This window comes from Pantherophis guttatus, chromosome 2, assembly GCF_059756535.1.
Source record: "Pantherophis guttatus breed Tessera chromosome 2, ASM5975653v1, whole genome shotgun sequence".
Classification (NCBI taxonomy): domain Eukaryota; kingdom Metazoa; phylum Chordata; class Lepidosauria; order Squamata; family Colubridae; genus Pantherophis; species Pantherophis guttatus.
Genome location: NC_142064.1, coordinates 270,913,176 through 270,984,896, shown reverse-complemented (window position 1 = coordinate 270,984,896; position 71,721 = coordinate 270,913,176). Strand labels below are relative to the sequence as shown.

The 71,721-nt window shown below is 39.7% G+C and overlaps 5 protein-coding genes across 5 annotated transcripts; all 5 read left to right on the top strand.

Annotated features, from left to right (window-relative positions):
- Positions 1-16,554: 16,554 nt before the first annotated feature.
- LOC148115888 (vomeronasal type-2 receptor 26-like) lies at positions 16,555-28,709 on the top strand. The gene is made up of 5 exons (XM_087885266.1): positions 16,555-16,833; positions 17,704-18,513; positions 24,981-25,208; positions 26,445-26,571; positions 27,799-28,709. Exons 1-5 carry the CDS (start codon positions 16,555-16,557, stop codon positions 28,707-28,709), a joined length of 2,355 nt encoding a protein of 784 aa, XP_087741392.1.
- Positions 28,710-28,870: 161 nt separating this feature from the next.
- Positions 28,871-35,118, top strand: LOC148115887 (uncharacterized). The gene has a single exon (XM_087888178.1). It carries the CDS (start codon positions 29,907-29,909, stop codon positions 31,116-31,118), a length of 1,212 nt encoding a protein of 403 aa, XP_087744304.1. The 5' UTR covers positions 28,871-29,906; the 3' UTR covers positions 31,119-35,118.
- Positions 35,119-36,415: 1,297 nt separating this feature from the next.
- Positions 36,416-40,480, top strand: LOC148115886 (vomeronasal type-2 receptor 116-like). Its single transcript, XM_087885265.1, has 4 exons — positions 36,416-36,438; positions 37,471-37,570; positions 37,690-38,502; positions 40,169-40,480. Exons 1-4 carry the CDS (start codon positions 36,416-36,418, stop codon positions 40,478-40,480), a joined length of 1,248 nt encoding a protein of 415 aa, XP_087741391.1.
- Positions 40,481-41,849: 1,369 nt separating this feature from the next.
- LOC148115885 (vomeronasal type-2 receptor 26-like) lies at positions 41,850-45,320 on the top strand. Its single transcript, XM_087885264.1, has 2 exons — positions 41,850-41,856; positions 44,425-45,320. The coding sequence occupies exons 1-2, from the start codon at positions 41,850-41,852 to the stop codon at positions 45,318-45,320; spliced, it is 903 nt and encodes a 300-aa protein (XP_087741390.1).
- Positions 45,321-49,997: 4,677 nt separating this feature from the next.
- Positions 49,998-63,521, top strand: LOC117674777 (uncharacterized). Its single transcript, XM_034432977.3, has 6 exons — positions 49,998-50,120; positions 51,685-52,263; positions 53,825-53,939; positions 54,067-54,134; positions 57,237-57,366; positions 60,964-63,521. The coding sequence occupies exons 2-6, from the start codon at positions 51,949-51,951 to the stop codon at positions 62,238-62,240; spliced, it is 1,905 nt and encodes a 634-aa protein (XP_034288868.1). The 5' UTR covers positions 49,998-50,120; positions 51,685-51,948; the 3' UTR covers positions 62,241-63,521.
- Positions 63,522-71,721: the final 8,200 nt, after the last annotated feature.

Here is a 71,721-nt window from a genome sequence, read left to right as displayed (position 1 = left end):
GTGCCTCCTACTCCCCCTCCAACGACTCCGGCCTCCGAAAACCTGGCTATACCCGAATCGTTCTCGGCAGCACCCTTACCTGGCCAATCAAGCTCTCCCAAGTCCATGATGGTTCCGGCCGCTGCCACGGCGCAAACTCCAGAAATCCTGAAGCAAGATACTCCATCTCGGCCTCCAACCGCGACCACCCCCGAACTGAGATCTGGGCGGAGCCGACGTAGGCCAACGTATCTGGAGGACTACGCATGCGCCATTCGGGTGGGAAGGGGTGTTAAGTCCTCACTAATACGACCTCGGCCGAAACCTCCCTTGTTGCTGCCCTGCTCTGATTGGGTTAGACGTGAGCAGGCAGCTAGCGGGAAAACGCTACACTCTTATTGGATCCTGCCGATCTGACAGTCTTTATTTAAGCAGCTGTCAGATGGCAACAAGTTGACACACTTGACGCGCGCGTACTGTTGTGGTTATTCCTCAGTTACTGTTGTTACAATAAAGTTTTGTGTTCATCAGCCAAACCTCCTCGTTATTGCCAAGTTCTCCAAATAGAACACTCCCCACTCCAGGGGAAGGTAACTGCAAAATCCCCATTCCCTCCCGATCAGCTGGGACTCAGGAGGCAGAGAATAGATGGGGACGGGGCCAGTCAGAGGTGGTATTTACTGGTTCTCCAAACTACTCAAAATTTCCCCTACTGGTTCTCCAGAACCAGTCAGAACCTGCTGAAACCCACCTCTGGGCTGAACAGCTTACTTTTACAAAAGGAAAAAGTGTTTTTAATCTCTCAGATTCAGAGAAATAAGGCCAAACAATTGGGAAAATAAAGCTGCAACATAAATGGTCATCACCTTTTTTTTTTTATCCACTATGACATTAATTCACTGATAAAATATTAATAATTATTAAGATCTACCAAACAGGTAGAAGAAAGTATTTTGTTTCTCAATAATCTATCCTGTCTAACAATCAAAACTATAGATCAGAAGTTCATTTCTTTTTATTTGTGGGGTCCTTGGTGCTCCCTATGCGGGCTTGTTTTTTTGCAGAAGTTTCATGTCCCAAACTAGGTAACATAGAGTAGAATTCTTTATTGGCCAAGTGCGATTGGACACTCAAGGAATTCGTCTTGGGTGCATAGGCTCTCAGTGTACATAAGGAGAATAAAATACATTCATCAAGAATAAAAAGATACAACACTTATTCAAGGTTACTAATAAGCTATCAAATTGTACTAGGAAACAAATAAAAACAATATAAATTGAAAAATACAAGCAACATGGTTATAGAAATAAGTGGGAAGAGAAAAATACTAGTAAGGAAGAGAATAATAATAGTAATACATTATTTGACAATGTTGTGGGAATTAGTTGTTAAGCAGAGTGATGGCATTCGGGGGGAGGGAAACATCATCAGGGCTGATCAGTATCATGAGTGACTAACAATGATGATTTATTTATTTATTGGTTCGATTTATATGCCGACCTTCACCGGAGGGGGTCAATTCAGCAGAGCTAATAATTGCTGCTTTTTTGCTCATTTCTATAAGTAATCCAACTCAACACAGTGAAATAATATATCTTCAGGTTCTTCTCATCCCTTATCCATTTTGTAGATGGCAGGAGATTACAAAAGGATAAAAAGGAAAAAGAAAAAAAAAACAGAGAAAAAAAAACACCATAAAAGAATAAAAGGAAAAAGAAGGAGAAAAGAAAAAAAATACCCAAAAAAACAACACTCTTCAGGCTCTTGTGTGCCCTAATCCAATCACCTGGGATAGCCAAAAACAAATTCAAGTAAGAATCTCCAATCAGCAAGTGAGAGGGAAAAAAAGAGAGAAAAAGAGCCAAAAGAAAGAAAGGAAAGGTTTCTTCAGACTCTTGTATGTCCTAATCCAATTGTGTAAAATAGCCAAAAACAAATTCAAATAACAGTCTCCAATCAGTAAGTTAAAAAGATCAAAAAAGAAAAAAAGAAAAAGAAAGAAAAAGAAGAAGAAAAAAATTCTTCAGGCTCTTATGTGCCTTAATCCAATTAAGTAAATACTTATTGTGAAGGAATAAAAGAATAAAAGAAAAAGAAAAAAAAGGGAGAGAGAGAAATGTGTGTGTGTGTGTGTGTGTGTGTGTGTGTGTGTGTGTGTGTATCTGCTCCAATGTTTCAACAATGAAAATATTAGGGAAGTGGAAAGGTAAAACTAAAAAGGGGAGAAGTTTCCATCTAATTTAAAAGTCCACAACTGTGTAACATTCAAAATCTTTTTCTTGTGCCACACTTAATCTAACAGCTGTCTTTTCCAGAGCCACTGTTATTTTCTTCTTTCCAGTTTTAATCGCCTTTCAACAATGCTTTTCCCAACCAGACACCTGTATAAACAGACTTGTAGACACTCTTTGATGTCCTTTTAAATTTTATCTATGAATTAGACAAATGACCTTGGAGAATAACACAGTTGCTACTTTTTTTCCTTTCCCCTTGGTTAAAAAACCAAAAGGAGAATACAATGTTTCAATCCACTAGATGGCAATGTCTCTTATTTCTTCCACTTCCACTTCTCCTTTCAATTAACAATAAAATGAAAAAAAATGTTAAAAAGTAAAAGTCTGCCAAAAACAAAAATAACAAATCTAGTTCCAAAATTAATAATCTCAATCTGCATCAGAAATTTAATATTTAAACAGATAAAAAAGTGAATCTCCTTTCCAGTCCAGTCCAGTCAAGTTTAAAGTAAAATTTTCCACTGACATCCACACATCGAAATAGTTCATATTTTAGGAAAATTGACTTAAATTTGCGGGACCGCCTTCTGCCGCCGATAGCCTCCCACTGACCAGTATGCTCCCACAGAGAGGGACTCCTCAGGGTGCTGTCAGGCAGGCAATGTCAGCTGGTGACCCCCAGGGGGAGGGCCTTCTCTGTGGCAGCTCCTGCCCTCTGGAACGATTTGTCCCCGGAGATAAGAAGTATATCAGATCTCCGGGTCTTGCCCTGAAAACTTTTCTTTTCCATCAAGCAGGGCTGGCGTGAACCCCCCCGCCCCCCTTTTTACTTTTTTAGCTTTTTAGCTTTTAATCTGTCAATGGGTTTTAATTCGAATTGTTTTAAATTTGGGCCAAAGTATGCAATTCTTTTAATAATTTTAAATTTTGTATTGATATGTGTTTTATTTATTTTTTTATTGCAAAAGTTTTACAGTTACATTTTCACCCCTTTTCCCCCCCCATCCCAGCCCCCACACCCCACCCTAGCCCCCCCAAACCCCCCCTAACCCTCCCCCCCTGACTTCCACAAAATATAATCCCGTCAAAATCCCCTTTTTATAAAACTTGAACCCCTCAAACCCCCTTAAAAAAATTTTTATCTTCACAGTTTTCATACATTTCTATTTTTATATAATACTTTCAATGAAAAACTATTTGGTACTTTCTAACTTGATATTTGTTCTGCACATAATTTATCAATTTTTTCCATTCCCATTCATAAGTCTCTTGTGAGCGATCTTTTAAATATGCTGAAATCTTCGCCATCTCAGCAAAACTGGCCATCTTCAAAATCCATTCTTCGATAGTGGGTAAAGCTTCATTTTTCCAATATTTACCTATCAATAATCTCGCTGCAGTTATCATGTACAATATCAACTTAATTTCATCCTGTGTAAAACCCTTTACTATACCCAATAAAAACAATTGTGGAGAAAATGGAATTTTTTTCTTCAAAATATTCTGCATAACCCACCATATTTTTATCCAAAAAGCCTTAACTTTCTTACAATTCCACCAAACATGATAATATGTAGCATCTAAACAATCACATCTCCAACATTTTGGCTGAACATTAGGATACATACAGGATAATTTCTTGGGATCTAAATGCCATCTGTAAAACATCTTGTAAAAATTTTCCCTCAAATTCTGCGATTGCGTAAATTTAACATTCTGAACCCATATTTTCTCCCATGTTTCCAACATTACTGGTTCTGCAAAATTCTGTGCCCATTTAATCATGCAATCTTTAACCAGTTCAGTTTCTGAGTCCCTTTCTAACAAAACATTATATAGCCTTTTGATATGCATTGGACCTTTCTCTTTTATGTGTCTAACCAACTCTTCCTCATGCAACATAATACCAGTTTTTTGGTCCTCTTTCCATCTCTGTTGAAGTTGATTATATTGTAGCCAGGTTATATTAATCCCTTCAGCCAACAGTGTCTGTAGTGTCTTCAGCTGCCATCTGCCCGCATCTGTAAAAAGAACCTCTTTATATAAAACCCCCCCGAGTGACATTATATTTGTATTCCACAAAATATGACCAAGATCCAGCCATAGCGGTATTTTATAATCCCATTTAAATCGGTGCTTCTTCCAAACTCTCATCAGCGAATCTCTAAGTATATAACTTTTGAACACTTTATCCACTTTATTTTCATAAAATAAGTAAGCGTGCCAACCAAAATCCAGGTCAAAGCTTTCTATATTCAGTATTCCAGTCTTTTTCCTTCCAAACCAATTGCTTACTTGAGTCAAAGCTGCTGCTTCATAATATATCTGTAGGTTTGGAAGTTTAAGGCCTCCCCTCTCTGGAGCATCTTGCATAATTTTTAGTTTCACTCTCGGTTTTTTCTCATTCCAAACAAACTTATTCACTCCACTTTGCCATTCTTTCAGTTGTTTATCACTTTTAAGCACTGGAATCATTTGAAACAAAAAAAGAAATCTTGGCAAAATGTTCATCTTAACTGCTGCTATTCTTCCAAGTAACGAGAGCTGCAACTTTTTCCAGGTCTCCATATCTTTTCGTACATCTCGCCATAACACCTCATAATTGTTTTGAAATAATTTCATATTTGATTCTGCCACCTGAATTCCTAAATATTTAACCCTTGGTACAATCTCAAAACCTGCCATCCTTTCAAGTTCATATTTTCGATCTTGTGTCATATTTTTAACTATCATCTTTGTTTTTTTCTGGTTCAGTCTAAATCCTGATACTGTACCATAATCTTCTATAATGTCTTTCATCTGGATTATTGATTCCATCGGCTGTGAAAGGGTGACAACCAGGTCATCTGCAAATGCCCTTAGTCTGTAATCCTCTTGCCTTATCACTATACCTTTCAAGCTGTTCGAATCCCGTATTGTATTCAACAAGACTTCTAATGTTAAAATAAATAACAAAGGGGATAACGGACAACCTTGTCTTGTTCCTTTCTCAATATTAAAATCTGTTGTTAAACTTCCATTAATAATAATCTGTGCCTTTTGCTCTTGGTAGATTGCTGATACCACTTGTATAAATTGATCCCCAAAGTCCATCTTTTTCAAAGTCTTTAATAGAAAATTCCAATCTACTCTGTCAAAGGCCTTCTCCGCATCCAAAAAAACCAGCACTGCAGGGATCTGTTTATTCTTCTCAAGATATTCCAATAAATCTATAACTTGCCTTACATTGTCCTTCATATATCTACCCTCTATAAATCCCGCTTGATCATCATGAATCACCTTTTGAATTACTGGCATCAACCTGTTGGCTAGTACTTTTGCATAAATTTTATAATCATTATTCAGAAGAGATATTGGTCTATAATTCTCTGGTTTTTTAGGACCTGCTTGCTCTTTTGGTATCAGAGAAATATAAGCTGTTTTCCATGATGGGGGTATTTTACCCCCTTGTTGTATATTACAAAATAGGTCTCTAAGTTGTTCCACCATTTCTGCTTGCAAAGTTTTATAATACACTGCAGTCAATCCATCTGTTCCCGGAGCTTTGGCAGTTTTCAGTTGCTTAATTGCTGCAATTATTTCCTCCACTGTTATAGGATGATTCATTCTTTCCTTTTGTTGATTAGTAACTTTTGTAACTCTTTTGTTTTCTAGATATTTTTCTATAAGTCCATTCTGTATATCATCTTTAGCGTATAGTTTAGTATAATAATCTACAAATGCTGCTTTAATTAATTTTTGTTGATGAATTTCTTTCCCTCCAGTATCAATACAGTCGATAGTCCGCATACTCTGTTTCTTCCTTAATGTATAAGCCAGCCATCTGCCCGGCTTGTTGGCATTACAGAATGTATTATGCTTTGCATATTGTAAGTTTGTTGCAACTTGATCCGCCATAAGCATTTGGAATTGATCTTTCAAAAGTTTTATAGCTCCACGTATTCTTTCATCTGCTGGATTTTTAATAAGTAACTGTTCTTTTTTCTTTATCTCTGCTTCAATTTCTAATCTTTTCTTTTGTCTATTCAGTTTATGTTTAGAATTCATATGAATGAGTACCCCTCTCATGTACGCTTTACTTGCATCCCAGACAATTTCAATAGGGGTACCCTTGTTCATATTAATTTCAAAAAATTCTTTCATCTGCTTCTTAAGTTCTATTATATTTTTTTCATATCTAAATAAATTTTCATTTAATCTCCATGATCTTCTCTCAATTTTCCCAATCTCAATTTCTATCCATACTGAGCTGTGGTCAGATAAAGTTCTTGGAAAAATTTTAGTTCCTTTTGTTTTAACAAGTAAATCATTTGATAATAAAATAAAATCAATCCTTGAAAAGGATCTGTGTCTATCAGAAAAAAAAGTATAGTCCAAGTTTTTTGAGTTGTGTATTCTCCAAACATCTTTTAATTCCAGATCTTCTTTCATGTCAAAAAAAGTTTGTGGTAGTCTAACCCTAGACTTCGCCAGACTTATTTTATCTAGTTTAGAGTCAATTATTCCATTCCAGTCTCCCATGATCAAAATAGATCTATAATCCCACTGCAATATTTTAGTATGCAAAATTTTATAAAAGTGATCCTGTTGTTGGTTAGGAGCATACATTCCAATCACAAGAATTTGACCATGTACAGTATGCAGTTCAATTGCTACAAACCTACCACCTTCATCCACTTCTATAATTTTAGCTGATAATCTTTTGTTTGTATAAATAACCACACCATTCTTTTTTTCCAAATTTGAAGCTATAAAGTGTGATCCTAATTTGGAGTTTATCAAGTATTTTTGATCTTGCGTTCTAATATGAGTTTCTTGTAAGCAAATTATATCATTATTAAATTATTGCAAATATGTAAATATTTTCTTCCTTTTCTGTGGTGAGTTCAGTCCATTCACATTCCATGACAAAAACTTAACCATCATGCAAACTTTTTTGAAGCGACGAGCAGAATTGCCGGATATCTTCCGAGGCCACCGACTTTGCTCTCCCCATGGCTTCACTGTGTTCTGTAGTACTCTTAGCTCCTTTTTTATATTGTTGTGCCTTAGCTCTTTCTTGCAATTGTTTTTCTTTGAGTTGTTTTGAGACCGCACGAGTTATTCGCTGATCTTTAGCTTCAGCCGTATGAGCCAGATCCAAAGCCACATCTCTTGTAGTCAAAATTGGAGAGGATTCTAACAGGGGCTCCTCCAGAAAACCTCCTGTAGCACCCTGCGCTTCTATTGGATCTAATTCGGCCTGCTTAAGCTGCACTTCCAACTCTTGCTGGGGTTGCTTCTCCTTATCACTCTCCTTTATCTCCAATACAGTAGATGAATGTGGAGATGGTGATCTCTCCTTAAAAACAGTATGGTAAAAATGTTCTGCCTTTTCAACAGTATTCAGTCGATATCTTTCCCCATGATACTTCAAAATTATACCCATTGGGGCATCCCACCGAAATGGTATCTCTAATTTATTTAATTCCTTTACTAAAAAACCAAAGTCTTTCCTATCTTTCAGCATCTTTGGGGGTAATTCTTTATAAATTCCAACTTGAGTTCCCTCCACTTGCACAGAGGAAAGAAAAGATTTTTGCAAAATATCATTTCTCATTCTTCTGTCTGTAAAATATATCACCACATCTCTTGGTAATTGTCTTTGTCTGGCCACCCACGAGTTCACTCTGTAAATTTTGTCTATTTTGTAAAAAATCTCATCAAAATTGATTTTTAACAGCACAGCCAAGGCATCAGCACAAACCTGTCTCAGATCTTGCCGGTCATTCTCCTTGATACCTCTAATTCTTATAGCAAATTCCATGGATCGGAATTGCATTATCGTAATCTCATCTTCAACTCTCTGCATTTTATTATCCACATCAGCAATTTTAAAATCAGTATCCTTTATTTTGACATTAACTTCTGATTTAAAATCTTCCAATTTAGAGTCCACTTTAATAATAATTTCTGACAAGCCAGAAACCACATTTGATAATTTATCAGACACCTTATCATAATTCTCTTTCACCAAGTTTTTCACTTCACTAATTTCCTGCTTAATTTCTTGTTGAGATTTTTGAAATTTATCATCAATTTTCTGTTGAGATTTTTGAAATTTATCATCCATTTCCTGTTGAGATTTTTGGAAATCGTCATCCAAAGCCTAAGTAATAATTTTTTTTAAGTTTTCAAAGTCAAACTGCTCTTCAGGCTTATGTGTGGGGGATCCCCCCCCTGCTGCCTTGCTTTCCTGTTTTTTAGAAGTCATTTTGCCACGTAGGTTGGATTTTCTAAAAGGAGAAATCCTTTTTCCTTTTCCAACACCACAAAGTCCTCTAAAAAAATCCCCCAGTTTTTAAACAAATTAGAAGTAGAATTAGACTGTAAGATCAACTTGTTTTAAAAAGGGATTTTTTCCCCCCTCTTCTCCTGTACTTGCTACAAACAGCGCAACAATGTAACTTGTTGGAATAGCTTTAGGAAATCACTCTCCCTTTCAGCTTGTTAACTTGTTAACGCTGGAGCGGCGCCATCTTTTCAAGCCGCTTCCGCTCGTGTTATTTTTAGTAAAATCGGGAAATCACAAAGAGAAAGAATACTTGCAGTTCCTTGGTTTAAGGATTCAGGTTTTCTTTTAGTTGGTAAAATTGGTTTCATTCAATTTTCGTGTTTGCTGCTGGCGGCTTGCTCTGCGAGGCAGAGTCGTCCCACGCCGCTCGGAGTCTTCGCAAGTTGAAAGGGAGCCACGCCTGTTTCCCCCCCAATAGCAAACTTCTGGGGGCTCACAGGGGCTCAACCTGTGCCTTGCTTGCTCTCTCCTTCAAATCCTGCAGATTCTGGAGTTTTCAAGCCGCTTCTCACGATCGAAGCGGCTCTACAAACGGCGGGGCTGGCGGTCCTTAAAAAGGCACCGTCTTCACCGGAGCTAGCAAAAACCGGAAGTGGTCACATATTGATATGTGTTTTAGTTCTGGCTGTGCACCGCCCTGAGTCCACTAGGAGAAGGGCGGTATACAAATTGAATTAAATAAAATAAATAAATAAATACATTAAATTCAAGCTCAATTCTGCTGCTAAATTACTTCTATATTGAATCCTAATTACATTTGCACTTCAGGGTGTTCTTAAAATCAAATTAGAAAAACTCTCACCAGATCGTAACACTTTCACTCATTCTCTTCCATTCGGGGCTGTCCCAACTTCAGCAGCTTAATGGCTGCCTCTTCAGCGCCAGAAAAAAGAGCTTCTTCTGGATCAACCAGGGACTTTGTGATGTCCCTGGGATCAACAGAATGTGCCCACCTCTATCACTGTCTCAACAGGACAGTGAGATCCAATTTGGATCGTCCCGCGGTGGAGATATCGGCAGTAGTTTCGGAGCCCCAAAAACTTCCCGCTGTCTCATCGCGACGCCAGCCCCGCCCCCCAGCCTTCATACTTTTGTATATACCTGCTTAGTAGGGCTTTTGGTCCCCCCTAAGTGGTGTTCATTTTTATACAAAGTCAGCTTATTGCCCCCACAAACTGGGTCCTCATTTTATCAACCTCGAAAGGATGGAAGGCTGAGTCAACCTTGAGCCTGGTGAGATTTGAACTTGCAGTAATTGCAGGCAGCTGGTGCTACTTAATAGCACTTTAGTCTGCTGCACCACCAAGGCTCTTATGATGTTATTAGTTTGGGTCATGACACATCTGCAAGAAAGTAAGAAAGCTCAGAAGGAACCAAGGATCCCTCATTTCAATCCTGAACAACAAATATTCTCTACTGGCATTTTTTTTTTAAATTGAGAAATGTATAAGAGGCTTCTAGTTATCAATTAATGTAGATAATTTCCTTTCTCTAATCAAAGAAGTTAATTTATCCATTTCATCTATTCTACCAAATTCACCAGCCATTCCTCCATAGTGGGTTGAGTGGAGGGAGCCTTATCAGCGGAGACTTGAGACTAATAAACCCCACAATGGAACTAAGAGGCCAGGATTGTGTGGGAGATGGTGGTATGATGTTCCTGCTTGCAAAAAGAAAGGTGACAGGAGAGATTATGTAAGCAAAGCAATGAATTGACCAAGAAACCCTGATTGGCAGGATAGGAAATATTTGATTGAAAGGGGAAAGGATGGCTAAGCACTGAAGATACCTACACATTTTTTGTTTCAAAATTAAATTGAAAAAAGAGAATCTATTGCACAAGAAAGGAAATTTTTGGAAACATTCCAAATCTCTGGATTCAGGGCTGGTATGCAAGGCCCAATAAAACCCACTGAGGATGGAGATAATAATAAAATATTTACTTCTGACCAAAAAAAAGATGCTCAGGAATATTTTACGCCTCAAGAACAACAGCTCTCAAACCAACAAGTTTTACATATATTTTTGCAACAAGATACAAAGTAAAAACAAAGCTTTAAATTGTACAGCCTTCAGCCATAAAGTGATAAGTAGGCATAATTCAGGATTCCCAGAATCCAAGATTCCCAGTCAATGATATGCTTGCCCTGCCTTTAACTCTATATCTACACTAATTTCATGTAGTTACAAAACAAAAAGGCAACTGAACATCCCATCTACATCAGCTTCAGTCAGTCAGTCAGTCAGTCAGTCAGTCAGTCAGTTAGAATGCAGTTGTCAATTTTCCCATTGGGTTAGGCAGCAAAAGAAACTCCTGGGACATTTTTTTACCAAGAATATACCATATTGTTTGGAGTATAAGATGCTCCAGAGTATAAGAGGCACCTTAGTTTTTGGGAAGGAAAATAGCAAAAAAAATTCTGCCTCTGCCTACCAGGTATTCATCTGACTAGCGTCCTTAGCCTGGTCAGCCTTAGCACACATTAGTTCGCTGGTTGTGAGCGCCCACTGGGGCTGATAAACAGCTGAAAGAGCACAGCTGATTGTCAGAAGGAGCTCCACTGAGTAAAGCAGGTGAAGCGTGGAAGCGGTAAGACAAGGCAGTAGCTTTGGCAAAATGGGTTGCCATTTTGGGCTCCGCGCCTCTCGTTTTCAGCCTCCAAACGCTCCATTTGAGAGCTGTTCATGGCTGCAGGGATCGTAAAAAGCACATCGCCGCCCATTGCTACCCAAAAACATGATGTGCCAAAAATGGGGCATGCTGAAGCCTAAAACACGATGCACAGAGGCCAAAAACACAATGTGCACAGGAAACGATCAGTGGCGATGTGTTTTGGCAATCCCTGCAGCCTTGAATGGCTCTCAAAGGGAGCGTTTGGAGGGTGAAAATGAGAGCCATTGTCTGTGGCAATCTCTGCAGCCAGGAAGAGGACGTGCTGAGGCCGAAGGTGGGGGCCGGCTGGTAGGTGGGGCTACATTCGGAGTATAAGACAAACCCAGATTTTCACCCTCTTTTTGGGGGGAAAAAGGTGTGCCTTATACTCCAAAAAAATACGGTACATAAATAAATAAAATAGAGGAGATCCTGATTATTGGCTTTCAGTAAGTGAGTTTTTGGGAATTAAATGATTCCCAAGATTAAGCCTGTTACCAAAAATAGAAACAAGGCAAAGGGAAACTACAATGATCTCCAAATTTTCTTGATAGCAGAGATTCAATCTTAGCTATGCTGTCATCTCAGTTGATGTTTGAAGGGTGATCCACCATTTGGTGTATTTTTCAGTATTTGAAAAGAGCAAAATAGCGTTTACCGTAAAGCAGATGTCAGGATTCCAAACGATGCCCTAATTAAATCATGAGCTTCGAGCCAAAAGATTTCTTTCTTCAAAAGAAATCCAATTATTTATTAGGAGCTTCATGTCAGCACGTTCCAAGCGAAGCCAACTCTCACCCCACGTAATTTACGTTCCAGCTCTGACCCTGTTTTCCCCCTCCCCCCAAGGTGTGGCATCAGTCACATTTTCCATCGAAGCAATTTTGCAGGTTGTAGAGATCATTCCTCTCTGGCCACTGTGGATAACCATGGAGACAGCCTTAACAAAGATATGGCTGGAATGTGCTTTTGTTTTGACTGACATGCTGCCTCACCGCAGCTACAGAGTTCGTTTTCCCATCCCCCTTGCCAATGGCAACTCAAGAGCAGGCCAGAGATGCTTTCTGAGTTGACAGCAGATTTTTCTTCCATCAGATTCACTGTTGGAGTGAAACTTTTGATGGAGTGGATGAAAGTGGACAAAGAGGAAGGGAAAGGAAGGGAAGGGAAGGGAAGGGAAGGGAAGGGAAGGGAAGGGAAGGGAAGGAAAGGAAAGGAAAGGAAAGGAAAGGAAAGGAAAGGAAAGGAAAGGAAAGGAAAGGAAAGGAAAGGAAAGGAAAGGAAAGGAAAGGAAAGGATGAGGTTTTCTTGGAATTTCCTTTTCTGGATGGAACCATTTCCAGGGACAATCAAAATTCATGATTTGCAGGAGATATTTATGGAAGCAAAATATTTAAGACTCAGGGTGATATCCTACTCATTAGATTTTCATTTTGGCAGATAGACTTTTCTTCCTGTTGGATAAGTACAAAAGAACCAGAGATGTCTCATATTGAGCATCTCTGTTTGAGGTTATATAGCATGGGAGAAATTTCTTAGAAACTCTTTGATTCTTTTCTTTGACTCTTCCAGGTAGAAAAGGGACATGTTACATGAATGGATGGATGGATGGACGGACATCTGGACATCTATTTGATTTGTATGCATTCAATTCCAGACAGATGCACAGCAGCTCACAATAAAAAAATAAAGTATCCACCCTAAAACATGAAGTTCTGAATAATAAGGAATGCACAGTAAGTCTAAGACCACATCAGCATCATAATGTTCAAAAGTCCACAGTAAGAAAACAGTAAATTCATCACGTCAAAAGCACAACTTTATAAAATAAACCAGTCACATATAATAGCATAAAAGAAAAACAATTGGAAATCAACCCAGCAGAATGATAGGTGTCCCAAATGCCCACAGAACAATTTAGTTGTGGATGCTTTCTGGGAATCCACTACGTTGAGTTACATTGGGACTTTTTCAGTTGGATCCCAGTTCACCCTGCAGGGAGGACTTTGCAAAACTCCTACTTCCCCAGCTAATTATTAGAATGATAGTGATTTCTTTCTTGCCTTCTTGCTAAATGTCAAGGGATTCTTTTTCCCTCTGGAAATTGTCTAAAGGAGGTCAACAGACTCAGCAGCAACACATTCAGCATCAGGAAAGTGAGTGTATAAGTTGTCTTGTCACCCTGGAAAGCTGGACTGAGCTTCATGGACACCAGGAGCTCTGCTTCTGCGTTGGTCCAGTTTCCATCATTGGGGAAGTTCTCTCTGGACTTCATATCATATTAGAAAAGTCAGTCTTGCAGCAATCTGCTTTCAACGTCTCCAAATACTTCTGCTCTACTGATTCTGAGATCAGATGCAAGGCAGGGGATTCCTTCGGCTAACCCAGAAATGAACCCACTGCTTCTGCTTCTGATGGAGCTTTTGTTGCCCCAGGCAGCCTGTGGGATGCTCGGCACCAAGTGCTTCTTGACTGTGGGAAGAGATGAAAGAGACCCAGTCAATCATTACAGGCCAGGAGATCATCTCATCGGTGGGCTCTTCTCTGCAACAAATAATATACACCTTGAGCTGCAGAATTTCAGTTTGAGTCCTTCTAAAAAGGTTTATCAGTAAGTCTCATGATGTTGATTGATATTATGTTACGATTCCTTTGAGGAAAAATGGGGACGGAGGAAGGCAGTGAGGTTTTATTTTATTTTATTTTTTTATTTTATTTAGTTTTTCAAACATGTACGATAAAACTGGTATAAATATAGACATGAACACAGGAGATGAGTACAAATAAATGGGATGGTAGGACAGGGATGGTAGGCACGCTGGTGCGCTTATGCATGCCCCCTTACAGACCTCTTAGGAATGGAGTGAGGTCCACGGTAGACAATTTAAGGTTAAAGGTTTGAGGGTTTGTGGAAGTAACCACAGAGTCAGGTAGTGCATTCCAGACATTGACCACTCTGTTGCTGAAGTCGTGTTTTCTTCAATCAAGTTTGGAGCAGTTTACCTTAAATTTGTATCTATTGTTTGCCTGTGTATTATTGCGATTGAAGCTGAAGTAGTCATTGACAGGTAGGATTTTGTAACAGACAATTTTGTTTAGTACGCTTAGGTCAGACCGTAGTCGGCGTAGTTCTAGATTGTCCAAGCCCAAAATTTCAAGCCTGGTGGCATAAGGTATTCTGTTGTGAGCATAGGAGTGGTTGCCTCTTCTCGTGAAATACCTCTGGACTTGCATAATTGTATTAATGTCCGATATACAGTGTGGATTCTAGGCAGATGAGCTGTATTCGAGAATTGGTCAGGCAAAGGTTTTGAATGCACTAGTTAACAATTCGATGTTAATAAGAGGTTATTAATAGGTTAACAACTCTTAACTCCTTTTGGCAATGCTGTTACAGTGAGCTCTAGGGCATAGATCATTTGAGATGTGTATTCCTAGGTCCTTGACAGAGTGAGATTAGTTAGTTACTTAGATCGACAGTCACATCTGTATACAAACAACATGAAGTGGAACATATTCAGCAGATGAAACAAAAGCAAGCTTTAATGCTCAGTACCCTTGTCCAACTGATCTCTACATGGATAACTTGCTTTCATCTTTCAAGGTGATTAGCTTGGGACGTCATGGTTATGGTCTCAGCATGGCCATCAAAGAAAAGGACAGGAGGCTCTAATTGGTCAGTCCCAATTCAGAGAAAAGGCTGATTTCTTTTCTGTGTCTTTCTTAGAAGAGTCTCCTTTGGATGAGATGGGCGGCACATAAATCTACTATTATTGTTATTAGTACCTGGTGGTGCTACAGTAGCCAGGAAACTACAATGCTATTGCAGAGTAGTAGTTTGGCATGCCTCATAAATCGAATAAATTGAATGAATAAATTTTCCAGAAAGATAGAACCCGTAATTCCAAAGACATCAGCAGTCAGCTCCTGAGTGCCTCCAGTCTTTCTCCCAAATTTTCTGCTATTGTTTTCTTCAATGATCCATGGATTTCTCCAAACTCACCACAGCTAGTTGTTGTTTCCCTGATGTGGACATGGGCATCTTCAGATGCTCCTTCTTTACTCACCTCTGGTTCCACTGATATCAAAGTGCTTTGAGCAGGCCCTCTGTTTTCTCTATCCACTCTCTCAAGCAAACAGGGATCGAAAACATTTACTCAAGAGAAAATGGGAAAGCTGGTACTTCTGTTCAATTCTTAAATGCTTTCTTTTCTGCCCCAATTTCATCCACACATTTAGTCTCATACACACCCATACATGCACACTTTAAAAATGTAATACATGCATGGAATCTTTGATGGAATCTCAAATCCTGGTTCCTACATGGTGAGGTCCATGCAGATTTCTGAGCTACATTTTCAGACATGGTTTGCCAAAATCTTTTCCTGGGATGTTTTTTGACTTCTCAAACTGAGGTTGAGCGAATAGTGCAAGTGACAACAGTGCCCAGATTGTCTGGAGTGTGTCTGTTTTCACTTTCAAATAATCTAAGTAGAGAAGAGGAACTTTGGGGACAAAAACCTGTGCAGTCACAATAGCACATATGAAATGCATTAACAGAATAACAGAGCTGGATGCGAAGAACTTGGAGGTCTTGTCGTCTAATCCCCTGCACAAGCAGGAGACCCTATACCTGTGATGGCGAACCTATGGCACGCGTGCCACAGGTGGCATGTGTAGCCACATCGGTGGGCACGCGAGCTCAGCTCTGGCACACATGCACATGCCGGCCAGCTGATTTTTGGGCCTCATGGGCCCTCCAGAAGTAGGGAAACAGGCTGTTTCCTGCCTCCGGAGGGCCTCGGGGGGTGGGGAAGGCCTGTTTTTCTTTCTCACCTGGCTCAAGATCCTCTCTATGCATCTGGGGAGGGCAAAAACAGCCTTCCCCATTCCCTCAGAGGTCCTCCAGAGGCCTAAAACGGCCCATTTCCCAACTCCCGGTTGGACAGGAAGTGGTGTTTCTGCTGTCCCCAACCTCCAGAGACTCCTGGAGAGGCTCTGGAGGCTGGGGAGAGGAGCTAGGGTGGAGGGGGGTTTCGCGCACATGCATAGGGCAGGGTGCATAGAATTATGGGTGTGGGCACACACGTATATGGATTTCCCGCTCCTCCCCTTCCTGGCACGCGATGGCAAAAAGGTTAGCCATCACTGCCCTATACCGTTCCAGGTAAATATCTGTCCAATCTCTTCTTAAAAACCTCCAGTGATGGAGCATCCACAACTTCGGGAAGGAAGCCCTTCCACCAGTTAATTGCTTTCACTGTCAGGAAATTTCTCCTTAGTTCTAGGTTGGTGATTTCACTGAATGTAACATCATGGCAAAATCCATGTATTTTTTCAGGAAAACAGGTATGATGTACTGGAAAATTCTGTCCTTCCTTTTTGCCATTCAGGAAATCAACAAAGATCCTCTTCTCTTGCCCAACCTCACCCTGGGTTATAATCTCCATGACAACTTTCGAGACAGAATGTTGACATTGGAGGGTCTGTTGGATTTGCTTTCGACTGGAGAGGCCAATGTTCCCAACTACAGCTGCGGAAAGAAGAGAAACATGCTGGTTCTCCTGGAAGAGACCAACTCTGATATATCCATCCTCATGGCTGCCATATTGGGCATCTACAAAATCCCACAGGTATAGAGCCAGTGAATGGCTGCAAGTTTATTCCAGAGCAGTTAAGGAGATTTTCTCCTTAGAAATGTTAATTAAGCATGGATTAAGATGAAGAATTAATCTTTATGTCATCTTTCAGCCTCCCAGAAAGAGAAGCACAAATATTGATACAACGATAATTAACAGTTATAAATTGAGTACAAATATTAATTTGTAATATTTGATGTTGCTCAGATCTTGCACTATGCAGGCTCTGAGGAAGCATCAGCTTTTCAGAAAATGAGATCTGGATTTCTTTTTAACATCCATTGTTGACAGTTACGTTTTCTGCATTTCTGATCCCCTATTAAATCCACCAAGGTAAGCTGGAATCTACCAGCCACTACCTAAACTCTGACATTATCTTTTCAGGATGTAATAGGTCTTCTTCTTCTGCCATATCCATCATCGGACGTTGGTGATCATGTTAACAAATCCTATTTTTGTCAACAGCCACATGAAGAAGTGCTGCTGAGTTTTGTCCACACCAGTCCCTTAGGTTTTGAAGCCACGATGTTCTTCTTCTGCCTGGACCTCGTTTGCCTTCAAACTTTCCCTGGAGGATTAAGTGAATGATGCCGTATTTTTCTGGGTGTCGCATCAAGTGTCCAAAATATTCTAACGTTCGCTTTTGGCTTTGATGATATCCCTTGGCTTTCCCAGGTGGCTTATCACCTCCTCATTTGTGATTTTTGTTAACCCAGTTTATACATAACAGTCGTCTGTAAATCTACATTTCAAATGCTTCTCATTTCTTCAAGTGGTTTTCTGTCAGAGACCAACTCTCTACTCCATAGAGCAGGATAATAAAAGCCCCAAATAAAACATAAATCTCCTTTTTTTTCACTCCAGATCAGCTACACTTATATTTCACCGATCCTGAGTGATAAAACTCAGTTACCTTTTTTCTACCGGACCGTCCCCAAAGAAGGTGCTCAAAACCTGGGGATTGTTAAACTGCTGCTGTATTTTCGATGGACATTCGTTGGCATATTTGCTGCAGACACCGATAATGGAGAACATTTCATTAGGACCTTCGTTCCTGTGCTGGCTCAGAATGGCATCTGTGTTGTTTTTTCACAAATCGTATTATTAAAAGATGAGAACTTCAAGCATCTGATTTCTGTTTTCAACCTGTGGGCCCAAATCAATGTATTTGTTTATTACTCAGAGTTTACGTTCATCGAGGGAGCCTTTTTCCTAGAACATATATTAAATTCCTTGCAAAAGCCTATTGAAGGGATAGTTTGGATCACAACCGCTTTGTGGGATCTCACCATTGAATTATCATATAATAGTTTCTCTTTCAGATACACCCATATCATTTTTTCTTTTCTTATCCAGACCAGCCAAAGGACCAAATTTGACGATTTCATAGATTTCTATCCTTTTATCAAAGCATTTATGACTAAGAAATTTCACTGTTCATATGAGAAGCCTGCCTTGTCTGTGAAAGGCTGGACAAGGTGTACAGAGAAAGAAAACTTGGAGACTCTACCTCAGCAGAAGATTGAAAAGACTTTCTCTCTAGATAGCTCCTTAACTTACAATGCCATCCAGATTGTGGCACATGCCTTAAATGTGGTCAATTCACCCCGATCCCAGAGGACAAGGATGGAGAGAAAAGACAAGGTGGAAGTTGAAAACATTCAACCATGGCAGGTATTTCCTTTTCAGTTCCATGTATGTTGCTAAAGGCGACATCTAGATGACGAACATCATGAAACACTCTTTGAGAAATGTCATATACATTGAGAAAAAAAATACCGTTTATGAATCATTTTTTTTCATAAGACCCTTTGTCCTCCTCATATATATATATATATATATATATATATATATATATATATATATATATATATATATATATATATATATATGTAGGTGTTTGGTTATTCGGGTTTTCTCCCGCGTAAAATTGGTGGTGTCTTGGCAACGTTTCGACGAAGACTCAAGATTCCCAAAGATACACAAAGAAGGAACCCCACTTAGACCCATAGTCAGCTCCATAGGCTCACCTCTACAAAACCTAGCCAAATTTGTCACCAAACAACTACAGCCCTATGCAGAATCCATCAACTCACATGTAAAAAACTCATTCCAGTTCATAGAGATCATAAAGAAACAAAACTTACAGCCCAGCGACCAACTCGTGAGCTTCGATGTCATATCCCTCTTCACCCAAGTGCCAATCTAAGAAGCCTTGAAAGCTATCCAAAACAAATATAACCCCCCCAAGCACATCCTAGATCTGACCAACCACTGCCTATCCAACACATACTTCATCTATAATGGACAAAAATACAAATAAATAGAAGGAGCACTCATGGGATCACCCCTCTCACCTGTCACTGCTAACCTCTACATGGAACACTTTGAAACCCAAGCTCTAGAAAAATCTGATCACAAACCCAAACTCTGGCTCAGATACATAGACAACACCTTCATAATCTGGCCACATGGGAAAGAAAAACGACAACTTCCTCACACACCTCAACAGCCTACACCCCATGGAAACAGAAGCGAACAACCAACTTCCCTTCCTGGATGTCTTAGCCTACAAAAAATCCAATGGCTCCCTAGGACACATCATCTACCAGAAGAAAACACACAAAAACCGCTATCTGTACGCACTCTCACACCACCACCCAGCACAGATCAACTCCGTAGCCAAGACACTCATCTCCAGAACAAAACGCTTAGCTGACGAACAACACCTAAAAACCAAACTACACACTCTCACTAACGTACTAATATCCAATGGATTCCGAAGAAATAAGATTACCAACCTAATCGAAAAAGAAACCCCCACTAAAATCCAAGACAGAGAACAAGAAAACGGCAAAGCCCTCCTCCCATACATAAAAGGCACCACAGACAGAATCAGCAAGACCCTCCACAAACACAACATCAAGACAGCATTCTGCACAAACCGAAAAATATCCACCATCCTAAGAAACCCCAAAGACAAAATTGAGTTAGAAAATCAAGGAGTATATGAAATCCCATGCACCACCTGCTCCACCACATACATCGGACAAACCAACAGAAGAATAAGTGCACTCATTGAAGAACACAAGAACTGTCAGAAAAGAGGAACCAACTTCTTCCCTGGTCCAACACCTCAAAGCCACAGGACATGATATTGACTTTAAAAAGACCAGAACTATCGCCAAAACTGAACACTTTAACAACCGAATAATCAGAGAAGCCATTGAGATAGAAAAACGTCCACATAGCATGAATAAACGAGATGATACCACCCGCCTACCAGCCATTTGGAAACCCCCCCTTATTGACAAACGAGTCCCTAACACAAAAAATGACACCAGACCCACACTCACGAGAGCCACACAGGATGTAACCACCACACATCCACACAGAAAGCAGACTCAAACCCACACTGATGATGAGGCACGACCATGGACTAGAAGCCAGACCACAGCTGCATCATTAGCCACTTTAAACCCCTCCAATCCATACATGAAGCAGACTGACACCCACCATGAAGAGGTGGCATGACCACGAACACGAAGCCAAACAACAGCAACACAGCTCACCAGCTCAAATCCCCCTGCTACTCAGACTAACCCGAGCACAACCAAGCCCCCACATAAACAGAACACACCCCCATCCAATCAGAGCACACCCAACCCCCCATCCAATCACAGCCAAACCCCCAACCAATCAGAACACACCTCCACTCAATCAGAACACAGCCAAGCTCCCACCCAATCAGTTCACACCCCCACTGGCAGTTAAAAGGAAGAAACAGCTGCGATCACACACATTGCTCCTAGAAGCACGAAGCCGAAAACACCAGCCTGAAGATGACGAATGAGACTTCGTCGAAACGTTGCCAAGACACCTTCAATTTTACGCGGGAGAAAACCCAAATAATATGCTGTCCGCAGACAGCATAATGGTGCTTAAATGTCTGATAAAGCCTAGAAAATAGTGATTTGGGATGTCACTTAACGATGGCTATACAAACATCTTGATTTACGTAGGAAAAACCCTGGCTAGAACAGTAATGCATGTGTGTGTGTGTGTGTGTGTGTGTGTGTGTGTGTGTGTGTGTGTGTACAGTTAATATTTCGGGTTTCTTCCCGTGTAATTGTGAACATATCCCTAAAAGGGTAGAAGCGACGTTTCAACAGAATCTCATCTGCCATCATCAGGCTTATGTGAAGGGTCTTTTGCTGTAACTGCCGTTACTATTTCAAATCTGGTGCTGGTAGTCTGGGATGGCTCCACCTTTTCATTCTGATTGGTTGGGAGTCCCAGTTTGTGTTTATTGGCTTGGCTTCGGGTGTATGGTCGGTTTTTCTCCACTAGGTGGCAGGGCTTCATCTTTGTGGCTGGTTTGGATATGATTTGGCTGGGACTTGTAGCAATACATGTCTTTTATTAACACTTGATCTATGTTTTATATTTGATGTTAAGATTCGTCTATCTATGAGAGCAGGTTTCCAAATAGTAGGCAGACGTGAAGTGTCATCCCGTTTATTCATGCAATATGGTCTTTTCTCTATTTCTATAGCCTCTCTGATTATTCTGCCATTGAGATGTTCTATTTTTGCAACTGTTTTTGTGTTATTAAAATTAATATTATGTCCTGTTGTGTTTATGTGTTGAACTAATGATAATGTGTGTTCTTGCTTTTGTATTGAGTTTTTGTGTTCCTCAATGCGCACACTCATTCTTCTGTTGGTCTGTCCAATGTATGTTGATAGGCAGGAAGCACACAGGATTTCGTATATGCCTTGATCTTCTAATTCTATTTTGTCCTTAGGGTTTCTCAGAATTCTTTTTGCTGACAGACAGCAAACTGTCTGTCAGCAGGTACAATGAAACATTGTACCTTTACAGGGAGGATACCTGAGAAGAGGGTGTGGCTCACTGATGAAGCCTTATAAGGCAGAAATAGCTATCTGAATCTCCCAAAAAGCAGCACAGTTTGCTGTCTGTCAGCAAGAAACAAAAAGCCCAGAAACTTGTGAATGAGATTTCACAGAATCAGGGCTGCATAACATCATAGCTTACATAGGTAAAACCTGGCTAGAAAGAATATGCACATAAAAGCCTACGAAAAAGAAAGAAAAAGAAACAATGTACCTTTACAGGGAGGATACCTGAGAAGAGGGTGTGGCTCACTGATGAAGCCTTATAAGGCAGAAATAGCTATCTGAGTCTCCCAAAAAGCAGCACAGTTTGCTGTCTGTCAGCAAGAAACAAAAAGCCCAGAAACTTGTGAATGAGATTTCACAGAACCAGGGCTGCATAACATCATAGCTTACGTAGGTAAAACCTGGCTAGAAAGAATATGCACATAAAAGCCTACGAAAAAGAAAGAAAAAGAAATATATATACATACATACACACACACACACACACACACTTTCAGCCCCACTTGGAACCACCTGTGCTGCACCAGATAAACACACACACTCATGCTCACAAGAGGAATCTATCTGGTTTAATCATAGCTTACACGATGGTCAAACAGTAAGCGCTGAAGTTCTTTGGTGAGAAGCAAAGTCGGAGATGGCTGTTTCTCCCGTGCCTCCGGCTTTATAGAACGCCCCTCAAGTGCCCCTCCTTTGCTCTATTACAAATTTAAAGTAACCGCGCTGCTTATCCCATCTGGCTACGCCCTTCAAGCACCCCTCCTTTGCTCTATTACAAATTTAAAGTAACCGTGCTGCTTATCCCATTCTGGCTACCTACAGGTTGCCCTTACTTCCAGGCTTTTACTATCTTCTCCTGTCACTGGGATCTGTTTGACGTTGATGGATTTATTCCCTCCACCCCCTTTTCCCTTATACCGTCCATCACCTAATATCACCGTGCCATCCTACACACTATAACACCCCCTCCACTGTGTGTGTTCTTCCGGGTCTGTTCCATCTCATTCTGGATCTGCACAGATGCTCATGTCCAGGTGTTTCATATTCCTCAGGATATTGTGTCGAGGGGTTGTTTGACACTCGACATATATAATGTTTTTATATCGAGACACCTGGTCTACCCCAACATATGGGAGGGGGCATTCTGCTCCCTTTTGCCTTTCAGCTCCAATCCAGGAGCCCTCAAGCAGTCGCATTCACGACAAACCATTTTATACCAAATTTATATTTTGCTGATAAAAAAATAAAGGAAGACTGGTATAGATCTATTTCAAGCTTTTTAGCTTTCATCACCTAGCCATACCCTTACGAACTTGGATTCCTGCATGTTAGGCAGTTGAATTAACCTTCTGAGCCACAAGTTATATATATTAATTATACCAAATTTATATTTTTCCTGATAAAAAAATAAAGGGAGAGTAGCTGATGAGAGCTAAATACCTTGAAATAGATCTATATTAGTCTACTTTTTAAAAATATAAATTTGGTATAAAATGCGGCTGCTTGAGGGCTCCTGAATTGGAGCTGAAAGGCAAAAGGATATATTGGTTATAACAACACCTTTTTAAATATATATAATGTTATACATCCTAATTACGACCATTTTTCTCTTAATCATACAGTATAGTCCGTAGAAAAAAAAAGAAACTTGATATTATATAACATACTTATATCTATTGTTTCCATAGTTATAACATAATTTTCTATACATTTAGCACTCTATATAAATTTTAATTTGCAGTTATGTACAGTCTAATAATAATATTGCTTGCAATATGTATTCTTCTATATAGTTTTATACCTGTATTCGTTTCTAGCTTATTGACCCTCTTTCATCATTAATTTTCTAAACTTTGCATCTATTATCTAGCCAATTGTACCATAGGCCCCATATTAAGTAATACACTGTTTCTCCTTTGTCTTTGTCTTTTATTTTCTTCATTACCATTTCCTCTGTCGGTATACTTTCATTTTTCCAATTTTGTGCATACGTAATTCCGTTGCCGCTGTTATTACATGTAACATTAAATATTGAATTACTCTTTCTTTTTACATTTGGCCTCCAGCATTGCTGAATGGCAAATTATACCTTGCCTATGTTGTCACACACCACTACAATTATTTTACTTCATGTATTTTACTTCATGTGCTTTGAGCTTTTCTTTCTTCAGATTCTAGAATTTGATGCTTGTGGAAAGGGATTTTGGATTATCTCCCAATTTATTATAATGTAACACAACATTGTATTTAATATTACAATTATCAGTGTATATTCTTGTAAAATCACCTGAAGAGTGCCAGAATCAATATTCAAGCTTTCCCTCAGAATCAGTGTTCAAGCTTTCTTCAGATAACGAGCAGATGGAAGAGTCAATTATAAATATTGACATTTGCTTCCCAATTTCGGAAAGCCAATTCATAACACAGGAAGTTTATAAGAAGAGATTAGATAACCATTTGGTAAATTATTATTATAATTATTAAATTATTATATTTCCAGGACTGAGTTGTACAAAATGATGCTGTGTCTTCTACAATAAGGAGACATTTTCTGACAGTGTGAACAATCAACCAATGGAACAGCTTGCCTTCAGAAGTTGTGGGAACTTCATCATTGGAAGCCTTCAAGAAGAGACTGGACTGCCATTTGTCAGAAATGGTGTAGGGTCTCCTGCTTGGGCAGGGGTTTGGACTAGATGACCTACAAGGTCCCTTCCAACTCTGTTAATCTATCTCTCTTGTGGAATCAAAACACAGGACTCAAAATAAACAATTAAGGCTCACTGTGGTGTTTGTTATTCAATGTGCACAGGAGAAACTCTCCAAACAATGTTAAGATAAATCTCTGCAGACAAAACGATGTATCTATAGCTATGCAGGACATCTCAGGGAGGGGGGGAAAACTCATGGATAAGCAACAGATAATGTAAGCAAATATATTTGTAGGTAATGGATTTCCCTTCTCCTGCCCTTCTGCCATCTGCTTATCTTCAAGAGAACTAAGGGGAGAAATAAAACAAGAAAACAAGAAAATATGGGCTAGTTGGAAATGCCAGATGTTGGAAAGAAAACATCCGCCATTGGTACCTGAAGGACAAATCTATGCAGAGTGTCCTGAGAAGAAAACAGGCTGCAGCTCAATAATTCCTTATATCTCTGTATATCAACTTGTTTAGATGATTCCATTTGTGTAAAAACCTCTTTCCTTACATTCTGTAGCTTCACCATTTCCTGAAGAATCCTCAGATCTACAACAACACCATAGAAGGAATGTATTTGGATAGAAATGGAGATTTGATGGCTGACTTTGACATTGTGAGCTGGGTGTTGTTTCCTAATAAGTCGACCACCAGAGTGAAATTTGGGAGTCTAGACAGAGAAGGAACCATTGGAGTCAAATTCAGCATCAACAAGGAAGTCATCACGAGCCCTCAGTGGCTCAATCAGGTAGAGGAAGAGATGTCCCATCTCTTTACCCTGAAAATAAGACATTCCCTGATAATAAGTCCAATCAGGTTTTTGAGTGCATGGACTAAAATAAGTCCCCCCCCAAAAAATAAGCCCTCCAAAAAAATATTTAAGCGCATACGCAGACAGTCCTCACCATTTCCTCTAGTTAGGGTTAGGGAGACAGAGCTGGAAATCAGCAAGAGAAGCCCCGTCTTGCTCCACACACCCCAAAATAATAAGACCTCCCCAAAAATAAGGCCAAGCACTGATTTCAGGGTTCAAAAATATAAGACAGAGTCTTATTTTGGGGAAACACAGTAGTTTTGTCCATCATCTCAATCAGTGTACCCCACCATCCCAAACTATATATAAGACCGACTGCCTTCAAATTCATGCTTCAGAATTATATTCTTTCATTTATAACCAGCAAAGGAAAAGATGCTTTATGACTTATACAGTACAAGACTTTGGTCTAGGGACATAGAGGGAAAAAATGTGGAGATGGAGGGAAATGGAAGCAGGATTTAAGAGAAGGGGAGAATTAAAATCAATTGAGTTACACATTTTCATTTGGGCATTTATACATTCAAGAATTTGACCTTATTTGGTAGAAGAAAAGTGCAAAACCCATCATATGGAAGAATTTCAAAATTCCCATTTCCCCTCCATATGATGTGTTTTTCCAAAGGTTTCTCTGACAGCCTTCCAGAGACAGTCCTCCAAAATGGAAGCATGTCTGACTATCATGCTTCCAGTTTCAAGAATAACTTTCTAGAAAATTCTCTGGAGTGGCCGCCACAACATGGCCCAGGGGAGAAACAGAATGGTCCACTTCTAGTCCATTTTGCACTTGCCTCTTTTGTTGGTCCCTGTAAGGTCCTGCCTCTCCAGTCCTCTCAAGAAAGCAGTACTCATGAAACAAAAGCCATTTCAAAAGGAAACTTTTATTGGAAGATTGTGATAGCAAGAGATCTAGGCAAGAATTAAGTTTCCCACTCAAAACAGTAAAGTGCAGACAGAGCCCCTCCCAAAGTCCAATCTCGAAGTGTAAAGATATTATGAGATATTCAGACTGAGGAGGTGATAAATGCCGGTCTCCAAGGCAGCGCTGCTGCTCTTCTCTGGAGACGAGATAAACTATGGGACCTGACAATCCCATTCCAACACTATAATTCATTTCATAACTAATCAGTTTTGCAGATGCTTCTGAATGCAAATTTTATTCACTTTCAGCCCTTGCCTTATTCCCAATGTGTGGAGCCTTGTCAACCTGGCTATTTCAAGGTGGTCCAGGAAGGAAAACCAATCTGTTGCTACAACTGTATCCCTTGTGCAGAAGGGAGCATTTCCACCCAAGAAGGTGGGTGATTGGGAATCAAAAAAGGCCTTGGGATAGGAGCAAAGGTTCCTGCAGATCTTTTCTAAGAAGATATTTCTAATATCTTCTAAGTATTGAGGGTGGGGGTATTAATTTAACTATCAGAATTAATTTCACCAAGGATATAACAATAATATGAGCTGGGAGAATTCATTGGAATGAGAAGTTAAGAGTAGAAGAAGCCAAGCGGCTATCAAGAAGCATATGTGACTTTGTGAAGGATCAGTTGAAGTGATATGAAGCAGCCAATTGTTTCACCATGACAAACAGAATGATGTTGCTTCTACAGTATGAAACTCTCCATTGAGATAAATTAATCTCCAATGTCAGGGTTCCAAGTAACACCCCCAATGAAAGAAAACTCCGAGGCTTGACTTTCCCCAAAGTTACATGTTATTGAAAATGTCATATTGGCACATCTGGGAAAACCCAAATCTGAAAACTTCCAGGTTTTCCCCACCCAAAGGAAAGTTCAAGTCCCTGCCCAACACCCACAAGTCCATCACATGGCCCAATCCAAACACCATGCTGACTGGAGATGCCTCCCAGTTCTAACCCTCCAGGTGCAGGGCAAGATGTCCTTGACTTTCTGAGAAAGGAATGTTATTATGACTACCGGTATATATCACCCATGCTCCATACAATCCCCCCATCAGAGTTCCCCACAGTAGTAAATGTGGGAGGCCTGAAGATGCAATGAAAAAGATGGCTTCCAGGCCTGACAGACAACTCACACAGGACCTAGTCAGTAATCTTGCCATCTCCTCCATTCCAGGAGGAATGGAGACACATTTCTCCCTAACCATCTTCCTCCAAAGTATCCAAAGAGTAGGCAGGCACGACCTGTGTTTCCTGTGGAGTAGCTATTTGGGGCAATACATTGCTACCGGAGAGGAACTTCTCCTCATTATGGTGATTAGAGAGAAAGGTCAAACCAGAAAACTTTATCTGCCCCTTTTTAATCATTAACCTTTGGGATTTGGTCGGACAAAATGAAAGCAAAAATAGTTGAACAATATTGTTATTGAATTTCAATTTTATCTTCCAATTAATGGGTAATGGGACAAATCAAACTCCATTTTGGAAAACCAGAATATTCCAACCGTGTCACATTGGCTAGTCCTAGTCCATTAGAAACCTTCCTACATGATGTAGATCAGAGGTGTCAAACGCAAGGCCCGTGATAAATATTACATTTGTCCTCTATAGATGCAGACCACTGCACCAGATGTCCAGACAGTCAGTATCAGAACAAGCATCGAGATCAATGTATCCTCAAAATTGTCACTTTTTTGTCCCATCAAGAGTATTTGGGAATTATTCTTACTTTCTTTGCCCTATTCCTGACCTTAACCACAGTTTTAGTCTTGGGAATCTTCATTAAATTCCAAGAAACTCCAATTGTCAAAGCCAACAACCGGGACCTCTCCTATATTCTCCTGGTCTCCCTTCTTCTTTGCTTCTTGACTTCCTTTCTCTTCATTGGTCGGCCAAGGAGAACCACCTGCCTTCTCCGACAAACAATTTTCAGCATCATCTTCTCCATTGCCGTGTCTACCGTCTTGGCCAAAACAGTCATGGTGGTGCTGGCCTTCCTGGCCACAAAGCCAGGAAACAGAGTGAGAGGGTGGCTGGGCAAGAGTCTGACCAACACCATCATCATTTCTTGTTCCAGTGTCCAGGTTGTCATTTGTTTCACCTGGTTAGGAGTCTTTCCTTCATTCCCTGATTCTGACATGTATTCCCAGCCTAGAGAGATTGTTCTGCAGTGTAATGAAGGCTCGGTCACTATGTTTTATGTTGCCCTTGGTTACATGGGTTTTCAGGCTGCCATTTGCTTCATAGTGGCCTTCCTGGCCAGGAATCTACCTGGGTCCTTCAACGAAGCCAAGCTGATCACCTTCAGCATGCTGGTCTTTTGCAGTGTCTGGATCTCCTTTGTGCCTACCTATCTCAGCACCAAAGGGAAATTCGTGGTTGCTGTGCAGGTCTTCTCCATCTTGGCTTCCAGTGCTGGGCTGCTGGGTTGCATCTTCATCCCTAAGTGTTACATTATTTTGCTGAGGCCAGATCTGAATACAAAGGAACAACTGATGTTCAAAAGTGAAGTAAAAAAGTGATCCTGATGGATGTTCTGGGGATATAATTCCCACCCAATATAATTCTCACCCATTGGGTACTTTTCAGGAGAAAACACTATCAGGCTGCTTTTTGAAGTGATCTCCTGTTTAAGCCTAATTTCTATGTTTTTATGTTTCTGTGTCTGGTAGTAGTATTTAGCATTTTGGGCTTCATTATTAGCCTTTAAGTGAGGATGTTATTAGAATTTTAGTCTGGCAGTGTTGACCTCCTTTCAGATTTTAGGAAAACATGTTTTTCTTCTGTTTTTTCATGGGGAAAAAGCAGCCTTTTCAACAACTGAATCTTAGTCATTGTATTCTGAAAGTAATTGAATACACTTGCAAGTTTTAAGTAAGATACTAATCCATCTTGGAAAGAGCATGATGTAACCCATAAATTTACCACATGTGGAAAGTAATCTCTAATCAATGTTTTCTATTGTTCACTTGTCAAATGTAATAAATATCTTTCGTTCTTTCATTGGTTTCTTTCTGATGTATCACATGTACCAAATTTTTTTATCATTTGTTTCTGTACCCTATTAAAAGACTTGGACTTCCTCGGGAGACTTCCGGTGGCTCCGCGGACATCGATGATGGTCTCTATTGACCGCCAGCCGCGCGATCTGTTAAAACCGCCCTGACAGCGCTAAACTGCTGTCCGGCGGTTTGAAAAAACTCTCCTTCGGGCAAAGAAGGAGAGGAGAGTCAGAGGGGGTGGGTTAGAGCTCCCCGAAAGTCCCTGGATTAATCCCAGGGACTCGGAGGGTGAGAGCTCCCCAGTTCAGCCCTCCCATTGCTCCGGATTGGTGGTGTCTCTGCTAGCCAGAGCCAGACGTCGCGTCCAATTCTGCCGGCAAACAGTGAGTTTCAATGATTACTAAAAAGGCAGACAGAGCGGAAGCAAGAGTGCAAGCTTTTTAAAAGAAACAGAGCTTAACTCCGTGAATACATTGTTGCAAACGGAACTTTCTTGAGCTGGAGGCTGGAGAGGAAGCCTTTGTTATGGGTGGAAGGGAAAGTGAAAGTTAAAAGGGAAACTGCTTGTTAAGAGTCTTCCGCTTGAAGAAAAAATTGCTGGGGACTGAGAAAAGACTGGAGAGAGGATTGTTTATTCTGAAAAACTCTGAAATAAATATTGTAAGACTGTTTATAAGACTTTGTGGCTGTAAAAGAAAAAACTCATTTTAAAATAAAATGGCTGCTAAACAACTAAAGCCACCAACTTCTAAAGGGGGAGGAGGTTCCCCTGTAGTGACTCAAAAGCAACAACTTCCGGCTGATACACAGTCACAAGACCTTAAAGAATTTATAATGGGTGCCCTGAACAATCAGGCAGAAATGATGAAAGAATTTTCGGAGGAGTTAAAGAAAATTAAAGATGTGGTGGAGGAAAAACACGATGCAATAAGAGATGACATTGTTTTTGCAGTCTCAGGATTGGCTAATCACATGTTAAAGATTGAGGAGAGAGTACGCGAAGTTGATGAAGCTAATTTGGAGCTAGCAACTAAATTAGGAGAGGTTATGATACAAACAGAGAAAGTGGATGATGAAATGGTCATGCTACAATACAGATCAATGGAATTTGCCCTGAGACTAAGAGGTTTGAAAGAAAAGAGTGGTGAAAATTTAAAGGATATTTGCTCCAATGCTTTAGCAGAGTTGATTTCAGAAAGGCCAGAAGATGTAGCAATTCAAATGGACAAAATCTATAGGGTTAACTCTTGGCTGGCAAAACAAAGGCAGCTACCAAGAGATGTGGTAATCTATTTCACAACAAGGAGAATTAGAAATGATATCCTGCAAGCTTCTTACAAAAACAAGATTCAAGTGGATGGACAAGAGCTGGTGGTTTTGAAGGAGCTTCCTCCTAAAATGTTAAGAGACAGAAAGCAGTTTGGTTTTTTGGTGAATGAATTAAGAAACCAACAGCTCCAGTACAGATGGGATGTCCCATTTGGGATAATAGTGACATACGCTGGGCAAAGACATCGCTTAAATACAGTTGGAAAGGCAAAAGACTTTTACGCCAATGTCTTAAAGGCTGGACGACCACCCTCACTAGGGGGTGCTAGAAAGCAATCGGAAATGATACAACAAGAGAAAGATGGAGGGCAAGTACAAACCTATGCTCAAGTTTTAGCTGGAGGAGCTAATTTGGAAGAAGACTTATTGCTAAGTGGGGGTCCACCACCAACCCTTGAGCCATTAAAGAAGATAGAGATGCCAAGAGAACAACGATTGACAAGAGCCACTTACAAACAGCATCTGGCACAACAGCCTCAAGATTCAACCCAACAAGTCCAAAAAACACAAGCAGTGGGAGGAGGTAGGCCGAAGTCCAAAATGGCGGAGGAGGTTCAGCTGATGCTCTCAAAGCTTGGAGGGCCTAGAGATGGCAAATAAATTTTTATCTTGGAATGTCAATGGTTTAAATTCCCCACAAAAAAGAAAGAAAATATTTCACTACTTGAAGCAATTTCAGAATGATGTTATTTGTTTGCAAGAAACGCATATTAAATCTTCAGATCAAAAGTACTTGATAAATTCGAAATTAGGTACACATTTTGTGGCATCAGCACCAGAGAAGAAAAATGGCCTAGTTATATATGTTAAAAGAGGCCTACTGGCCAATTTAATTGAGGCTGATACTCAAGGTAGATATATTGCAATTGAATTAACAACACAGAGCAGGAAGCTGCTTGTAATCGGAATATATGCACCTAACCAACAAGACAATTTTTTTAAATTTTTACATACTAAAATACTACAATGGGATTACAGATCTTTACTTTTAATGGGTGATTGAAATGGGGTAATAAATACCCAGAAAGATAAAAAAAGTTTATCCAAGATATCCATGCGTGCTAAGCTGCCTAAATCTTTTTTTGATATTTTGGAGGATATGGAGCTGAGAGACATTTGGAGAGAAAGGAATGTACTGGAAAGTGATTTTACTTTTTTTTCAGATAGGCATCAATCTTTTTCTAGGATTGATTTTATATTAACCACAAATGATCTTTATTCTAGGGTGAAGAAGACGAAGATATGTCCAAGAACGTTAACTGATCATAGCCCAGTTTGGGTGGAATTAGAACAGGAAAGAGGGGAAAGGAGGTCTTGGAGGTTAAATGAGAATTTATTTAGATATGAAGATAACTTGAATGAACTTAAAAAACAAATGAAAGAATTTTTTGTTAATAATATGAATAAAGGTACCTCGATGGAAATGGTATGGGATGCAAGTAAGGCATATATGAGGGGAACATTAATTTTTTTGAACAATAAATATAGATTAAAACAACAAAACAGACGGAAAGAGATAGAGGAGGAAATTAAAAAGAAAGAACAATTGCTTATAACTAATCCAGGAGATAAAAAGGCAAAAGATATGATAAACATTTTAAGAGAGCAATTTAATATGTTAATGGCTGGGCAAGTAGCAACCAGCATACAATATGCCAGACATAATACATTCTGTAATGCTAATAAACCTGGGAGATGGCTGGCTTACACGATGAGAAAAAAGCAAAAATCACGTACTATAGATAAGATAGAATTTAGAGGTTTACCAACAGAATTTAATAAAAAAGGCTTTTTTGGATTTCTATACAAAGCTATATGCTAAAGATTCAATTCAAGATGTTGATATTGACAGATATTTAAAGATAGATATTCCCGAACTAACGCTGGAACAGAGAGAAAGTTTGAATCAGCCAATAACTTCCGAGGAAATTGTTGGGGTAATTAAACAATTAAAAATAGGTAAGGCTCCGGGAACAGATGGATTAACAGCTGTTTATTATAAACATTTACAATCTGAAATGCTAGAACCACTTAAAATCTTATTTAATAAAATACAGGTAGGAGGAGGAGTACCACCTTCTTGGAAAACAGCTTTTGTCTCACTAATTCCAAAGGAGGATCAAAACTCCATCAAGCCTGAGAATTTTAGGCCAATTTCACTTTTGAATACCGATTATAAGATTTTTGCTAAGATATTAGCTAATAGATTAATGCCAGTTATGCAACAAATAATTCATAATGACCAATCAGGGTTCATAAAAGGAAGACAAATGAAATATAATGTTAGACAAATTGTAAACCTACTGGAATATTTGGAAAAAAATAACCAAGTCCCTGCAGCGTTTATATTTTTGGATGCAGAGAAGGCATTTGATCGCTTGAACTGGCAATTTTTGTTTAAAATAATAGAGAAAATGTATTTTGGGGAGTATTTTACACAATCAATTAGAGCGATATACCAGCAGCAAACGGCACAAATAATAGTTAATGGAGGTTTAACAGAGGTTTTTAGAATTGAGAAAGGAACCAGGCAGGGGTGTCCTCTGTCCCCATTGTTGTTTATCCTGACTTTGGAAGTGCTATTGAATAAGATACGTGACTCAGAAAAATTGAAGGGTATTGTAATTAGACATCAAGATTATAGATTAAGAGCATTTGCAGATGACTTGGTTGTTACCTTATCTCAACCTATAGAGTCGGCTCCATATATATTGGATATAATTGATCAATATGGGAAAGTATCAGGATTTAAAGTCAATTCATATAAGACAAAGATGATAACTAAAAATATGTCTCTATTTGAAAGAGATGAACTAGGAAGAATAACGGGGTTTGAAATAGTTAAAAAGGTTAAATATCTAGGAGTGTATATAGCAGCTTCAAATACAAAATTATATAAAAATAACTATGAGGATCTCTGGCAGAAGGTATATAAGGATATGGAGAATTGGAAAAAATTACAGCTGTCTTTATTGGGAAGAATTGCAGCAATTAAAATGAATGTGTTACTTAGATTCTTATTCTTGTTCCAAATGATACCTGTGCTTAAGAAAGATGAAAATTTGAGAGAATGGCAGAAAGGTGTTAATACCTTTATTTGGGCTGGGAAAAAACCCAGAATAAAGATGAAAATTATACAAGACACACGTGAAAGGGGGGGTCTTAAAATGCCTAATTTAAGATTATATTATGAAGCAGCGGTCTTATCACAAATTAGTGATTGGTTTAACTTAACTGAAGGGAGAATTTTGAATCTGGAAGGTTATAATTTATTATATGGATGGCATGCCTATTTGTTATATGATAAAAAAGTGGATAAAGTATTTAAGGCCCATATACTTAGAAATGCTTTGTTGAGGGTTTGGAAAAAATATCAATATAAGTTAAATTATAAGATACCTGTATGGGCAAATCCTAGACATGCAATAGAAAATATAAGTATAGAACAAAAACAGGAGGTGATTACTTATAAAGAGCTTCTTATTATGGAAAGGGGGGTATTGTATTTGAAATCTTTAGATACATTGAGAGAAGAAGGTATAATTTATACATGGTTTCAGTATGGTCAGCTTCAAGCTAGATGGAAGGAAGATCAAAAAACTGGCTTTGTGCAAAATGAGGAAAATTTGGTAAAACAAATTAGAGATAAAAAACAAATGCATATTAAAAGGTTGTATAATGCCTTATTGGAAATAGACTCTGAGACGGAACTGGTTAAAGATTGTATGATTAAATGGTTGCAAAATTTTCAAGAGCCAGTGATGATGGAGACTTGGGAAAAGATTTGGACTAGAAATGTGAAATTTACACAAGCACAAAATTTAAGAGAAAACTTTTATAAAATGTTTTATAGATGGCACTTAGATCCAAAAAAATTATCATGTATGTATCCAAATGTGCAAGCTAAATGTTGGAGATGTGACTGTGATGATGCAACTTATTATCATATATGGTGGACTTGTAAAAAAATCAAAGCATTTTGGATAAAGATCTGGTGGGTGATGCAGAATATTTTTAAAAAAAGATTGAAATTTACTCCGCATTTGTTTCTATTGGGTATAACTACGGACTGTACAGTTGTAGAGACTAAACTGATTTTGAACTTGATAACAGCAGCAAGATTGTTGATAGCACAACATTGGAAGAAGGACTTTTTGCCTACTATTGATGCTTGGATATTGAAAGTAACTAATTTAGCTGAAATGGCTAAAATTTCAGCATATTTGAAGGATCATACACAAGAAAGGTATATACAGGACTGGAGAAGATGGATTGATTATATTCAAAATAAGTATCAGACTAAAAAATATCAAATAGCTTATGAATGATTCTTTAATTGTATAAGCGCTATATGAGTGATATTAAGAAGTATTATGTCTAAGAAGTAGGATTTTATCTATGGGGGGTTAAGAATTATTTCTTAGAGGGTGTTAGTTTAATGGTTGGTTAAGCAATTTAGTTTATTGTTAAAAGTTAATAGAAATACCTTGTGTTCTGCTCTGGGAAGTCGTGGAAGGGGAGGGGGGTTGGATGGGAGGGTTGTGGGAAAACTGTGTTTTTTTTTCTCACTAATAAAACTTTTTCAATAAAAAAAAAAAAAGACTTGGACTTCCTCCATTCTATAAATGCTTTTCACTGTGCCTGCGATTTGTGTTGCAGGGTACAGCTGAACCAGTGGTGGGATTCAAAATTTTTTACTATCATTCTGTGGATGTGGCTTGGTGGGCATGGCATGGCTTGGTGGGTGTGGCTTGGTGGGCATGGCATGACTTGGTGGGTGTGGCTTGGTGGGCATGGCAGGGGAAGGATACTGTAAAATCTCCATTCCCTCCCCACTCCAGGGGAAGGTTACTGCAAAATACCCACTTTCTCCCAATCAGCTGGGACTAATCACAGCCTTGTTGAAAATGTCTGGACCAAACATAATTTCTAATGTTGGATTTTCCCCCTTACCAGAGGGAGCCTCTTGTGGAGTACTTGAAGCCATTACCATGGCAACTCCACTGTGCTGTACAGAAGAAGCCATTTTAAGGCAGTCCAGTACAAGCAATTTTAAGACACAACAGGCAGTATCTTAACAGAACACAGATTCATAACACATTCATATATATGAATCTCATGGCCATGGAAAAATATCCATGTAAATCAGATTTTATCATTTTATTGGTCTTCAAAAGAAAGTTTAAAAAAAAGCTATGCTCTTATGTAAAAAACGATTTACGTTCTTGTTTGAAACAAAAATGGGGAAGTCCCAGAGGACTGTAATGATCAGGGTGTTCCTTTTAACAGCATAACACTGGTAAAGATGTTCCTTTGACCAGGTTAAAAATAGACGAGAAGGATGGTACACAAGCTTAATAAATATACAAACTGTCTTGTTTGCAGAATTTTGTTGCATTTCATGGGAAGCATAAGTGAAACTTAATAAGATCAAGAGGAAACTATTGCTCATCTAAGTGGGATTCACAGGTGTCTACAGACTGATCAGCAAATTCCTCTAGACAAAAACTCTAAATCCATATTAATAAGCCATTAATCATGTCCATGTTGAATGTCTTTCTTAATTTGAGTTTTCTAAAAGTGTTTTATTTGATAGATCTGGGGCCAAATTCTCCAGTCTCCCTCATTGGCCCATCTTCAAAGTTTTAAGCCACATCTGTTAGTTCTCCCTTTGGCCACCTGCTTATTGACTTGCTCGGAGTTCAGAGAGGCGACTCTGCTCTTACTTGCAATTATCCAAATCATAGTGATTTCTTTTTGTCTTTATGTTAGTACACTAGAGAGGTTCCTGCAGGTGCCTAGGAAAAGGCTCAGTCAGAAGCACACATCATGTTGCTGGTGCTCCTACTTCTGCTGCTTCAGTGGCCACAAACAGACGGTGGAATGCTCAAAGCCAAATGCCTCCTGACTCTGGAGCAGGGTAAAGTGATCCCAAAGAATCATTACAAGCCAGGAGATTACTTCATTAGTGGCATAATCTCTACAACAAAAGCTATATTTCATTCATTAAGGTTTAATAGATGTCCTTCAGTAAGCCTCTCCTCGTAAGTCCATTTTTCTGCACCGCGTGAGAGCCACTCCAATTCCTATGAATGTCTATAGTCCCAGTCCTTCAAAAACACAAATTGCTTTCCCCTTTATCTGTTTTTGTAACTTATTCTCTTATTCTACCTTCGGGTCCTTTGAACTGTCAAATATCAGAACCCCACCAATTATTTGTCCACTTTCCTTTCCATTCTATGACCAGAAGCATGCATAAGCGCACCAGCGTGCCTACCATCCCTGTACTACTGTCCCCATTTATTTGTATTCATTTCCTTCGTTCATGTCCATATTCATATTCATACCTGCTATCTTGTACATGTTTGACAAACTAATAATAAATAAAATAAATCTAGAATGTAGACACAGTGGAACAGACTGGCCTCTTCCTTCCTCCTCATCCTTGAGCTGACGTGGACTCTTTCTTGTAGTTATCTGGGTATATCATCTGCCCTTATTAAGATTAAGGAAACCACCATCAAATATGCAATAAAATCTTGAAGACCAATGCATGAATTTGAATGGTATCTGGGTAACCAACTGGGAGAGTGCCTTTGAAATAATGTCTGATGCATTTTTTATTGTCTTTATTCTTTTTTCTATGGTAATAGTTTGGAATGTTGCAAACAGTTTGGAAGAATAACTGTGATTAAATGGGTTAAAGGTATTGTGGAACAATAGTTAAATGTTATTTTCATCTGTATGTTAATACCTGCAGACATGGACGACAACGTTTTTGGAAGTTTTTGCCCTTCCTTTTTGCAATTGAGGACATCAACCAGAATGGCTGCCTCTTACCCAACATCACCCTGGGTTATAATATCTATGAAAATTTTTTCAAGGTAGAAATGACTTCAGAGGCTTTGCTGGACCTGCTTTCAGATGGGGAGGCCAATGTTCCCAACTACAGGTGTGGGAGGCAGAGAAACACAGTGGCTGTGCTGGAAGAAGCTGAGACGGGCATCTCTGTCCAGATTTCAACCATGTTGAGCACCTACAAAATTCCACAGGTGTGTCTTTTTGGGAAGACAGTTTTCAGTGACGAAACAAATGGAAATGAAAATGGAAATGAGAGGAATTCTGTTTTGCTTGTTAAATTTAAACTACCATCATATTCCATTCCTTTCAGATCAGCTACAGTTTTGCTTCTAAGATGCTGAGAGATAAAACTCGGTTTCCTTTCTTCAACCCAATGCTCCCTGCTGAAGGAGTTCAGTACCCGGGAATGGTCAAGCTGCTCCTCCATTTCAGATGGACCTTGGTTGGTCTCATTGCTCCAGAAACTGACCAGGGGGAGAGGTTCATGAGGACAATGTCTTCTTTGATGTTAAGGAATGGCATTTGTGCAGTTATACATAAAACCTTTCCATTAAATGTGATTCATATAATTTTTATATTTGAAGAATATTTCAAGTGGAGACATGTCAATGTCTTTGTTTATGGTTCAGAGACCAGTTCATTCCATGTAGGAATGATGATTGCACAAAATGCATTTCAAAGAGTTCAGGAACCTATTGTAGGAAAAGTCTGGATCACCACAGCTCACTGGGATCTGAGTCCTGAGTTGATGTATAATAACTTTTCCTTGAAATACTTGAGTGCCATTTTTTCCTTTCTGATACGGAAAAGGAAATGGGCAAACTATGAGGCTTTAGGTCACTTTCACTCATCCCTACGTAACTTTATGAAGAACACCTTTACATGTTCATCCACTAAGGATGACATTTCGGTGAAAGTTTGGAGACGATGCAGACAGAGAAAAGACCTGGTGTCTCTGACGAAAGAGGAGGTGGATCGAGTCCTGTCTCTGGATAGCTATCTCATTTACAACACCATCTGGGCTGCGGGAAGGATCTTAAATTCAGCTTATATATCCATATCCAAGAGAACAGCAAGGAACAGAGGTATGAAGGTCAAAGCCCCAAAGCTAAAGGCCTGGCAGGTATTTTTCTTTTCCATCAGACATGTTTCCCCAAAGGTGGGAATTCATTTGGTAAGGGGATGCTTCAGTTACTTATTCCCAAAAATTAAATTATCCTAAATTCAAATCTAACCTAAATCCAACTTTCCATTCACTTGTTCTCATTTTCATTCCCTTTTATCCTTGTTTTTACAATATTTTTGCTTTTAATTGTGGTCATAATGAATATTTCAGCCTCTGAGTTGTTCAGTCATGCTTCTATCTCATTCAGTGAAATACCTTTTAATAATTCCTTTCTTGGCCAAAATATTATACTGTGTCCATGCCTCTTTTCTTTGGCATTTCTCTCTCCTGTGTCTCAGAGAACCCCATTCAATCCCTTCTATGGGCTGGGCAACTCTAATACCTCTGCCCAGCAATTCCTATCAATGGGCTTCCCTTTCATTCAATGACTTCATTTACCAGAAGCCTCTCTCCTTTCCTTGGCTATCAGCAACTTTATTCTTTTGTCAACATTCTCATGTTTCAGTAGGGTTGGAGAGAGTAGGGTTGGCAGGTCTAAGCAAGTGGCAGCACATGGCCAACCTTCTTTGGGCTGGGAAGTTTAGCTGGTTGAAGCTTGTTTGTTAACAATTAATTAGAATTTGATGCTAATGATAAACAATGTGATGAAATATTGAGCAGCTCTGGCAGTTTGTAGAGCCAGCACAAAGAATATTTGTCATTCCTATGCTGGGCAATGCAAATTAAAAAAAAATGTAATTGTCTATGATAATTTAATCTTTTTCTCAATGTATTGTACAAAAGGAAGTCAAACAATTCACTTTAAACAGTGGTCCTTTATAAGGAAGCACAGAAAAAGAAAAAGAAATAAGACTTGGAGCCCAAGAAAGACAGCCAAAATTTTAGAAGTTTCCTATCATACCAAAGACTGGGGGCAATTTAAAAGAAGAAGCATTCGTGTAGAAAACAACACATAAAACATATATACTGTCATACTCCTTCTAATAAATAAGGTTGTTGGTATGATGGTACAGGGGACTTTTCTCTGCTATCAGCACTTTTGACCTGTTAACTGGAGCAGCATATTAAAGCTTTACTAAGAAGGAGCCAACCTGTGTTTGCACCTTATAACAGGGGAGACAATCAGATAATGCTCTCCAATCACTGAAAGGAATGATTTTAGCAAGAAAAGAGATATTGTGGACCTGTAGATCCTCAGTTATACTTCCCGAACTACAAAGGAAGATAGGATAAGTGAAATATGATCTACCTCACTTGGACAATTGATGATACAACAAAAGAGAAAAATCACACAATACCCCTAAAATTAAAGAAAAATCTGAATGGCTGGGGTTTTTTTAGGTTAATAATTTTAGCTGAAAAAAGTAGTTGGTTGCTCTTAAAGGAGTTGTTTATTTATGCTACCCCTCTCACTGTGCACAAGCATTGCTGTGTTAAAGCAGTGGGAACTGGGACATGAGCAGATGTCAAAACTCCTGTCTTTTGCAATCACAGCACTAATCTACAGCTGTTATTCCTGTGCTTATTGATACTCTCCTAAACAAGTGGGAAACTGATAATAGAACCTGGTTTTGAACTGAAAGAGAGAAATATTCAGGCCTATGGATCTTTTCAAAGAACTGTTGATGCCCTTTCTAAATTTTTCATTTTCTTTTCTTTCTAGCTTCACTCCTTTCTTCAGAGCTCTCAGTTTCACAATAATTCAATAGAAGGAGTATATTTGAATGAGAAAGGAGAACTGGCAGCTAATCTGGACATTGTGAACTGGGTCATTTTCCCCAATACATCGGTCAAGAGAGTGAAATCTGGGAGACTAGAAAAACAAGCATCTCAGAATGTTAAAGTTATCATTGACCAGAATAGTATCCCACAGGTGGAAATGCTGAACAAGGTGGGACACCAGGCTGGCAGGAAAGTCAATATTCCAGAAGAAAGGCTCAAGATAAAGGAGGATCTTGACAAACTTGAACATTGAACCCTATCTAACAAAATGAAATTCAATGTAGAGAAGAGAAAGGTTTTGCATTTAGGCAACAAAAACCAAATGCACAGGTGGAGAATAGATGGTACCTGACTCAATAGTAGTAACTGTGAGAGGGATCTTGAAGTCCTAGTGGACAATCACTTAAATATGAGCCAGAAGTATGCTGCAGCTTCCAAAAAAGCCAACACAGTTTTAGGCTGCTTAAACAGGGCTAGAATCAAGATAACATGAAGTGTTAATACCATGTTATAATGCCTTGGTAAGACCACACTTGGAATACTGCATCCAGTTTTGATCATCAGAATATAAAAAAGAAAGAGTGCAGAGAAGAGCAACAAAGATGATTAGGGGACTGAAGGATAAAACATATGAAGAATGTTTGTAGGAATTGAGTATGCCTAGTTTAATGAAAAGAAGGATTGGGAGGGACATGATAACAATGTTCCAATATCTCAAGGGCTGCCACAAAGAAGAGGGAGTCAACCTATTCTCCAAAGCACCTGAAGGCAAGACAAGAAACAATGAATGGAAACTAATCAAGAATAGAAGCAACCTAGAGCTAAGGAGAAATTTCCTGACAGTTAGAACAATTAATTAATGGAATGATTTGCCTCCAGAAGTTGTGGATGCTCTTAACACTGGAAGTTTTTAAGAAGAGGTTTATCTGAAATGGTATAGGGTTCCCTGCCTGAACAGGGGGTTGGACTAAAAGACCTCCAAGGTCCCTTCCAACTCTGTTATTCTGTTAATATTTATTTTATTCCACAGAAAGTAGCCACAACAGAAGGTAGCCACAACAGGATTACATTTTGGGGATAGATGAGGGGATTGTTTTCAATGACTATTCCTGACAGCTGATCAGGTTTTCAAGAATGAAAATTGGCCATGAAAAATATACTCCTGAATGTTCATATAAATAATTTACTGATTCTATGCAGGAGAGTAGATTGAGCTAGACATGCAAGTTATATGGTTTACTTAGCCAAAGAAAAGAGTCCATCCAATATTTCCCTGATAAATTCAATATCTAAATTTAAAATGAAAGTGTAAATTTGTATTGCATATGAAACATCAGAATGGAAGAGAAACAGAGAAGGAATATGTAGTTGAACTCATTTGATGGGTTTCTTATTAGCTTCTAATTAGTCAATCTTGAACTTGTGATCACCAACACTTTCTTCCTTTGCCATTTTTCTGAAAATACATTAATTTTCTGGACATTTTTCCACTCTCTCCTCAGCCCTTGCCTCCTTCTAAATGTGTGGAAAGTTGTTGTCCTGGATTCATGAAGGTAGTTCAAGAAGGGAAGCCCATCTGCTGCTATGATTGTCGTCCTTGTGCAGAAGGGACCATCTCCACCATGGAAGGTGAGTGATTCCAATGAAAAGGTGCAGACATTTGGGATAACCATGGACCAATTCATTTTTCATGAAATTATGATGTAATATGTATTTTAAACCTTGGCTTTAAAAAGATAATTTCTTTTAATATGTATAATTATTTTATAGAGAATGATAAGAAATAATATGGGAATTTAAATCACAAGCAGAATACTAAGAAAAGGGGGATCAATGGGGGGTTTGACATTATAAAAGGAAGATGGCATTTGTTGATCTTCTCTTATTCAGTGCTAATACTGTCATGTTTTCTTGGAGTTTCTCTTAGGAAATTGAGAACTCCTTATTCTTCCCTTCCCTTCCTCCACTAATGCAAGTGTAAAAGCCTGGGCTTAACAAGCTGAAAAACAGGACTAGTACTCCTTCCTTCCTTCCATCCTTCCTTCCTCCCTCCCTCCCTTTCTCAACATCCTTGATGGGAAATGAGGGACTCTCTGTTCTTTTAAGTGGATAAAACTGATAAGAGTTTCCCCTTCTACATTGAGTCACAGGAAGGACTGTAAAACTGAGCTTTTGTTTTTCATCCATCCACAAGACAAATGCACAGAAGCCATTGGTGCTTATCTGGTATGGATGTAAGGAAAAATCAAAGCAGCCCAGAGAACTGCTGTCAGGGACTATATAAGACCTGACTATCTCCTTGGTCCAAGCTATCAAGCTCCAAAAGCTAAGAAAGACACAGAGAGTTACTTCTAAGTTCGAAACTTAGTTCCTATTGTTCCTCATTTATAGACAGAAATTTTGCCAAACTAAAGCACTACTTGCATTGTTAAAGGTATACTCTGAGAACTTCTAGAGAGAAGCTACCCCAGTCTCTTTCTCCCAACCAAACTACCTAAATTTCACTCTCTCTTGGTCCTCTGGAATGCAGTCTCTCCCTCCCAGGAAACCAGATTACATTCCACCACAAATTGGAGGAAAGCATTACATTTGTAAAGGAGAACTAAATAAAACACATTGACGAACAGGCAATTTACACATGAAGGTCAGGAGAAATATCTTCCTTCTTAAAGGAATCAGAGGTGGGTGGTGTCCATTGAAACTTTGAGTACAACCGCTTTCTACTGTCTGTACTTGACCTAGTCCTGCACAGAGGTCTCAATGACTATCTCTGTGGATCAGAAAGAGAGCAGAGACAAGCAACAAAGATGATTAGGGGACCGGAGGCTAAAACATATGAAGAACGGTTACAGGAACTGGGTATGTCAAGTTTAATGAAAGGAAGGATGGGAGACATGATAGCAGTGTTCCAATATCTCAGGAGCTACAAGAAAAAGGGAGTCAAGCTATTCTCCAAAGCACCTGAAGGCAGGACAAGAAGAAATGGGTGGAAACTAATCAAGGAGAGAAGCAATCTAGAACTAAGGAGAAATTTCCTGACAGTTGGAACAATTAATCAGTGGAACAACTTGCCTCCAGAAGTTGTGAATGCTCCAACACTGGAAGTTTTTAAGATGTTGGATAACCATTTGTCTGAAATGGTATGGGTTTCCTGCCTAAGCAGGGGATTTGACTATATGACCTCCAAGGTCCCTTCCAACTCTGTTATTCTATTCTATTCTATTCTATTCTATTCTATTCTATTCTATTCTATTCTATTCTATTCTATTCTATTCTATTCTATTCTATTCCATTCCATTCCATTCCATTCCATTCCACTTTTCGGAGGACTGTGGAATGCTTTGAAGTTCCTCTCTAAAAGGTGATTCATGGAATCTGGGATACAAACAATGCAACCTCTAAAAGCAGACACAGCTCTTCCTGCGAATGAATGCAGTGATTCTCATTGGTCTTTGGCTCTTGCCTTTCTACATTATGCCACATTAATTTTCTAATCATTGCTGTATACTATCTTTCTCCATACAGATTCATTCATACCATCACCAGTTTCATTCCAAATAGAGATAGTTCTCAACTTACAACCATTTGTGTCGTAAGTTACAAAGGCACTTACGACACCCTATTTCCTTGTAGTTATGACTACTGCAGCATCCTGATCAGGGGTGAAATCCAGCAGGTTCTGACAGGTTCTGGAGAACCAGTAGCGGAAATTTTGAGTAGTTCGGAGAACCGGCAAATGCCACCTCTGGCTGGCCCCAGAGTGGGGAGGGAATGGAGATTTTGCAATATCCTTCCCCTGCCACGCCCACCAAGCCACACCATGCCCACCAAGCCATGCCCACAGAACCGGTAGTAAAAAAAATTGAATTTCACCACTGATCCTGATCATCATGCGAAAAGCAACTGGCATGTATTTAGAATGGTTGCAGCATCCTGGAGTCACATGATCACCATTTGTGACCTTCACACTTGTCTTCCAACAAGAAAGTCCATAAGGAAAGCCCTATTAGCTCCAACTGTGATTTGGTTGACGTATGTGGCAAAAAGTGTAATAAAATAAGGTGTGACTCACTTAACAACTGCCATGCTTAAACAATGGAAATTCTAGTCCCATTTGTGAACCTAAACTGTGGCGTCCCTGTATGCATCTGATGCAAGAACATGCTTTACAGTAGTTGTTAATCTCACTCTTTTCAGATGCTGAAAAATGTATCAAATGTCCAGCAGAACAGTATCCAAACAACAACCAAGATGACTGTATTCCTAAGACTGAAACTTTCCTATCCTATCAAAAAAATCTGGGGATTGTCCTGGCTTCCCTTGCCTTGTTCCTGTCTTTGGTAACAAGTTTTGTCTTGGGAATTTTCATTAAATTCCAAGAAACTCCCATAGTCAAAGCCAACAACCGAGATCTCTCCTACATTCTCCTCGTCTCCCTCTTGCTCTCCTTCTTGACCTCATTCCTGTTCATTGGCCAACCAAGGAGAGCTACTTGCCTTCTTCAGCAAACAGCTTTCAGCAATATCTTCTCAGTTGCCATTTCTACTGTCTTGGCAAAAACAGTCATGGTGGTATTAGCATTCTTAGCCACAAAACCAGGGAATAAAGTGCAGAGATGGCTAGGGAAGGGCCTGGCTAATTCCATCATATTTTCGTGTTCTGGTGTCCAAGTTGTTCTCTGCAGCATCTGGTTGGGCACTTCTCCCCCATTCTCTGAGTCGGACATGTACTCACAATCTGCAGAGATCATCCTGAAATGTAATGAAGGCTCTGTTGTCATGTTCTACCTTGCCCTTGGTTACATGGCCTTCCTGGCTCTGATCTGCTTCACAGTGGCTTTCCTGGCCAGGAATCTACCTGGGGCCTTCAATGAAGCCAAACTCATCACCTTCAGCATGCTCGTCTTCTGCAGTGTCTGGATAACATTTGTACCCACCTACCTGAGCACCAAAGGGAAGTACATGGTGGCTGTGCAGGTTTTTTCCATCTTGGCCTCCAGTGCTGGACTTCTGGGCTGCATCTTCATGCCCAAGTGTTTCATTATTTTTTTAAGACCAGACTTGAATACAAAGCAATATTTATTTTCTAAATAAGATATGAATTGACTTGCCACGTCTTTCCCAAAAATGCCAGTTAATTTCTTCCGAAATATTATTGGCAGCCTAATGTTTCTAAAAAAGCACAATCTGTGAATTCAATGCCAAGTAACTCAATCTCTTTCTTTCATGGATGCAAACCATCTCTTTCGTAGTTTTTCATTGGACCAGCTGCAGACATCATGCCTAATAAAACCAAAGCCTTCTCTTTTACACCACTCCTTTAGCCACACATTAAACTCCGCTACACGCTGGCCTTTTTCTTTTTGTTCCTTATATACTGGTATTGGAGCTAGCTTCTGACAAATCATTTGCTCTGTGAATATTTAATTCCAATTCATCACATTTCCGGAAATTCATGATCTATGTGAAACTGTTGGGAGGCTTCTCTTCAGGTCTGGACATTCTCTTAATGAAGAAATTGTCAGGTTTTATTTTTATTTTTAATGTTTATATTATTTGTATGGCAGTTTTATTTTCTTGGTATTGTTTATGTTTTAACTATAAGCCACAATTGTTATGTGGATGGCTATATAACTTTTATAAATAAATAGCTTTCCTGGACTGCGAATGTGCAGTACGCATTAATGAAGACAGAAGCCTTAACATTGAAGTTTACAGAAAACCTCCACACACAGATCTATATTTACATTTTGATTCTCACCACCCACTGGAGCGAAAAATGGGAGTCATCAGAACCCTACACCACCGAGCTGAAGGCCTGCCTACCAGCAAAGATGGGAAACTAAAAGAATGAAAACACATCAAGGAATTGCTCAGAACATGTGGCTATCCCAAGTGGATCTTCATCAAATCTCAAAAAAGATCCTACAGGAGCTCCTCCATAACAGACAATGAAGAGAACAATGAATGAAACAACATTGTCATTCCATACATTGCACGAATGTTGGAAAAGCTCAGGAGGATCTTCAGCCAACACAACACACATGCACACTTCAGACCCAAGAATACACTAAAGCAGAAGCTTGTCCACCCCAAGGATAAAATATCCAGACATAAATTGAGCAATGCGATATATGCAGTACAATGCAGTGAGCCATGTGCAGACCTATACATTGGGGAAACAAAACAACCACTTCATAAACGCATGGCACAACATAGGAGAACAAACCCATCAGGACTAGATTCAGCAGTCCATCGGCATTTAAAAGACAGGCCACTCTTTTGAAGACAGCAAAGTCCACATTTTGGACAGAGAGGACCACTGGTTTGAAAGAGGCATCAAAGATGCCATTGATGTTAAAATTGAACAGTCCTCTTTCAACAGACACGACATCATCTATCTCCAATCTACAACACAGTCCTTTCAACAGTTCCAACAAGACTCCACACCCATTTACACCACTCAGGTGACCCTGACAACAGATAAAGCTCCAGGTGGTCTTAACAACTCCGTAAAAGAGTGCAAATGACCAGCTGTCTTTAAGGAGTATAAATTCTTCCATTCCCCACCATCGAGCCAGAGCTGACAAAGCTTCTTGGATGAGAAGCAAAACATCTTCAAAGAAAAAAAAAACCAGAAAGTCCAGTTGCCTCTTGAAAAAGCACCTTTGGGACAACCATGACCTAGATGACTGAGAATCTCCATAGACTTTGAGATCGGGACCAATGGCTGTACAAAGAAATGGTTCCCTCTAAACATGGGTACAATAATCTGATCAATCCTCTTCCAATGACTCAGTCAAGGTCTCCAAATTGCAGTCTGAAACTGAAAGATGCATTGTAAAAATGAAACAGCATGAGATTCCATCACTTTCTTAAGACTTGTCCTATATCTTTTAATAGCCTATCACAGTTTAGCCTCCAATATAATTCCTTACAATTCACTAGGAAATTAATATATGTATTATAAAGAACTATGGTTTTAAAAGCCAAACCTATCAAAATGGCTTGTTATGGGAAAATGTTGGCATATATGCTTTTCTCAAATGTCAAATCCTTTCTCCTGCTGAAACTCACCTTCCATGGTGGAGATGGTTCCTTCAGCACAAGGGAGACAGTCATAGCAGCTGATGGGCTTCCCTTCCAGAATCACTTTCACAAATCCAGAACAACAGCTTTCTACACACCTGGAAGGAGGCAGGGGCTAAACATAGACAACATCTAGAAGTGGAATCATGAATTTATGTCAAAAAAGGGGGACAAAAGAGCAAGGGATTAGAAATCTCCAGTTCCAATTTAAACCTTTCTATGTAAAAAATTTGGAGCTCATCAAATGTATTTGGCTGAATGTTGTTTCCTTCTTTCTCTCTTCTAATTCTTATCTCTACAATTTTTAGTTTAGAATCTAAATTTAAATATTAAATTATTCAAAAGAAGGTCAGATGGATCCTCTGGTTTGTGAAATGAATTATCTTGCCCCTGTGAATTAACTCTCTATCCCTTTGCACAAGTCTAATGTTTTGACTCTTTGATCTATCAGAATTACAGCTGGAAGGGACCTTGGAGGTCTTTTAGTCCAACTCAAGCAGGACATCTCATACCACTTCAGACAAGTGGTGGTTCAGTCTTTTCTTAAAAACCTCTAGTTATAAAGCACCCACAACCTCTGAAGGCAAGCTATTCTACTGGTTAATTGTCCTCACTGTTATGAATTTTCTCCTTAGTTCTAAATTGCTTCTCTCCTTGTTTAATTTCAATCTACTGTTTCTTGTCTTGCCTTCTGGTGCTTTGGAAAATAAGTTGATCCCTTCTTCTTTGGAACAGCCCCTCAAATACTGCAATACTGGATAGCCTGGATAGCTCAGCAGACTAATGCATTGTAATTTAACTCCAGCTGTCTGCAATTAGTAAGTTCGAATCTTGCCAGGCTCAAGGTTGACTCAGCCTTCCATCCTTTCTAAGGTAGGTAAATTGAGGACCCAGTTTGTGGGGGCAATAAGCTGACTTTGTAAAAATATACAAAAGTATGAAGGCTATTGCTTAACGCATTGTAAGCCACCCTGAGTCTCCGGAGAAGGGCGGCATATAAATCAAAAAAAATTTTTTAAAAAAATACTGCTATCATATCAGCCCTAGTCCTTCTTTTCTCTAGACTGGCCATATCCAATTCCTGCAACCGTTCTTCATATGTTTTTGTCTCCAGAACTTTAATCAGTTTAGTTGCTCTTCTCTGCACTTTTTTCCAAAGTCTCAACATCTTTTTTGTAACGTGGTGACCAAACCCGGATGCGGTATTCCAAGTGTGGCCTTACTAAGGTTTTATAAATTTGTAAAGGTTTTATCATTTTATTAGTCTTCCAAGGAAAGTAAAAAAAAAAAAGCCATGCAAAAATTTAAGTTCTTGTTTGAAACATAAGTCGGGATGTCCCAGAGGAGTGTGAAGATCAGAATGTTCCTTTTAACAGCATAATACTGTTAAAGATGTTCCTTTGAACAGGCAAAAAAAAGAGGTGAGATGGGCAAACACAAACCTAATAAACCCAGTGAACCCTCTCAAAGATCTTTTTTGCAGGATTTTGTTGCATTTCAGGCAGGGTGGATTTGATTTAAATCGAACTGATTTAAATCACTAGTAAAAAGGCTTGATTTAAATCAACTCGATTTAAATCATAATTTTTAAAGAGCAACTGTCATCTCTGCTACTCCTTTGACTCGCTGTTGACTCACCGATAGTCCCAGTGTTGCAGAATATACAGCCTCATGCTACATAACTGAGCTCCATTTTATGCTGAATAAACTAAATTATTTATGTATCTTAAATAGAAAACTATCTTACGATAGATTTTTACCCCAAAAGTTTTTTATTAAAATAAATTCGCTAAAAATCAAAAAAATCCGATTTAAATCAAAAAAATCTGATTTTTTTGATTTTTTTTTTTTAAAAATCATTGATTTTTATCCACCCTGATTTCAGGGGACACATTGTAGGTGTATATACAGAACTAGAGAAACAAAAACAAAAGAAAAATATCTATTTTCCTGATTGTGGCTTCATCGCTTGAGACTTTCAAGAAAAGATTGGAATGCCATTCGTCAGAAATGGTGTAGGGTCTCCTACTTAGGGGGGGTGGACTAGATGACCTCTAAGGTCCCTTCCAACTCTGGTAATCTGTTAAGGAAAAAAAAATCTTCCTCTCTTTCAGGCTGGTACTTTAAACAACCACAAGATACAATATATGTTAACCCAAAGCCCTCCTGGTCCTCGTGTTCTGCCCCGCCTGGCTATTTCTGACAGGATTTGGCTCCTTTTGAAGCCGCCTCCAAATCTCTGCCGACCCTTCAGGGAAACTGTTCTCGGAAGGAAACCAGTTCAAATCCTCCTTCAGAGACAGTTTTTCTCCATCTCCACAGACGGTTCCTGGGCAGGAAAGAGGACGATGGAGAAGCTGCCACCGCTGTTAACGCCGACGCTTTCCTGCTACTCCCATGCCCATCATCCTTTCCTCTCCCCGCCCCCACCCTCACCCGCCCTCAGACAGGCTCCGCTTTCCCGCCCTTTCAGGGAATCCTGGCACTTTGCACATAATCCACATAGGGGGCGCTCTCCGCTTCTGGAGGGAACTGAGCATGCGCTACTCTGTTCCACTAGCGGGGGGGGGTGGAGGACGACGACGAGCGCATGCGTACGAAGAGGCTGGAGGCGCGTCTACCCTTTCTTTCTTTCCTTTTCTCCCACTACCCCCCCCCACGCTGTGAGTGACAGGCGTGGGACTCCCAGAGGCTTCTGGGAAACCGTGGCGGAGGCGCGGATCCCCACGTGACTCCCGAGTTCCTTGGTGCAAAGGGGTCCCGCGCTGGAGGGTTGCCTGGAGAGGAGTCAAGTCCTCCTCCGGGGTAGGAGTCCGGGGTCCCATGTTCCCCTGCCGCCCTTTCCTATGGAGGAGCCAGGCGGCGGGGGGGGGGAAAGAAGCAAAGGAGAGAAAGCAAAGAGAAAGCAAAGGCAGCGGGGAAAGAAAAAAGCCCCACCCCATTTCCTTTGGAGCCTATGCGTGGAGGGGAGGGAGGGCAGGCTGGATGTCCTCTTGTTGCCTCTGGGTGCAAGGATGTGCGAGGACTGGAACCTGGGGTGCTGCTTTCCCAGCCTCATTTTCCCCACCACCACCGCAAAAGGGGCTCTGCCCGCAGAGAAAAGAAGGGAAATAAATGTTGCAAGGGACCGCAGGGGCAGCATTCGCACTGTGTGCCCGAGGAGAGTGATGTTTCTCTGGGGGTTGCTGGCTGTTGGAAGGCAATCTGGCTCAGTTTCTGCCAAGTTGAGAGAAAGACGCTGGAAAACAACGTGGAGGCAGATTGGAAAAATGGGTTTATTGAGGACCAGAACCACGTACAAAAAAAGCTTGCAGTTCTGGGTCAGCTGAACAATTAGCTCAGGGGTCCCCAAACTTGGCAGCTTTAAGACTTGTGGACTTCAACTCCCAGAATTCTCCAGCCAGCTATGCCTGTGGACTTTCAACTCCCAGAATTCTCCAGCCAGCATAGCTGGCTGGAGAATTCTGGGAGTTGAAGTCCACAAGTCTTAAAGCTGCCATGTTTGAAGACCTCTGAATTAGCTAGATGAGCGCCAAGATACAGACCCTGAAATGCTGCTGTGGTGGGGAGGAGGGGTTGTGCAATGCCTGAAATGCCCTTAGCAAATTGTGCGATGTTGTGAGCTCTCTGCCTTCTGCTAAATGGGTTAAATCTTCTCATGATCTAAATCAGGGGTCTCCAAACTTGGCAACTTTAAGATTTAAGATATTATATTTCCCTAAAAGATTTAAGATCTTTTAGGGAAATATAATAATAATAACAATAATAATAACAACAACTTTATTGTCATTGTTTGTGTATACACAGTACACCCGTACAACGAAATTCACTTAACACCCAAAGACCAGGTCCAACACACATGACAATCCCCAAACACACCCGCACCCACCACAAATTCCCCACCCCTAAACCACCCAAACATCCACACAACAGACCAAGTTGTTCCTCCTTTTTTTAATATTTCCCAAAATGTTTCATTCTTCTGAAGTGGGGGGGCAGAGCTTCCAACAGAAGTATGTTTCTACATTTCTGCTTTAGGGGAAATATTCTATTCTGCCACTTTAATATTCCCAGAAATATTTCATTTTTCAGCCGGGGGGGGGCGGGGTTTCCCACACTGCTTCCCAGCCTCTCTCCACAACTGCAGACCACGAAGGGGCTCTGCCCGCAGGAAAGAAGGGAAGCGTTGCAGGGATAGAGATGCAAGTGTGGCTGAGATGCAGCATTCGCACTGTGTGCCCGATGAGGCCGGTATTTCTTAAAATGCTTTAAAGACCGGGAGTTGAAGTCCACACGTCTTAATTCAGTGTTGTTTAGTAGTTAAGTCCACGACCTTCTCATTCGTTGAATTTATTTTCTTTTCCATCAGAGATGCAGACACTGGAGTCATCTCGACAAACTTCCTAACAACAAAAAAGTTAACTTTTGGTTGAAGAGGCTTGGATAACCTTTGTGGCAGCTACCGGAATGCTCCTATGAATTGAAAGGTGTCCACAAGATTCCTCAGATCTATTTGGAATTTCCTTAAAGGACAGACAAAGGATGCAGAAACAGCCGTTAGCAAGTGAGGGAACTGGAAAAGGTGCCTCGGCTGTTCAGTCAGGCAGCTGTGGGAAGATCTGGGCAGAATAATATGGAGAACAAAACCATCATCCGTTCAGAGATTCAGCCCTGGAACTTTAGAAACATCCAATACCAGGAGGCTGAAGGTCCCCGAGGACTTTGCAGCCGACTGTACAACTTTTATAGTCAGTGGCTGAGGTTAGAAAAGCTCAGTAAAACCCAAATGTTGGACCTTGTTCTGGAGCAGCTGCTGGCCCTTCTTCCCCTGCCGATGAAGAGCTGGGTGCGGGAGTGTGGAGCAGAGACCACTTGCCAAGCGGTGGCCCTGGCGGAAGGCTTCCTTCTGAGTCAGGCAGAGGAGCAGAAGGGGCAAGTCGAATTGCAGGTGAGAGAGACCTTCATCTTGGAAGTCCAGAAGGGAATAAAGAATGCGTTTGAATTCTTCACCCTTTATACCCTGGTGCTCATAATGTGTGGATATGTTCCACTAGTTCTTGCAGGACATTGTTCCATTATCTATTCTAGAGTATACAGATAGTCCTTAACAATTCATTCATTGACTGTTCAAAGTCAACGGCACTGAAAAAAGTGACTTATGACCATTTTTCACATTTACGACCGTTGCAGCATCCCCATGGTCACATAATCAAATTTCAGATACTTGGGAACTGCTTCATATTAGATTAGATTAACAGAGTTGGAAGGGACCTTGTAGGTCACTTAGTCCAACCCACTGCCCTTAGTCCAATTCATTTCTGACAAATGGCAGTTCAATGTCTTCTTGAAAGCCTCCAGTGATGAAACTCCCACAACTTCCGAAGGCAACTTCTGTTCTATTGGTTGATTGTTCCCACTGTCAGAAAATTTCTCCTTATTTCTAGGTTGAATCCCTCATTGATCAGTTTCACTATTCCTTGTCTGGCCTTCAGATGCCTTGGAAAATAGCTTGACCCCTTCCTCTCTGTTGCAGGCCCACAAATATTAGAACACTGCTATCATGTCCCCCTGGTCCTTGTCTTCTCTAGACTTGGCATGCCCAGTTCCTGCAACTGTTCATCATATGATTTAACCTCCAGTCCCCTAATCATCTTGGTTGCTCTTCTCTGCACTTTTTCTAGAGACTCAACATCTTTCGTATAGTGTGGTGACCAAAACTGGATTCAGTATTCTAGGTGTGGTCTTACTAGGGCTTTATAGAGTAGTATTAGTACCTCACTTGATCTTGATTGTATCCCTCTGTTAATGCAATTTAGGATTATGTTGGCTTTTTTGGCTGCTGCCACACACTGCTGGCTCACATTTAATCCAAGATCCCTTGTACAGTTACTGCTATTAAGCCTGGTTTCACCCAGTCTACATATGTACTTTTGGTTTTTCTTGCCTAAGTGTAAGACTTTATTTTTCTCTACATTGAATTTAATTTTATTAGATAGGGCCCAGTGTTCAAGTCTGTCAAGGACCATCTGGATCTTGAGCCTATCATCTAGGGTGTTGTCTATTCCTGCCAGTTTAGTATCATCTGCAAATTTGGTAAATTCCCCTTGTATTCCCTTATCTAAGTTGTTCATGAAGATATTGACGAGTGCTGGCCCACAGATGGGACCTTGTATATGTAGACCTGTTAAGAACTACCCGTTGAGTATGGTTCGTCAGCCAGTTACGAATCCATCTGGTGGTGATGCTATTTATAACAGTTGTGATCTTCTGACAAGCAAAGTCAATGGGGAAGCCGTGTGACTAACTTAACAATTGCAATGATTCACTTTAACAAGCGTGGGTAGAAAGGTTGTAATATGGGGCAAAGCTCACTTAACAAATGTCTTAACATAAATGTTAGGCTCATTGATAGATATTGGGGCATTGAAGATGTTTTTAAGAGAACAAGAATCCACCTCATGTTATGTGATGTCTTATTTATTTTTTTTTCTCCTGCCTCCTATTTCAAGTCTTTCACTCTGCAGACCAGAGATCCTGTGAGAAGGAGGAATGTATCAAATCCCCCTCGGGAGCTGTTTTCCAGGAGGATCTATCAGGAATCCACAAGTGAGGACATCTCAGATGGTAATCAAAACTCCACCCATTCCCAAGAGAGAGCCCAGCTGTCTTACCTTCGCTATCTCTTCTCTTCTATAGAATTCCTCCCGCTATTTTATTAATTATCCATTTAAAAATTCTGTCTCCCTCACAGGGAAGAATAGAATGAATTTGACTCCTTTTTATGGTGGTGCTGAAAGACTAGTTGAAGCTCCAACTCAAGTAAGAGAGGGATAATTTAAAAAAAAATCACAATGTTAACGTTTGCTGAATAACTATAACAGTAGTGCTTAGACTTACATACTGCTTCACAGTGCTTTATAGCCTGCTCTAAGCGGTTTACAGAGTCGGCATATCGTTCCCAACAATTTGCGTCCTTATTTTACCAACCCTGGAAGGATGGAAGCTGAGTCAGCGTTGAGCCGGTGAGATTCGAAGTGCCAGATTGCTGGCAGTCAGCAGAAGTAGCCTGCAGTACTGCATTCTAACCACTGCTCCTCCATCGCACTTTTTAATAGAAAGATGATCCTGTTAGTAATTCTTTGACATTGAATTGTGGAAAACTATTCAGTAATAACTAAAAGACGCCTTGCGCACGGTCACTCATGCCCTTGTCACCTCCCGGCTGGACTATTGTAATGCTCTCTACATGGGGCTCCCCTTGAAGAGCACTCGGAGGCTCCAACTGGTCCAGAATGCGGCCGCGCGGGTGGTTATCGGCGCAACTCGTTGTGCCCGCGTGACACCCCTCCTGCGCGAGCTGCACTGGCTCCCAGTGGTCTTCCGGGTGTGATTCAAGGTGTTGGTCACCACCTTTAAAGCGCTCATGGCATAGGACCCGGGTACCTTCGAGACCGTCTTCTGCCACCAATAGCCTCCCACCGACCAGTCCGTTCCCACAGAGAGGGTCTCCTCAGGGTGCCATCAGCCAAGTTATGTCGGCTGGCGACACCCAGGGGGAGGGCCTTCTCTGTGGGAGCCCCAGCCCTGTGGAATGAACTGCCCCCGGAAATACGTAAGATCTCCGACCTCCAGGTGTTTCATTGCGCATTGAAGACCCTGTTGTTCCGCCAGGCCAGGCTATCAACATAATAATTTTAATTGGGGTATTTTAAATTTTGGGGGTTTTAATCCGGCCAAATTTATTTAATTATTTTAATTTTTAATCATTGTTGTGTCTTGTGTTTTTAAATTGGCTGTACACCGCCCTGAATCCTTTGGGAGAAGGGCGGTATAGAAATAAAATTATTTATTTATTTATTTATTTTATTTATTTAATCACACTGGCACATTACCGTTTTCAAAAGGCCTTGTTTATAACCAGCGATAAGAAAAACAATGGCACCAGGTTAAAAGATAGAGCAGAATTTCTAATACTCCAATTTGTGCCTGAAGTTTGGGGCCAAATAATCCCGCTTTGGAAAGGATGAGGGATGCTCTTTCCAAACAGGTTTTCTCTTCTTCAGCCTTTGGGTTGGAGTACAAGGAGTGGATTCCTTGTAATCTGAGGAGCAGTAGAAACAGGGCTTGTGTTTCTTTGTCAATTGATGACACCCATGTGAATCCCTGAGTGCCATTCAAACAACTTTAATGAAGGTTTTGAGCATGGATTATTTGCTCTCGGGATACCACAAGCCTTTTTACTTCCAGCGATGGAGTGCCCACCATTTCTGAAGGCAAGCTATTCTACTGTTTATTTGTCCTTACTGTTATGAAGTTTCAGTACTTCCTAAATCAGTTCCGCCCAGTGAGTGGCATCGAGCTAGCCACGCCCACCTGGCCGCTGTGAATCACCATAGTCTTTTTTTTTTTTTTTAAAGTTTTATAGAAAATACAAACATTTTCACCCCCCCACCCTTCCCCCCTCAACCCCTCCCTCCCCTTTCCCACCCCCCCTTCCCCTCCTTCCCCCCCACCCCACTCCCTAGACTTCCCAGAACAAGCACAGGGTATAGTATTCACAAATCAAAAGCTAAAATATGCTAACAAATTATTACATTTCATATTCTCCCTAGATCCTTAACTCCTTATAATTCAAAAAACAAACATAAATTACTTAAAGTTACTTCATTCATATGCTATATGAATCTTCTTATTCGGATACTTCTTCTGTATGTAATCGATCCATCTTCTCCATTCCGATATGTATCTTTCTTTTGAATGGTCTTTAAGATATGATGAAATTTTCGCCATTTCTGCCAAAGGCACAACTTTTAATGTCCATTCCTCAATGGTGGGTGGATCTTCCTTCTTCCAGTACTGTGCCACCAGTAACCTGGCAGCCGTTATTAAGTTCAAAACCAACTTAGTCTCTATTACAGTACAATCCGTGACTATTCCCAACAAAAAGAACTGTGGTGTAAATTTAATTTTTTTCTTTAAAATGTTTTGAATAATCCACCATATTTTTATCCAAAAAGCCTTAATTTTTTTACATGTCCACCATATATGAAAATATGTAGCATCTTTACACTCACATCGCCAACACTTAGGTTGTAAATTTGGATAAATACAGGCTAATTTTTTGGGGTCTAAATGCCATCTATAAAACATTTTATAAAAATTCTCCCTTAGATTTTGTGCTTGTGTAAATCTTACATTTCTGACCCATATCTTTTCCCATGTTTCCATCATTATTGGTTCACCATAATGATGGAGTCACCATAGTCTTACATGCAACTGGCCATTTGAGGGCAATGATAATGCTCATGCCGCCCTGACTGAAATTTTAGTTTGACACCCCTGACTTAAGTGGTAAAAAGAAAACCCCCCAACGCCGCCCCCCCCCCCCCCGGCATTTTCTTCTGCAAACACTGGGTGGATTGGAGTGACTGACAGATGGAGTTTCCAAGGCCTATACCAGCGGTGAGATTAAAAAAAAATTACTACTGGTTCTGTGGGCGTGGCTTGGTGGGCGTGGTAGGGAAAGGATACTGTAAAATCTCCATTCCCTCCCCACTCCAGGGGAAGGTTACTGCAAAATCCTCATTTCATCCCGATCAACTGGGTCTCGGGAGGCAGAGAATAGATGGGGGCAGGGCCAGTCAGAGGTGGTATTTACCGGTTCTCCGAACTACTCAAAATTTCCGCTACCGGTTCTCTAGAACTGGTCAGAACCTGCTGAATACCACCTCTGGCCCATACCACTTGACTCTCCAGATGCTGAACGTCTTAGTGATGGATGGGGATAGATAGACAGACAGACAAACCCAGACGAAAAGTAGGATTCCTTTCACTGAATGGCCTGAAATGTATATCTTTGCTTGGAATCCCTTAAAATCTTGAAAATCCTCCTGATTTTTGTTGTGTTTTCTTCTCATTCAGGAAGGTCTTGTGTCCTTTAAGGAGGTGGCTGTGTATTTCTCCGAAGAGGAGTGGTCTCGGCTGACAGTTGACCAAAAAGCACTGTATTGGGAAGTCATGCAGGAAAATCATAGGAATGTGGCCTCTTTGGGTAAGAATATGCCAGAAATTTTGTACTAAATACTATAAATTTGGAAGAGGAAATAAAGAAGATAGAGTAATGTGATTAATGAATAAGAAAAAAGTATGATGAAATTAAAAAAAGAGAAAAGACAAAGTAATAAGTTATATCCCCTACCCCTTTCTAAGGTTACACCATTATTTCCTCCTTTACATAATTTATCCTTTCTAATCTTCAAATACAAGTTTGAACACAAGTTCATTTTTTCTTTTCTTCAGCCTAAAGTCCAACAGGGGCTTCCAATCACTAAATAAATATTGATAGTATCCGCTGCCTAATTGGAGTCAATTTAGTCATCATTGAGAATTCTTTCATTTTCCGCAACCACTCTAGTTATTGTAGAGTCCTTCCACTTTTTTTGTGTATAATAGTCTCACCACGGTTATCATACTCAGAAACAATTTTCTATGACTGTTGATTAGTGCCAACATAAAGTGTTCTGATTTCAGTTGGATATTAATATTTAAAGTTCCTTGTATCTCAGAATGCCTTTGAATTCAAACTTTTCTAGTTTTTTTACAAGGCCACCAAAGCATGACAAAATGACCCTTGATCTTGCCTGCATTTCCAGCATACGTTTGAGGTCCATTTATACACTTTTTAATATTTTTCTGTATGTTTGGAGGTTTTCACAATTACATATTCATCTTTTCTACAAAATGATATTCAAATTCTGCTTTATGTTGTTGAATACTATAGTTCCCTTTATCTGCCTAGAATGTTTCTGATAATATGAAAACTACGGTATATTGTTTTTCCATTCTTGACTTAATTTGGTATTCCTGCAGCTCAAGCTCTAATTGCTCTCGACGTTATCCATTGCTTTTTTTTCTGCTGAAAGCCATTAGGATGTATTGGGGCACAGCCTGAGTTTATATCTGTTTCATATTCTCAATGTGGCATTTCTAACATGATGGTTTTAAAATCTAGATTGATCCTATATTTTGTTGTTGTTAGTCGCAAAATTGTGTCTGACTCATTGCGACCCCATGGACAACGTTCCTCCAGGCCTTCCTGTCCTCTACCATCCTCTGGAGTCCATTTAAGCTGACGCCTACTGCTTCAGTGACTCCATCCAGCCACCTCATTCTCTGTCGTCCCCTTCTTCTTTTGCCCTCAATCTTTCCCAGCATTAGGCTCTTCTCCAGTGAGTCCTTCCTTCTCATTAGGTGGCCAAAGTATTTGAGTTTCATCTTCAAGACCTGGCCTTCTAAAGAGCAGTCAGGGTTGATCTCCTCTAGGACTGACCGGTTTGATCGTCTTGCAGTCCAAGGGACTCGCAGGAGTCTTCTCCAGCACCACAGTTCAAAGGCTTCAATTCTTTGGCGCTCAGCCTTCCTTATGGTCCAACTTTCACAGCCATACATTGCAACTGGGAAAACCATAGCCTTAACTATACACACTTTTGTTGGCAGGGTGAGGTCTCTGCTTTTTAGTATGCTGTCTAGATTTGCCATAGCTTTCTTCCCCAGGAGCAAGCATCTTTTCATTTCTTGGCTGTAGTCCCCGTCTGCGGTGATCTTGGAGCCTAGGAAAATAAAATCTGTCACTACCTCCATTTCTTCCCTATCTATTTGCCAGGAATTGAGAGAGCCAGATGCCATGATCTTAGTTTTCTTAATGTTGAGTTTCAAGCCAACTTTTGCACTCACCTCCTTCACCCGCCTCAAGAGGCTCTTTAGTTCCTCTTCACTTTCTGCCATTAGTGTGGTATCATCTGCATATCTGAGGTTGTTGATATTTCTCCCGGCAATCTTAATTCCAACTTGTGATTCATCTAGCCCCACCTTTCTCATGATATGCTCTGCATATAAGTTAAATAGGCAGGGTGACAGTATACAGCCTTACCGAACTCTTTTCCCAATATTGAACCAATCAGTGGTTCCGTGTCCAGTTCTCACTGTTGCTTCTTGACCTGCATATAGGTTTCTCAAGAGACAAATAAGATGATCTGGTACGCCTATCTCTTTAAGAACTTGCCACAATTTGTTGTGATCCACACAATCAAAGGCTTTAGCATAATCAATGAGGCAGAACTAGATGTTTTTCTGGAACTCCTTAGCTTTCTCCATGATCCAGCATATGTTGGCAATTTGATCTCCAGTTCCTCTGCTTCTTCGAAATCTTGCCTGTACTTCTGGTAGTTCCACATACTGCTGGAGCCTAGCTTGTAGGATTTTGAGCATGTGAACTTTACTAGCATGTGAAATGAGTGCAATGGTGTGGTAGTTTGAACATTCTTTGGCATTGCCTTTCTTTGGAATTGGAATGTAAACTGACCTTTTCCAATCCTGTGGCCACTGTTGAGTTTTCCAAATTTGATGGCAAATTGAGTGTAGCACTTTTACTGCATCATCTTTTAAGATTTTGAATAGCTTAACTGGAATACTGTCACCTCCACTAGCTTTGTTGTTGCTAAGACTTCCTAAGGCCTATTTGACTTCACATTCCAGGATGTCTGGCTCTAGGTCAATGATCACCTCATCGTGGTTATTAGGGACATTAAGCTTGTTCTTGTATAATTCTTCTGTGTAATTTTGCCACCTCTTCTTAATCTCTTATGGCTCTGTTAGGTCCCTGCCATTTTGGTCCTTTATCGTGCCCATCTTTGAATGAAACATTCCCTTCATATCCAATTTTCTTGAAGAGATCTCTGGTCCCCCATATTCTACTGTTTTCTTTTATTTGTTTGCACTGTTCATTTAAGAAGGCATTCTCATCTCTTCTAGCTACTCTCTGGAATTCTGCATTCAGTTGGGTGTATCTTTCTCTTTCTCCCTTGCCTTTCGCTTCCCTTCTTTCCTCAGCTATTTGCAAAGCTTCCTCAGACAGCCATTTTGCTTTCTTGCCTTTCTTTTTCTTTGGGATGATTTTAGTTGCTACCTCTTGTACAATGTTGCGAACCTCCGTCCATAGTTCTTCAGGCACTCTTGTCTATCAGCTCTAATTCCTTAAATCTATTTGTCACCTCTACTGTATATTCATCAGGGATATGATTTAATTCATACCTGAGTGGCCTAGTGCTTTTCCCTGCTTCCTCAATTTAAGCCTAAATTTTGCAACGAGAAGCTCATGATCTGAGCCACAGTCAGCTCCTGGTCTTGTTTTTACTGGCTGTATAGAGCTTCTCCGTTTTTGGCTGCAGAGCACATAGTCAATCTGATTTCTATGTTGACCGTCTGGTGATGTCCATGTGTAGAGTCGTCTCTTGGGTTGTTGGAAAAGAGTCATTCTGCCTTTCTAATTCTAAAGTTCTCTTATTTCTGAGCAACTCCTACTTCTTATCCAAAGGCACAGCAGAATACAAAGTTCAGTTTCACATTGGGAAACCAAACCTTCCCAATTCTTCGGAACTTCGAGAATTTGATATTTAATCCATGGTTTTTCCCTTGCCATACAAACCTAGATGTACCTTCCAAAATTTTAATCAAGAAAATCCAGATCAAATTCGTGAAGGACTTCTCTGTGTCTAAGAAGTTTGAAGCAGTTAGTTATTCATTATATCCAAACTTCCTGTGCTTTGCTCTTTTCCCCTAAAGTTATTTTCATTTTCATTTTCCTGTGAAGGTAATAACAGAGAAGAAGATGAAGATTCCAGGGAATTGTTCCAAAGGATCAGTTGTGGATACAATACAGAGAACCCTATAATTCTAATGGAAATAGAAAGCCATGAGAGAAATCAGTCAAATAATTACAATCAGGAAAATTCATCTTCTGTTCATGCAGCAACGAAAGCCTCTATGGCCCAGGAAGGAAAAATAAAAAACAAAAAATGTACAGAACTGTTCATAAACAAATTAGATGTAGATAAACGTTATCAAACAGAAATGGAAGAAGAAGATTATATATGTAGAGATGTAGATAAACATTATCAAACAGAAATGGAAGAAGAAGATTATATATGTAGAGACAACGGAAAAACTCATAAATGGACCCAGTCTCTTCCTCATAAAAATGGGTCCCATACATCTCAAAAAAGAACCCAAACAGGGGAGAAGCCACATAAATGCATGGAGTGTGGAAAGAACTTTAGTAGGAACAGTTCCCTTACATTTCATAAGAAGATCCACACAGGGGAAAGGCCTTATAAATGCATGGAATGTGGAAAGTCCTTTGTTCGCAGAGCTAATCTTAGTTCACATACAAGAATCCACACAGGGGAGAAGCCCTACAAATGCACGGAGTGTGGAAAGAGCTTCTGTGAAAATTCTTCCCTTACTGTTCATAAACGAATCCATACAGGAGAGAGGCCCTATAAATGTATGGAATGTGGGAAAAGCTTCCCTAGGAGCAGTGACCTTGTTTTCCATAAAAAGATCCACACAGGGGAGAAGCCACACAAATGCCTGGAGTGTGGAAAGAGCTTTATTAAGAACTGTAAACTTATTTACCATAGTCGAATCCATACAGGGGAGAAACCCTACAAATGCACGGAGTGTGGAAAATGCTATACTGGCTGTAGTGGGCTTATTGCCCATAAAAAGACACACACACGGGAGAAGCCTTATAAATGCATTGAATGTGGAAATCGCTTCCCTAACAACAGTGAACTTATTTTCCATAAAAAGATCCACACAGAGAAGCCACATAAATGTCTGGAGTGTGGAAAGAGCTTTATTAAGAACTGTCAGCTTATTGACCATAGTAGAATCCATACAGGAGAAAAGCCATATAAATGCATGGAATGTGGAAAGAGTTTTTCTAGAAACCGTTACCTTAACATCCATAAAAAGATCCACACAGGAGAGAAGCCATATAACTGCACGGAGTGTGGAAAATGTTTTACTAACTGTAGTAATCTTATTGCCCATAAAAAGAGACACACACAGGAGAAGATTTATTAATGCATTGAATGTAGAAAGAGTTTCTCTACAAACAGTGATCTTAACACTCATAAAAGGATCCACACGGGAGAAGCCTTATAAATTTATGATGTGTGGGAAAGGTTTTATTATGAACCATTCTCTTAACTCCCATATAAGGACCCACAGTGTAGATGCCAAAGAATTCTGTGAAATCTGGAAAAAGCTTCAAAAGGACCAATGGCCGAAAGTTCTCTATACAGATACATTTCATTGAGGATTTGTTTAAATGTTAGATTTGGTGGTTGAAATATATGCATTTCCTAATTTCATTTATTGAATTAGGAAAGGGTTTTGGGGTGGTTTTTTTTTTGAGTCTGTTCTTGACAACTGGAAGCCCTAGAGAGATGGATTTACCAATGGAAATCAAAGGCTAGGCATGTGTTTTAAGTATCAACTGGATTTTTTTAGTGACTGTCATTTTAAGACCACTAATGCCATTTCACATTAATAAGAACATTTTTTCTTCATATTTGTCCCATTTTTGTTTGGATCATAATAAAGAAAGCCCAAATTCTCAATAAAATTTCAATTTTTGTGAGCAAGAATAATATAATTCAAGGCATACTATGGGAAGGGCATGAATCAGGAAGGACTTGCAGAAGTTATACCTAAATATGAACTACCAAAGTGCAAGTGATGCTAATGAAGATACCTTATGAATAGAACAGTTTAAGTAGCAACTCTTGCAGTTTAGCTGTCAGTAGATGTTATACAATGAATATATGAAGGACTTCTGGCGATGACATCATGGTGGAGCGGAGCAAGTGAATGGGGCTCCGTTCCCGTTGCCTAAATTTTTCTGTCTGGAAGCCCTAAAACGGGCACAGTTAATCCCGGAGGGATCAACAGGACAGAGGGGAAACTCAGAGGACATCGGGCAGGATTTCCGCCCCAAAGACAGCAGCAACTAAGAGATTGGAGCAGTTGATTGTATCTAATAACCAGTGACAGTGCAGGGAGGAAAAGACAGATTTTAAAAAAAAGAGAAACTCCAGATTTATACTTAAATGGACATTGGGCATGATATAGGATATGCTTTGTGATGGATTGGATGTGTGACTATTCTGGATTGGTGATTATAAAAACCCTACAACTTTATAAACTTTACGAACTCTAAAAATGGGAAAAATCTGTAAACTACAAGGAGAACAATAGCGCCATCTGGGGGTTAGAGGAACTACAGAACTAACCCAAATGGTTTCATTTAGGAATTGATGCAATACTGAACTGACTTGCTGGATGGAATATAAAAAGAGAAAAGAAGGAGAAAACTCTGTCGAAGAAATTTGGAAAATATAAAGATATAGAAGATAATAGACATCAGGTGATAAAGACTGAATGAATTAACAATGAGGACCTGTTTGTATAAATACTATATATATATAGTATATATATATATATATATATACTATATATATATAAATACTATATATATATAGGGCGGGGAAGTATACAGAATATTGAACTTTGATTATAGTAATATATATATAAAGAGGTCAATCTAAGTTGTCACAAGTAAGGATTGAAAGATAGTTTAAAATAGAGTAAATATTGTATGAACTATAAGAAATAGAATTAACTGAAATAATTGAAAAAATTGTATAAAATATATGTGATTAAGTTAGAGTTTGTTGTCTATTAAACATATATTTACATAGCCTTTATATATATTTATATATTCAGATAAACCTGTCTTAAAGTTTTAAAATATAAGAATATTATAACTATATTAATTCATGTACCAGACTTATATATTTACATAGCTGCTATATATATATTTACATAAACCTGCTTTAAAGTATAAAGAGCTTATAACTATCAATTTACATAAATATATATTTAAGGCATATTGAAGGTATGTACTATTGTTTAACAATTATAATTAGAATTGGAAAAAGAGAGAAAATATAATAGTGAAAGAGTGAGAGGGGGCCTAAAGAGGAAACTTAAATACCCAAACTATTGTATGCTGTTTTGGAAAAACATTCTTCGAGTGGTGAAGATCACGTGCACAACAACCATCACCAAGATAAGTAAGAAAGCATCTTCAAACCCTGCATCCACAACTTCATCGCCCTCAAATCAGCGTTCAATAGAGAGTATGCTTGGACCGGAGAAATCAAGTTCAACATTGAACATACAGAGCATGCAAGCAACATTACTTATGATACAAGAAGCAATGACAAGGACACAGGAATCGATAGCAAAGAACCATGAAGAGATAAAAAGAAATCATGAAGAGATTAAGAACGACATGGGAGAAATGAAAGAAGACATCAGAAGAATGGGTGATAAAATAGGAAACATCCAACAAGCCATCACTAAGAATGAACAGAGAATACAAACGGTAGAGAAAAAAAATGGAACAAACACGGAAAAAATTGAAACAATGGAACAGAAATGTATGCTCGCCAGTAGGGACTTAGAGGAAGCGATCGTTTTCTTAGAGATGGAAAAAGTATCCTATTTCTTAAGGTTCCAAAACATAGTGGAAGAAAAGGAAGAAGACCTAGGTAAGACCATGGCAGAAATACTCGCAGACACATTACAGAAAAACAAACAGGACATATGGAGAGATATAGATGAAGTGTACAGAGTACACACAAACTACGCAAGGAGACATAGATTACCAAAAGAAGTATATGTGAGGTTTACAAAAAAGGCAATAAGGTACGAAATATACAAAAAAACGAGGGAGGAACCTATAATATATAAAGGAAAAGAAATACAAATCCTGAGACAAATACCTAGGAGAGTGAAAAACCAGAGAAGACGCTACAATTCCTAACCACACAACTAATTAGATATAATGTGATGTTCAGATGGCTTGTTCCGGAAGGCATTTTGATTACCTGGCAGGAGAAGACATTCAAAATAGACACCCTTGATAAAGCCCACGAGTTCTTCGAGCACCATTTCACAGCCGAGGAAGAACAAGAGAGTAGAGAAGAGGTAGAGAGCAGGAGTCAGGAGGAACATCAAGTAGAGGACAATGAGGAAGAACGAGAAGAAAGAAGAAAACAGGAAAAAGAACAAGTAGAATGAGAGGGTGCAAGAGAAAAAATACAGAGACAAGAAATACAAGAAAATTAAGAGCGGCATATAAGTAAAGAAATGGAGGAGGAAATTAAGATATTTTCAATAAACATAAATGGACTAAACTCACCTGTAAAAAGAATACAAACTCTCACAAAACTACAAATGTATAAATATGACACAAAATGTATGTTTATAAATTAGTATATTAATATGTTAATATGTATAAAGGATAATGGAACCACACGTATAGATATATAGATGCATGGGGGGAAAATGGATATACAGCAGATATATATTGATGCGGAAATGTTGCAAAGAGGAAAATGGTTTAAAAAATTTAAAAACTGTTTAATTAAAAAATATTAAAAAGTTATATAATGAATTGCAAGATGTTGAAACAGGAAATGTCTTGGTATATTGTGCTAAATTACAGGAATGTTCAAAATGGAAATATCTGGTGACTGGATAATACCAGATACTCTAATTTATGCTTAATGCTACAAAAAACCTCACTGGATTTACAATCTCCAACTCGGTGTATTCAGTATGGACAAAGGGCTCACCTGAGAATGTATCCCAGTATTGAGCTGGAAAATTACTGCTCTAGGAGAGATGTAATCAGGCAGACATTTAATAGGTGTTGTTTCCCCAAGAAGCATAAAGAAATGCATCTCTTCAAGACAAAATGTTTTAAATCTTTCTTCCTCTATAGCAGAAATGAGAATGGGAACTTAGTCAGGAGTGTGAGGAGACGAGAAAATAATCCACTCTTCAATTCATATGAAAAATGAATTGCCTTCCTATGGTGATATGAGGGCTAAGGAAAAGTCTACATTTAATGTGAATAAAAATGTATATCAATGGTTATGTATACAATACCTGCAGTCTCTCCTTCACTGGACAGTTTGTGGTACTGAACGGGAAAGCTGGACAAACTGTCAGAAAACAATGAGACCTCACTGTCTGAAAATCAAGGGTTTGCGGGCTTCATGCAGCCAGCCATGGCACAGAATTCCTCAAAACAGTTCCAGTAATAGACGGTTATGCATGGGGAAGGTTGAGAAATGCCTATGGAGATTCTCGTATCTATGGTTCTATAATACAACAGCTGTAGCCCTTTCTTCACTGGAAAGTTTGTTGTACAGAAGGGGAAAGCTGGCAATGAGGGAAAAATGCAATTTGTGGCGCTCCAAGAGTGGCTAAGTGAAAGCTGAGAGAACTGCCAGATAAGAATGAGACCTCCCTGTCTGAAAATCCAGGGAAGAGTCCTTCATGCAGCCAGCCAGGGCACCAAATTCCTCAAAGCAGCTCCAGTAATTGAGGATTATGATTGGGGAAGGGAGGGGAAAGCCCCCTGACAAATGCCTGTGGAGATTCTCATACATCCAGGTCATGGTTCTCCCAAAACTACTTTTCCAAAAGGCAACTGGATTTTCTTTGTGTTTTCTTGAAAACATTCCGCTTCTTATCTGAATTCTCATCTGAATTCAGCTGCTTCTTCAGAACCGAAGATGCTCCTTGGCTAAGAAGTGAAACATCTTCAAGAAAATAGAAAATCCAGTTGACTTTTGAAAAAGTACCTCTGGCATTCTCTTCTTTAAAAAAGTTCAATCAGACCTCCTAACTTCGCAAGATTTTTTTTCCCCAAGAAGTTGGAAGGTGTGATTGTATTTTTTAAAAAACACATGTGGTCGTCTTTTATTGCCCTGCATGCCGGAGAACACAGCTGGAAAGCAGGTTAGTGAGAGAATTAGGGTTGCTCTGGGGTGGGATGGGGTGGGAGTGAGGATTTTGCATTATGATTGCTCTGGGATGGGGTAGGAATGAGGATTTTGTATTATGGTTGCTCTGGGGTGGGCTGGGAGTGAGGACCTAAATCACCTTGGAGGGGTGGTGATGACCTATTGTATTACTGATTGTTGGGTTACTGATTGGTTGTTTTTGTTAAATAATAATTATCTAAAATAGTTGATTATTCCAAACTATCAAAATGACAAATAATATAAATTCAAATAAAACGGAGGAAAACCCCATCATCAGTACCATCATAATCAGCGGTGTCATTAGCAGCATCAAGCCCAGCAAGTCAGTGCTCCATAGACACCATGTTGCAGAAAGAAAAATTAAACTTTCAGTCAGAGATGAAAAATATGATTCAAGCATTACAGGAATCATTACAAGGAGCTATGGCTAAGAATCATGAAGACATGGCAGATAGGATGCAAAAGATGGAACAAAAAATGGAAGATAAAATAGACAATATCGAACAAATAATTATTAAAAATGAACAACGGATCCAGAAAGTGGAAGAAGAGACAGAGCAAACAGATAAGAAAATAGAAGAGATGGAGAATAGATTAACTAAGGTAGATCATGATCTTGAATGATCCATAATTATGTTGGAGATGAATAAGGTAGAATATTTTCTAAGATTCCAGAAAGTTGAGGAAAAAGGGGAAGATCTTGCGGGAAAAAGAGCAGAATTACATAATTAAGGAAATAAACTCAAATCTTCTCTTTCTCTCTCTCTCTCTCTCTCCCTTCCTCCCTCCCTCCCTCTTGTCATCCATTTGATTTAGAGATTGGACAACCACTTGTATAGATTGATATAGTATCTCCTGCTTGAGTAGGGGGTTGAACTAGAACACCTCCAAGGTCCCTTCCAGTTTCTATTATCCTCATTTGTATTGTTGAAGCTGCAGTCTTAGTTGTGAAACTGTTGGGAGAGTTCTCAAGATTGGTCATTCTCTTAATGAAGAAATTGTCAGGTTTATTTTTATTTTATTTATAAAAGTTACATTGCCATCCACATAACATTTGTAACTCTGGGTGGCTTATAGTTAAAACATAAACCGCGATGGTGCAGTGGTTAGAGTGCAGTACTGCAGATGACTTCTGCCGATCACTGGCCACCAGCAGTTTGGCAGATCGATTCACACCAGGCTGAAGGTTGACTCAGCCTTCCATCCTTTTGAGGTTGGTAAAATAAGGACTCGGATTGTTGGAGACAATATGCTGACTCTGTAAACTGCTTAGAGAGGACTAAAGCACTGTGAAGCGGTATATACCATGTTTTTCTGAGTATAAGGCGCACCTTTTACTGCATTATTTTGATATCACATGTGCTTTTGTATTCAGATCTGGTCTTAGGTAAATAATATAGCACTTAGGGAAAAATATAAAGCTCACCAAGCCAGCATTGGAGGCCAAGATGGAAAAGACCTGCACGGCCACCATGTATTTTCCCTTGGTGCTTAGGTAGGTGGGCACGAAGGACACCCAAACACTGCAGAAGATCAGCATGCTAAAGGTGATCAGCTTGGCTTCGTTGAAGGCCCCAGGGAGATTCCTGGCCAGGAAAGCCACAGTGAAGCAGATGGCAGCCAGGAAGCCCATGTAACCAAGAGCAGAGTAAAACATGGTGACAGACCCTTCATTGCATTGCGCAATGATCTCCCCAGACTGGGAATACATGTCAGAATCTGGGAATGGGGGAGAAATGCCCAACCAAATGCTGCAGATGACAACTTGGACACCAGAGCAAGAAACGATGATGGAGTTGGCCAAGCTTTTTCCCAGCCATCTCTGCACTTTATTTCCTGGTTTAGTGGCCAAGAAGGCTAACACCACTGTTATTGTTTTGGCCAAGATTGAAGAAATGGCAATTGAGAAGATGACACTGAAAACGGTTTGACGGAGAAGGCAGGTCTGTTTTGTTGGTTGCCCAATGAACAGAAAGGAAGTCAAGATGGAAAGCAGCAGGGAGACCAGGAGGATGAAGGAGAGGTCCCGATTGTTGGCTTTGATGATAGGAGTTTCCAGGAATTTAATGAATATTCCCAAAACAACCCTGTGATTAAAAACATGAACAGGGTAATGGAAGCTAAGATGATCCCCAGAGTTTCTTTATAAGAAAGGAAATTTTTAATCTTGGGAATACAGTGAATCCGTTTGATGTTTGGATGCCGATCTTCTAGACATTTGGTGCATTTCTGTGCATCTGAAAAGAGCAAGGGTGGGATTTCCCGTTAAGCATGTACTTAAATAAAATGCAATGATCATGTGAAATTTGTGTGGATGACCGAATGTGGATGAAATTAATATGTATCTTCATTTTGTTCTAGATAGAAGAACCATGAATGAATGAATGAATGAATGAATGAATGAATGAATGAATGAATGAATGAATTTGCCACCCTTCTCATTTTAAAGTGACTCTGGGAGGCCTACAACATAACACATAATTTCATCCTAATTTCATTTTTCTTTTCTTTCTTTTTATTTTTTAATATCTCCCTTTCCCCTTTTGTAGGGAAGGAAGGAAAGAAAGGAGAGGGAGGGAGGGAGGTCCACGGTTTTAACATTCCACTGCTAAACTTGTTAAAAATAAAAGCCCAGCCTTTTATCAGTGCTTTAGGGACCAGTCAAATCCTGTCTAGAATGAAATGAAGCATAGGGGAAGGTCTACTTAGTAGAGCTTCCATCAGCACTTCCGTGCTCTGCTCTTCCCCAATTAGGATTTAATCCAGGAATTGAAATGGGAATTTTATTCAGGAAGTCTAATCTCTGTTCAGTATCAGGACCACAATTTGAGATTCCTCTCATTTGGATTGTGAACACAGAAAGGAGGATTAGGAAATGGGACAGGCACACAGAGAGGTTTCTGGGTTCTGGAAACATCAAAGACAGTTCCCTGCCTCTTAGCAACTACGGAAATTTAAGACCAGGACCAATGGCTGTATAAAGAAATGGTTCCATACAAACATGATTGTAAGAATCTGATCAATGACCCAGTCAAGATCTTCAAATAGCAGGTGGAAAGATGAAAGCTGCCTTGTAAGATTGAAAGAGCAACAGATTCCATCTCTTTCTTAAACTTGTCCTTTTAATGTCCTATCACAGTTTAGCCTTCAATATGATTTCTTACAATTCATTAGGAAATTAATATATGTAGCGAAACCTATCAAAATTGTTTATTATGGGAAAATGTTGGTGTATATGCTTTTCTCAAATGTCAATCCCTTTCTTCTGGGGTTACCCACCTTCCATGGTGGAGATGGTTCCTTCGGCACAAGGGAGACAGTCATAGCAGCAGATGGGCTTCCCTTCCAGAGCCACTTTCACGAATCCAGGACGACAACTTTCCACACACCTGGAAGGAGGCAGGGGCTGAACAGAGAAAACATCCAGAATGTCAGCGTCCCAGCACTGACTTATATAAGGAGAGGAGAAGCTTCAACTTTTGCCTACTTAATTCCTTTGAAGATTCTGTCTCCTTGGAGATGGGAGGAGGGAGACATTCCTGTGATCTGACGGAGAAGGGATGAGGAAAGTGGCTTGGAAGATAGCCAATGAGACGCAGAGAATTGGGGATCGGAAAGGAAGGAATTGTGGGGCAAAGGTCAGTACTGACCGCAAAAGAGCCGGGGAATCACGAATCACGAATTTATGTCAAAAAAAGAGGAGAAAAGAGGGATTAGAAATCTCCAGTTCCAATTTTAACTTTTCTATGTAAAAAAAGTGGAGCTCATCAAATTTATTTGGCTGAATGTTGCTTCCTTCTTTCTCTCTTCTAATTCTAATTCTTATCTCTACAATTTTTAATTTAGAATATAAATTTAAATATTAAATTATTCAAAAGAAGGTCTCGTGGTTTCTCTGGTTTGTGAAATGAATTATCTTGCCCCTGTGGATTAACTCTCTATCCCTTTGCACAAATCTATTATAAAGTTTTCACTCTTTGATCAATCAGAATACAGCTGGAAGGGACCTTGGAGGTCTTTTAGTCCAACCCCCTACTCAAGCAGGAGACCCTATACCATTTCAGACAAGTGGCTGTCCAGTCTCTTCTTAAAAACCTCCAGTGATGAAGCACCCACAACTTCTGAAGGCAAGCTGTTTCACTGCTTAATTGTTCTCACTGTTAGGAAGTTTCTCCTTAATTGAAGGTTGATTTTCTCCTTGATTAGTTTCCATCCATTGTTTCTTGTCTTGCCTTCTGGTACTTCAGAAAATAAATTGACCCCCTTTTCTTTGTGGCAGACTCTCCAATATTGGAATACTGCTATCATGTCACTCCCTAATCCTACTTTTCCCTAAATTAGCCATCTCCAATTCATGCAACAATTCTTCCTATGTTTTAATCTCCAGGCTTTTTAATCATCTTAGTGGCTCTTCTCTGCACTTTTTCCAAAGTCTCAACATCTTTTTTGTAATGGGGTAACATTACATCTTTCTTTCTCCCTTTTTCCTTTTCACTTATATAGCCTCTTGCCTTGTTGTCCATTACTCTGAGCAGCTAACAACAACAGTAAAAAAAAAATTAAAGTCAATATTGGAGATGGAAAAGAGTCCTCATCTATTCAACCATTCCAATCATTAAGGAGACTATTGTTTATAGACACCTGCACATCTAACCCAA

Excerpts from the sequence above, each read along its gene's own strand:
- LOC148115888 (XM_087885266.1), top strand. The coding sequence starts at position 16,555 with ATGTACTGGAAAATTCTGTCCTTCCTTTTTGCCATTCAGGAAATCAAC. Across the intron at positions 25,209-26,444 it reads GCCCTCAGTGGCTCAATCAG|CCCTTGCCTTATTCCCAATG; the intron begins GTAGAGGAAGAG and ends ATTCACTTTCAG. Across the intron at positions 26,572-27,798 it reads GAGCATTTCCACCCAAGAAG|ATGCAGACCACTGCACCAGA; the intron begins GTGGGTGATTGG and ends TGTCCTCTATAG.
- LOC148115887 (XM_087888178.1), top strand. The coding sequence starts at position 29,907 with ATGGCTGCTAAACAACTAAAGCCACCAACTTCTAAAGGGGGAGGAGGT.
- LOC148115886 (XM_087885265.1), top strand. The coding sequence starts at position 36,416 with ATGCCTCCTGACTCTGGAGCAGG. Across the intron at positions 36,439-37,470 it reads CCTCCTGACTCTGGAGCAGG|GTGTGGGAGGCAGAGAAACA; the intron begins GTAAAGTGATCC and ends TCCCAACTACAG. Across the intron at positions 37,571-37,689 it reads GCACCTACAAAATTCCACAG|ATCAGCTACAGTTTTGCTTC; the intron begins GTGTGTCTTTTT and ends CATTCCTTTCAG.
- LOC117674777 (XM_034432977.3), top strand. The coding sequence starts at position 51,949 with ATGGAGAACAAAACCATCATCCGTTCAGAGATTCAGCCCTGGAACTTT. Across the intron at positions 52,264-53,824 it reads AGGGGCAAGTCGAATTGCAG|TCTTTCACTCTGCAGACCAG; the intron begins GTGAGAGAGACC and ends TCCTATTTCAAG. Across the intron at positions 54,135-57,236 it reads TAGTTGAAGCTCCAACTCAA|GAAGGTCTTGTGTCCTTTAA; the intron begins GTAAGAGAGGGA and ends CTTCTCATTCAG.